The following is a 60948-nucleotide window of genomic DNA, read 5'->3' as shown; positions in this document are numbered from 1 at the left end:
TAGATCCTTGCACATCACTTGTGATCTAGAATCTGGGAATTTCATGCACCAAAAGTGTTTGATGAAATTCCTGAAAGAGCTGTATTAGAGGTTTATGCATTAACTGCATGATGATGTTTTGTTATTTGCATAAATGATCTCTTAGAACTGATTCTTAATGTTGTCTTGTTGTTTGATCTCCAATGATGATTGGGTATGTGAAATAACTTGATTTGTGTCTTGATGCTTGGGAAAGATTAAGGCTTGAATAGAGTTCTAAATCATTTGAATCATGTTTCATTATTGTCATTAACATTCCTAGTTTGGCACCAAAGCACCCTAACCATCTATCATATCTAGAATCTCATGCTTCCATCATTTCATATCCATATCATTTGTCATTTGCTACTTGTTTTGATCATTTGATGTATTATTAATTTTGTTTAAGTCTTTAGTATTCATTAGTTTAATCAAATCCTCACTTGTTTACTTGAATTAAGAAACAGATCACATAGCTTAGTGTCTAGCTTCCACATGCTTGGTTTGACACCCTTTATACTACATTGATTAAAGGGATTGATAGCCCTCAAGACCTCAAAAATCTTGTCTATCACTAGTTCATCTTTAGCTAATTCCCCACCTTAACAAATCCTCTTTCAAACCACATGCACTCTTGTTTTCTATTGTCTAATATGCAGATATGTGCAAAAACGTCGGAGAGAAAGAGAAACGACATAGTTTTCAGTCACTAAGACGAAGAACTGCAATTTTGCCTGGAAAATTTACCAGAAGGATTCAACAAAGGAGAAAACTCAGCTTACGTCAGAAAAACTTCCAAACATTGGTACATTTTCGTCCCTTAGACTTTTTCTCTCTCTCTAAAAGGCTATTTCCCCTTTCAAAAAAAAAAACAAAAAAATTTCCGGAAAAGAAAAGAAAAAAAAAATATTGAAAGAAAGGAAATAAAACCTTAAGAGAGTCTAAGAGGATCGATTTTATCCTTGGGGAAAGCTAGAGTTCTATTTTATGGAGTTTTGGAGATCATTTTTCTGATTCCCGGAAAAGATCTAAGTCTGGGGGAATAACTGTTTACAACAAAAGAGAAAGGATTATGCAACAACATTTGGCAAGAAGAAGTGACTGGAAATTGCGGTCATCAACAGGTCATTATCTATTTTGCGGTTTTGCATAATATCTTGCATCCTCCGGATTCATCAGGTAACCGAAAACACTTTAACTCCACCACTTAAAACTGCCTTTGTGTCTCTTCATGGAATCTGCTGTCTGGGCGACTAGAATAACTAGCTTTTTTGATATGGGTAGAAAGGGCTTCGAACTTCACATTTAGATCATTGTACATACAATCGACCTTCACGTTTATGTCTTTGGCTGTCTTCTCATTTTTCATGACAAGTTGCTAAATTGATTGCTCAAGTCTTCTGATTTGCGAGGCTAGCTGGTTTGTTGTGACTCCTTGGTCCTGTCCAAATTGACTATTGAATTCTGCAACTTGGTAATTGTATTGTGTTTGTAGCTGGAAGCCTCCATTTCCTCCAAAATTCCCATTTTGGAATTTGTTTTGGAATGGTCTCAGCTGCGGTGGGTAATGCTGATCTTGGGGATTCTCTACATTTGGATTTCGGTAAGAGAGATTTTTGAAGTTGGCATTGTGGAAGTTGCAGTTAAAACCATTGTTGAAGCGGTTCGGATATGGTCCTTGTGGTCCTACATAGTTCATGTCGTCTTCTTTAAAGTCTGGATTGTTGTGATCAGTTTCACAAAATCCTTCATCTTCTAAGCCATTGGTGGTCTCACAAGCATGGACTGGGAGAATATAGCTCTTGAGGAGTTGTCTTATCATGTTCTTTAACTCAGTTTTCTCCTTTTTATCTGTTCTGGTCGGCTTTGTCGAACGATTGTATTCCGGACAACCATTGCTATTAGCTTGAGCAACATTTTCGATGAGAGCTCTTCCTTGTGTGATTGCCTTTTGTCCAAAATCTCTATTGCTGGCTGTGTCAAGTGAGAGCTTGTACTTTGGTTGCAATCCTCTATAGAATGTGCTTAGCAGGCGTGATCCGGGAAATCTATGGTGTAGACAATCACATTCATACTCCTTAAAACGCTCCCAGGCTTCATAAAAAGATTCAACCGGACCTTGCTGGAAACTTTGGATCTTGTTTCTCAGCAGGTTCGACCTTGACTTAGTATAGAAGTGGTTTAGGAAAGCGGTTTTGCATTCTCCAGTTAGTAATCGATCCTGCAGGCAAATATTTCAACCAACGGTGAGCTTTATCACTTAATGAAAATGGGGAACTTGGTTTGTTCTCATCATGCTGCAGATTTCTTCGAAAAGCTCAATGTGATCCATTGGATGTTCAGAAGGGACTCCATGGAATTCATTTTGTTTCACCAAAAAGATTATTTGAGGCTTGACTTCGAACTCACTGAGGTTTTGGAATGGTACTTGAATCACATATCGATTCTGAAAGTTCTGAGTTAGTGTGTCTTCGGTGTTGATTTGCAGGCTGAATGGGGCGGTTATTGCATCCATTCGGCTGTGTCCTTTGGTTTTCATCTTCAGCAGCATTGATTGGTGCATTAAGATCTGCACGTTCTTCTCTCCTCTGGTCTACATCACCTCGTTTTTGGGGATTTATTGGAGGGATTGGATTTCCATTTCCATCGAGCTGAGGTTAACCATCTACTCTATGATCATCATCTCGGTTATCACCATGATCGGAATTGTCATGGGCTTCATTAAGGTTTTGGTTTACGGAATCTCTAGGTTGGTCATCATTGGCCATCCTTTGTGTTAGTCTAAATCTTCGAAGTTCTCTTTCCTGTGTGTCAATCTCATCTAGAATCGGAATATTTGCTGCAGGTTTGCGCCTGGTAATCATGCACTTTCCTAAAGACAGAGAGAAACAAAATAAAAGAAAGAGATTTCAGAAACTTATGAAGGAACTAGAGATCAGGTGTCTAGAACAGAAATTAGAACAAGAAAAATAAAAAGGCAGCAAAACAAGTCCCCAGCAATGGCGCCAAGGGAACAAGTTTTACCCTAAAAGAAACAAATGAAAGCCACAAGTGCACAACTAATCAATTTAGTACATAGGGATCGAATCCAGAGGGATTTGTGTGCCAAGTACTTTTCTACGGTTTCTAAGTTTATGTCTAGACTAAATCGGATTTTAAGAGGTTGGTGTGTGTCACGATTTAAACTAAAACAAAAGAAAGCAAATAAATCTATCCTAAAAAGAAAGTGGAGTATCAAATGAAAGCAAGCAAAAATGAAGATCTAAGTAAGCAAGTAAATAATCGATGGGTTATGAACAGTAACTAAAAACGTTGGTTTTTCAGGAACTCTAAGAGGATCATAATCGGTTTTAACAACTAGGGCTATAGATTGGGATTATTAAATATTTTAACAATATCTATGTCACTGTCGTGATCATAACCAACTGTCTCTCGCAACCTTGACCAGTAGATTTCCACTCTGGTCCTGGAAGGGAGAAAACGCAGGAACTTGTATAGGACTCGTCATACTCACGACTCACCCATAGGTAGGTTTCCCTTCCTATGGCAGAATCGCCCGTTTCATTCTAGGTCGGATACTTAATGAAAACTTTCGCAACAATAACTATCTAGATCAGACACGAGGTGATCAATCAAGCATAAATTTTAAGAACAAGCCATTTAGCCATGACCGTGGTAAATGGCTTGTTGGCCACGGTACTGTAGCTTGCTGACTGTCTTCAAATGTCTCCGGAGCAAATGGAATATCTTGAGATCCAACCGTTGGAAGTCTCCAAACTAAGTGCATTTGAAAGCTGGTTGAGTATTCTATTACGTGTCCAATTTTAGGGATGATCAGACGGTGAGAAGGTCTTCGTCTCTCTTTGAGAGTTCTAACGATTTGAATTTTTTCAAAATAATATTTTTGTTCCAATGTGCACATATTTCTACCAAATTACCTGAAAAGTCTTTTAAAAATTCGAAAACATAGAAATCCTTTAAAAACCTTTAAAAATGGAGTAAAAATACCTGCAAAAGATATTAAAGTGATCCATAAAAATGGTCAAAATTTGGTGTTATCAGGTGTTTACCCCGAGGAGGCCACGCAGTGGAGGGTTAGCCTACCCGTTGATGTCGTGTTCCCAGAAAGGCACTCCTTAACCGGACCTCTGATACGATCTTTCCAAGGAAATCACACTCTTGATCGATTTGGCTGATAGATCTTTGACTCCAAACGAATTCACGGAGAAGATGCTAAGGGGTGGGTTGAAACCCGAAGATCCTTAGGCCCAGCTCGTGGTGAGAGGCTTGAAACAAGGGGTGACTAAGCTGGCTGATCGGATCCGCGGGAAAAAGGTGTTAAGGCGGGAGAACAGAGTTCCCGAAAATCCTTAAGCCCCTTTAACTACTTGAACGTCCCAACGAGACAAATGGGTGAAGGCTGCGTCAAGTGTAATGGACGACACTTGATAAACCTAAATGATCAAATGGCTAACCACCAAGTAATCAGAAAAGTTCACGAATAACAAAGGAGAAGTTTCTCTAAAATTTTATTAAGGAAAAGTGAATGAATAAGATCTGGGATCCCTACATCGTTTATATAGGCATACGAAAAGCATACTCGGTAATGACAATTTTATTAAATGAAGCTAAGACCAAAATAAATAAAGCTTGGACTGACTCCTCGGCTGCCTTGACTGTGTTGACTAACTCTTGGACTGCCAGTCGGGAAAGGAGTGTAAGCCCATAGCCTCGTTAAATCCTCCACCCGGAAAACCCATTGGGACAAAACCGAGTACAGGAAAAAGAGTACCATGAACTTACACGCCGGCCAAACCTCAATCCGATTCCTGGTATGATACTGAGGTCAAGATGGCAAGTGTAAGTTGATCTTCATTGATCCGTCTGTGAACCTCCATGTTCCTGATTCCTTCAAGCAAACTCCGAACAGCTACAACAAGCTTCCGGGACTTGGACCGCATCAAGGGACCCTCTGGAATGACTAAGGTTGATTCCAAAACCTCCATTTGTGCCTCTGGTTCAATGATCACATCATTCCCCCCCCACCCCCTCTCTTGAAAAGGACTTGTCCTCAAGTATGGTCCATCTGGAACAAAAGGAATGATGGCAGGAACATTAAAACTAGAACTCACGGCATACTTGATAACACCTGATTTTGACCACTTTTATGGATAACTTTCAATATCTTATGCAGGTTTTTTTACTCAGTTTTAAAGGTTTTATAAGTGTTTTCCATGTTTTGGAGTTTTAAAAGGCTTTTCAGAAAACTTGGGACTTTGGAGTGCATTTAGGAGCAAAAGTACATTTTTAGATAAATTCAGACCGCCAGACGTTTGGCAACCAATGAAGACCTTCTCACGGTCCGATCATCCCCAAATTGGGAGACATTATAGAAGAGACAACCAGCTTTCGAACACATTTAGAATCAAAGCAATCCAACGGTTAGATCTCAAAATATCATCAATGCACTGAAGGCCGGCCAACACAAGTCTAGTCAAGCACAAGTGCTTTCACCCGTGGCCAGCCTTCTTCCCACCGCGGCTCAGGAGGTTTCACCCCCGGTGGATATATGTCCGAACCTCAGGAGCCTAACTAAGGCCCAAGACACTTCCTGCACCCATTTTACAAGCCCTAGACGCCCAAGACTTAGAGAAACACTATAAATACTCATTTTTAGGTCTTTTGTAAGAGAGCCTCTTTCTTCTCTTTGAGAGAGATGATAACTAAGAATTTTTTAGGTTCTTAGAAGGGTTATCAAACCCTTTTTCTGTTGCAGTATAAAGGTTATTAATCCAAATATGTGGTAGTTAGGCACTAGTTTATGTAACAAGTTCTTAAGTCAAGTGAGACAAGAAAGGTTTTTGGTGATAAGAAACAAGAAAGCATAAAACAAGAAACAAGCAAAGCAAGATGATTGACTACTAAACAAAGCAAGAACCCAAACAAGATGATGATAAAGCAAGAACCCAAACAAGATCATTGATTAGGGTGCTTTAGATATTGATTCATGATGATAAGAACATAATGCAAAACTTACTACTCTTTAGTCTAGGCTTCTTAATCAGATTAATCCACTCTCATGACAGAAATCCTTTTGCAGATCACTTAATCAAGTCAAACAACCATTAGAGATAATCAAGCAATTAACAAGCATAATGTTCCAAGCCTAATAAGTGACCAGACAATCTCTAACAAAGAAAGACTGAATATTTTACAGAAAGACATAACAAGCAATCACATGTTCTCAAAACATTTTAACTTAGAACTCTAATCTAGATTAATCCTCCTATGAAGGCATTAACCTCTACACTAATCCATTTTCCAACCAAATTCTCATTTGTGAAATATGAATCAATGAGCATTAAGAAACAGTTCTAATATGTCATTTATGCATTAAACTATCACTCTCATGATGAAAAAGGCATAAACCCTTAGCTTAGCTCTTTCAAGCATTTCATCAAACACCTTGTGGGTGGAGAAATGTCTAAGCCCTAGATCAGAATGATGTGCAAAGATCTAGCGTTAAGAGCAGCTAACTAAGGAAATAAAATGAGAATCTAGACCCTAAACATCACAAATCAAACATCTAAAGCACCCTAATCTACACACCTAGAAGCTTAAAAGAAAACTACTCACTAATCATGAATCACGAGTCCAAATCCAATGATTCCACCTGTTCTGGATCTGTGACCTGCTAATCTCCAACTTTGCTGAAGACCCTGTAAACTGAATCAAACGTTAAAACTCCCCGAACAGGTAATCTTTCAGACGTATCGGATTGCTCCAGAATGGACGCGAGATAGGTCTGTCTTTAGATGGCCGTATCTTTCAACTCCGTGCTCCACATGCCCTGATTCGGACTGTTCTCAGCTGTTGACTCAATTATCTCCAACTTTTATGAAGACCCCGACAGCTGAATCGGACGGCAAGACCTTCCGGTAACATGATTTCTGAGATGTATCTGCACCTGAGATTTTTGGCCGAGAAACTTAACCAGCCGGTACGTGTTTTGGCCGAGAAATCCACCCGCGGTACATGAAAATCGCCGAGAAAAAGCTTCATGCAGTACAGGCTAGGGCCGAGAACCTCCAAAAGGCTGTTTTCACTATTTTTAAAGCTCTTATCACCATTTCTTTTCCTGCTTCACCTTTTCAGCTCCAAATAGCTCCAAATACACCTGATAAACACTCAAAACCATGCAAAGACTCATGGGGACCTAATACAACCCCTAAGCCCTAAAACAACACCTAAAGGACTAAAATGCATGAAATAAAACATGATTTGGAATGAATTCTACAACCTAAAATGATGCAAATTATGAACATATCAACTCCCTCACACTTGTCCTTTGCTTGTCCTCAAGCAAAAAAAGAACAAATGCGAGAGAGAGGTTGAATGCATTGGGAGTTCATATTTCCTTTGAAAGAGAGAAGTGACCACTAAGAGAATTCAAGTTCATGCTCAATTTGCAATGCAAGACCATACTCTGATGTATCAACTTAACAGTAATCTCCACAAGTTCTCCTATTCCTTAACTCTTTGACATTCATTAAGCTTTCAACCAAGTGGATCAAATGATGCAATGTTTAAACAAGCAGGTTTGGCTATGGAGAGGATATGAGATTAAAATGATCTCATCAATGTCTGAGTGGGTTCAATGCAGCAAGGGGATCTCTCTATGAAATGATCAAACTTTGGCAGAATGCTAAAGGTAAAAAGCAACCTATGCATACAAGGGCAAGGACTCATCCCACCGCACACTCTACTCAAAGCTTTCTCACTTGCTCACTCTCTTAAGAACCTCACTTTTCACACTCATTTTCCTCTCACTAGGGGACTTATTTTTCATTTTCACACTCAAGTCTTGGAGTTCAAACTTTACACAGCTCTTTTTCTTTTGCAACCTATTTTTCTTTCTTTTCAAAACATTTGAGCTCTTTGGCTTCTTTTCTATTCCTTTTACTTAGAGACTAGACTCTTTCTTTTCAAAACACCAGAGCTCACTTTCTTTAACTCAAAACTCCAAGACTGATTTCTTTTCTTTTCTATCCCCTAGTTTTCACATCTCTCGTTTTTCCACTCATCTCTCCTTTTTCCACTCACCAACAAGCACTCCCCCACACTTAGTTCTCACCAAATCTCTCAGCTCCTTGATGATGGAACTTAACACTCAATGAATCTTGCCCTTGTCGCTCTAAACCTAACACTTTCTGCTAAGTTTGATCCAAGGTGGCCTTTCAATCACACACAAAAATTTGGCTTGAAGGAAGGATGGGTTCAGGGTTAGGAAAACTGAACCAGATGTGGACTCAGCTATTTGACTAAGGAAGAGGGTGGTAAAAACAGGATTCTAGCTCAAATATGTATATCGGTATCCACAAGCTTATTCAAACAATGCATCAAAGGACAATTTCAAGTCAAGTTCAAGGTTTTCACTTATAAGAGCTAAGTTGAATTCAAACTTGCTTCTCAGATTCAAATCATTTCAAGCCTTGCAAGCACAGAGGTCATTTCACAAGCATATTTAGTCCAAATTCTCAAAGTGATATACTCTCAAGGAAAGAACCTATCATTACTCCCATGCACAATGCAACCTATATGATGCAACTAGACTCAATCCTAAAAATGTGAAATGCAACTAGAATGAACATTTTTTTTTGTAAAAATTTTTCAAATTTTTTTATTTTTTTGGTTTTTATATGCACTTAGATGCAGACTCAAGATGCAAATCAAAATAAGAACAAGAGAAAACATGGTTAGTAAACACAAAACCTCTCCCCCAGACTTAAATAACACAGTCCCATGTGTTATAAAAGCATGAAGGAGAAGTGCAAAGCAAAATCACAAAATGCAAAGAGAAGATTAAGCTAAGCTAGATGCATATTTACAAGGATGGAGTGTTACCTGATCAAGGACTGAGAGATGGGGCTGGAGAATTGACTACACCGACCTCTTGCACCGACTGAAATCACCTTGGTGTGAGGCATCCTTGGCCATCTTTTGTTCCAGACCGACCTCCATTTGCTCGGTGTATAAGGTCGATATTTCTTCGGCTTTTTGAACCTTGATACACCGAGTTCTTGCACCAAGTGAAATCACCTCGGTGTGAATGCATTCCTCACACGTTTTCTAAGCTTTTCTTTGGTCCATTCTCCTTATGGCAGCTCCTAAACACCTCAGAAACCTGTCCACACTTAAGCAAGACATCAAAACATCCTAAAAACAGCAAAAGAAAGCATTAAAAAGAGTATTTACATAGGATAAGCTTGGGGTGTCTCCCAAGAGCACTTTGTTTAAAGTCACTAAGTTTGACTTTGAGAAACCTGTTCTTAGTTGGGGTGAGGTTGAGTACTGATTCTCTTCAGCACTTCAATGGTCCTGAGCATGAAGGATGAGCATTGCTGCCTTTGATAACCATTAGACCCTTGTCCTTGAGGTTCCATCTTGAGGCCTTTGTTCACAAGCTCCTGAATACCATCTGGGTCCTTATCAAGTATTGCCTTTGTGAGACCTGCCCTGACCTCAGCAAACAGTCCTGACTTCCCATTGCAATCCAGCTTATACTTCAGAGATCCATCATCATCAGCCCAAGGAGTCAGAGTAAAGTCTTGAGAAGAAGGGTCAGGTTCAATGCTCTTGTCTTTTGATGCTGAACCCTCACTCATGGTGTTCATCATATTTAAATCATCAAGTGTAGGAGAACATGAGAGCAAAATGTCTTCTTCTCTGATCAATGGCCCTTCATTTCCATCCTTGTAACCAGAGGTGATGTGGGGATCCTTTTCTATTTCCACGACTGAGAGAGATTGGGATCCACCTAATATTCCAGCACTTCCCACATACTTCATCTCAAGTACCTTAGGCGGTTCTATTTCTTGGACAACTGATCCACAAAATTCAGCTAAAGGAGGCTGAACAGGGTAAAAGACATCCTTATCCACCTTTGTAAGCATCACTCTTTGAGTATCAAAGTCAATCATTGTACCAGTGGTGTTGAGAAATGAAGTTCCAAAGCAAAAGTGGGAGCTCTTTGGTCTTCTTCATCTTCATGATCACAAAATCAGTGGGGATTACACATTCTCCAACTTGAAGTGGATAGTCTTTTAAAAACCCATATGGTTTCTGGGAGTAGGAATCTCCAAAGGTGATAGAAGAAGGGTAAGACGTTATAGACTTGACCATTAGCCTCTCCATCATGTCCTTAGACATTATGCTAACACTTGACCCTGAGTCACACAAGGCATTCTTCACTTGGAAATTACCAAGAGTGCAAGAGATGGTGAACTTCCCTGGGTAGCCTAGCTTTGGGAGGGAGGTGGGCTTCATCTGAGTTGATTCAGAGTTGGAGGCACTAACTGTTAGCTTGGCTTGATCAGTTGGCAGCTCTGTTGTTGCAATAGACCCTGAAGCATTCCCTTGCTGAACAGAAACAACTGAACCGGCTGCCCCCACACTTTTTCTCTAATGTCCTCATTGAGTTCATGTAAGAAGCCCATGAAATCATCTATAATGGTGTCTTCATCCTCATGAGTTTGTGCAGTCTCACTAGAAACTTGACCATAAAGGAGATCTTCAATCTCTTGCACAGCAGCTGAGTGGTCATCATTGGAGTATATGACATTACAATAATCCTTTGGGTTTTGAACAGCTTTACCAGGAAGAGAGACTTGTGGTTCAGAAGTGCAGATGCCCTTGTTCTTTTTAATAGCCTTTAGTTCAGCGCCTAGTGTCTCCAAGTCGGATACCATCTTTTGTTGTCCTAGTAAGAGCTGTTGGAGAACAACATTTAAATCAGGACTTTGTTGAACAGGTGGTGGGCCAAAACCAGGAGGAGGAGCCTTTGGCTGTAGGCTGACTTGATTTGTGAAGCTATTCCCTTGATTCTGAACCGCTGGTTGCTGAAAACCCTGTTGACCTTGGGAGTTACCTTGGTACTGATTCTGTTGAACAAAGCTTTGAGGAGGGTATATTTGGTCTTGGGGGTTGGCCACATTGTTGCTCCTATATGACAAGTTCTGGTGTTTGGTGAAGTTGTTGTAACCATTGAACTTTTTTTGATTCCCAATGAAGAGCAACTCCTCTTGAGTGAGACCCTCTTCATAGATATTTGTGAAGCATCTCTTCTCCTTACTCACATAGTTTATAGGCTTTTGAGTGGCAGATAGGGCTTTGTCGAGCTTGATATTCAGAGCTTTGATCTTCTCTTCCAGTCCTTGGTGTCTACCAGAATCTTCTCCTCTATAGCTTCTATCATAATCTTCCCCATAGGTGTCTTGGCTCATGGCTAAGTTCCCAATAAGTTCCATAGCTGCATTGATTTCTTTTGCCAAGAAATTCTCATTTGATGCTGTGTCCAACTGATTCCTGATCTTGGGGACAGCTCCTCTATATAAAGTTCTAAGGAGAGAGGCTTCTCAAAAGTCATGATGTGGACACTGATTTGTGTAGCTTCTAAACCTGTCCAAAGCTTCTCCAAAGGTCTCATTAGAATGTTGAGTGAAGCTGGAAATCTGGTTCCTTAGCTTTGCAGTCCTTGAGCTTGAGAAGAACTTGGATACAAAGGCAAGCTTGCACTGCTCCCATGTGTGGATGGATCCTCTTGGGAGGTTCTTTTCCCACTGATGTGCCTTATCTCCAAGGCTGAATGGGAACAATCTCAGTTTGAAGCTGTCTTCAGATACCCCATTGATCTTAGTGAGATCACAAACTCTGTCAAACTGATCTAGATGCTCCAAGGGATCCTCCATAGGTAAGCCATGGAACTTCTGATTCTGAACCATATTGATCAAAGAGGCCTTCACCTCAAAGTTGTTGTTTTGGACAGGAGGTGGCCTGATTCCTGCTCCATACTGGTGTGCATAAGCTCGGTCATTCTCACCAACAAAGACTGGTGGAGGCTGATGACGCATGGGTGGGTTGGGGAAGGGTTGTTAACTTGAGGTCGGTCTTGGTTCTGGTTACACTGAGCATGTCCCTGATGGACCTGAGCCTGTTGAACTTGAATTCTAATCCCATTACCAGCTCTTTGACCGTGATCAGCTTCTTGAGCCTGATGCTCATTCCCAACTTGCTGATCCATCATTCCTAACCTTTCCAAGTGAACTGCTCTTTATCTTTGTCTTCTTGCTTGGATTCTTGTGATCATAAACCTGAAAACAAAGACAGAAATTGAAAGGTGATCAGTAAAACAAAAGAAACTTGATCTCAAAAACTATATCAGAAACTAATGCTAACAATCCCCACACAATATGGCAACGGCGCCAATTGATAACTAAGAATTTTTTAGGTTCTTAGAAGGGTTATCAATCCCTTTGCTGTTGCAGCATAAAGGGTATCAATCCAAATGTGTGGTAGTTAGGCACTAGTTTATGTAACAAGTTCTTAAGTCAAGTGAGACAAGAAAGGTTTTTGGTGATAAGAAACAAGAAATCATAAAACAAGAAACAAGCAAAGCAAGATGATTGACTACTAAACAAAGCAAGCAACCAAACAAGATGATGATAAAGCAAATGATGAAAAATAAACCTCTAGATGTGATCATTGATTAGGGTGCTTAAGATATTAATTCATGATGCTAAGACCATAATGCAACACTTACTACTCTTTAGTCTAGGCTTCTTAATCAGATTAATCCACTCTCATGACAGAAATCCTTTTGCAGATCACTTAATCAAGTCTAACAACCATTAGAGATAATCAAGCAATTAACAAGCATAATGTTCTAAGCCTAATAAGTGACCAAACAATCTCTAACAAAGAAAGACTGAATCTTTTACAGAAAGAAATAACAAGCAATCACATGTTCTCAAAACATTTTAACTTAGAACTCTAATCTAGATTAATCCTCTCATGAAGGCATTAACCTCTACACTAATCCATTTTTAAACCAAATTCTCATTTGTGAAATATGAATTGATGATCATTAAGAAACAGTTCTAATATGTCATTTATGCATTAAACTATCACTCTCATGATGAAAAAGGCATAAACCCTTAGCTTAGCTCTTTCACGCATTTCATCAAACACCTTGTGGGTGGAGAAATGCCTAAGCCCTAGATCAGAGTGATGTGAAAAGATCTAGCATTAAGAGCAGCTAACTATGGAAATGAAATGAGAATCTAGACCCTAAACATCACAAATAAAACATCTAAGCACCCTAATCTACACACCTAGAAGCTTAAAAGAAAACTACTCACTAATCATGATGAACCCACCATTTCCTTTGCAAAAGGTGATATTAATCACGATTAGAAGTAAAGATGAGATGAAGAAATGATAAGAAACAGCTTTAAGATGATTAAATCTGCTAGACATCTCTTGATAAAACTCGTTTTTACACTAAAGAGGGAAAGAAACAAAGAGAATAAAGCTCTTTCTGCTGGATAATGCCTAAAACATATATATAGGTAGGGTTTCTTGATGTGCCAACGTAGAACAAACTAGGTTTTGGTCCCAAAAAGGCCCATAAAAACGTCTTGGTTCGAGAATGTATCGTCCAGATTTTTCTCGGTGCAGGACCTCGATATTTCTTCGGCTTTTTTAAGCTGGTTACACCGAGACACTACACCGGCTGAACTCACCTCGGTGCGGCACAAAGAGTAGCTTCAGGGGATCAATACCGAGCAGGATTCAGTCGGTGCAGCATCTCAACAATCCCTCGGCTTTTTAGCTTCCAAAAGCCAGCCAAAAATGTCAAGGTTCCAGGTAATATCGACCAGATTTTGGTCGGTGTTTCTTCTCGGTATGAATGTAAACCGCCTGCACCAATTCCTTCATAACTATTTTCTCACTGGCCCAAACCTTGATCTTCCAACCCCACAAACCAGATGACCTCCTCAGATCCAATTTTGGTGAAGGGCTCAACCCCGTGTGACGTCGGAAAAGCCCCTTTCTCGTCGGTTCTTTGAGGTGCATCGCGTGAGTCCTGATCGGGCCGCGAGACATGTGTTCCTTCCGATGGCAATATCTCCCAGTTCACGGCTCCAAATCGTCTGATTCTAAGTTTTTCAGAAACTAGATTCCTTCCTCTTGAATTTTGATAAAGGCCCCGGCAACTGAATCAGATTGGAAAGTCATCGTCCCACACAATCTTTGTGACTCATCGGATCGGTCTTGAAACTGTCGCGAGACAGGTATGTCTTCCGGCGAGTTTAACTCTCAGCTCACGAGTCCAAATCCAATGATTCCACCTGTTCTGGATCCGTGACCTGCTCGTCTCCAACTTTTCAGAAGACCCTGTAAACTGAATCGGATGTTAAAACTCTTCGGACAGGTAATCTTTCTGACGTATCGGATCGCTCCAGAATGGACGAGAGATAGGTCTGTCTTCCGATGGCCGTATCGTTCTGGGCTCTTGACTCAATTATCTCCAACTTTCATGAAGACCCCGACAGCTGAATCGGACGGCAAGACCTTCCAGAAACATGATTTCTGAGATGTATCTGCACCCGAGATTTTTGGCCGAGAAACTTAACCAGCCGGTACGCGTTTTGGCCGAGAAATCCACCCGCGATACATGAAAATTGCCGAGAAAAAGCTTCCTGCGGTACAGGCTAGCGCCGAGAACCTCCAAAAGGCTGTTTTCACCATTTTTAAAGCTCTGATCACCATTTCGTTTCCTGGTTTCACCTTTTCAGCTCCAAATAGCTCCAAATACACTTGATAAGCACTCCAAACCATGCAAAGACTCATTGGGACCTAATGCAACCCCTAAGCCCTAAAACAACACCTTAAGGCCTAAAATGCATGAAATAAAACATGATTTGGAATAAATTATACAACCTAAATGATGCAAGTTATGAACATATCAAGAGAACTCATCTGTAGTTTTAGGTTTTATTTTTATGCATTTGTAGAAGCTCTCCATCGCCATTTTGTCTTCAATAAGAGAAGTTTTTCTGCAACATTGTTTCTTTTACTTTTCTTCTTCTTAATTCTAAACCGATGATGATGTCTACCTCAGCCATGTATGAGTAGTCACCTAGTTGGGTGAAAGGGTAATCCAAATGGACCCCATGTTCGAATGACATCTAGGTTTTTAGGAAAAAAGATTTCGATTTTTAACATGATTCTCCCATTCATCCAAATCTCAAAGCGATATTCTGGATTGATCACCCAGAATCTGATCCTAGGTTTAATCCGAGCCACGAGAGTGTTGTATCTGGGTTGCCTGAACTGGATCTTATGGACGTCCCTGTCGTAGGAGACGAAAGCTACCTACGGAGGATACGTAAGCAGAGATGGATTCCGATCTACAAAGCATTATCTTGTTATGGCATGAGAGCGAGAGTTAATTACCATGGACAAGTGATTAGATGATTAGGGTGACGAGAGTTGGCTAATCTTACATGTGTCTATCCTAGTTTCAGAGTCATAGAAAATTCTTGCCTAAATTCCTTGTGTTTTAGAACATGAACACTAAAGATGAACCTTGAACCCAGCGCTTTTTTCTTACTGTTTTTCAACCGATTTTTACTTAAAGCTCTTTTTAATTCTCTGCATAATTAGATTAAGTGACAAACCAAAACCCCTTTTTATCCTAGCATCAGTTAGGAGTCCTCAACACACAGATCTCTGTGGATTCGATCCCTAAGTACTACTGCGTTTTCTGTGCACTTGTAGCTTGTCTAGGGTAAAACTTGTGTTGCCCACTGCACTCACACCAAGTTTTTGGCGCCGTTGTCGGGGATCTGTCACTGTTGACTTGACTTCCTAATCTAATTTTAATTTTAAACCTCAAGAATTTCGAGTTCTGCTGGAGATTTTCTAACTCTTCATTTTATCATTGCTTTCTTTGCTCACATGTGCATGAAAACTAGGAGAGATCCGGACGAAATCGTATTGCCCTTAGACGAGATTGACAAACACGAAAGAGCACTTAGGAAACTCAGACGAAGAACGCTCAAGATGGCCAATCCTAATGCCCATCGGGAAGATCTTTTAAACCGTGATCAGGAGGATCACATTGGAGATGATGACCGTGATTCAGTTCATGGTGATGACCTAGATGCTGCTCATGAAGAAGATGGACAGCCATAACTCGATGAAGAGGGAAACCGAGTCCCTCTAAATCCTGCTCAAGCCGCTGATAATCAAAGGAGACAACACCAGGCTGATGCTGAAGGAAGAAGGAATGATGAAAACATTGTTCCACCCGTTGTTAGAGAAGCCAATCGACCAATACAGCTTGCCAATCCTGCGAGAAGACAGCCTCGGAATAGACTCATTGCCGATTTTGATGCACCTCACCAATACTTTCAAAATCGATCAGCTATTCAAATCCCTGTTCCTAGAGAAAATCACGAGATAAAACCTCAGATAGTCTCTTTGGTGAAGCAGAACCAATCCCATGGAATCTCTACTGAGCACCCAATGGACCACATTGATCTTTTTGAAGAAATCTCTGGAATGGTGAGAACAACTCCAGAAACTGTGGACTATGTGAAGTGTAAGCTTTTTCCTTTCTCTTTAAGTGATAAAGCTTTTTTAGATGGTTGAAATCTATGCCATCTGGTTCTATTACTTCATGGGAAGAATGCAAGTCAGCTTTCTTGAACCATTTCTACACCAAATCAAGATCGAACCAGCTGAGAAACAAGATACAAAGTTTCCAAAAAGGCCCAGTAGAATCATTCTATGAAGCTTGGGAGCGATTCAAAGAGTATGAGAGAGACTGCCCTCATCATGGTTTCTCTGGAGCAAACCTGCTAAGCACCTTCTCAGAGGACTTCAGCAGAAGTATCAACTTTCTCTTGACACTGCCAGCAATGGAGATTTCAGTTCAAAAACCATACCACAAGGGAGAGCACTCATTATAAATCTGGCTGTAGCTAACAGCAACAACAATCTTGAGTATGACAGATCAAAGAAGACTATTACTACTCATGAATCATGGGAGATTGCTGAGCTGAAAAGCATGGTAAGTCAACTTCTTAAGTCTCAAAATAAGAATATACATGCTTGTGATACTGCTGTATAAAATGAGGAAGATGGAAGATATGAAGAGGACAGCATGTACCAAGAGGAAGAAATCAATTTTATGGGAGCTCAGGCGTATCATAATCGCTTTAGTCCAGCTTTCAACAACAACTTCAGGAACTCTGGTGCCAGCTTAACAATCTCTCATACAGAAATTAAGGAGCAAAAAATCAGCCCTATCCGCAGCAGCAAAGGAGTTTTCAAAACAAGTTTCAAGGTGGAAACTATGGAGGAGGAAACTTCCAACAAAGACCAGCATTCAATCATCAACAAGCACAGACCAGCTCATTAGAAGCAACCCTTTCCCAGCTAAGTAACCACGTAAAATCGCTTAAACAAACTATGATGCAGACTACTCAAGGCAATGAGAAGTCATTCAGGGAAATGGGGGTGAAGATCGATTGTATTTACAATGACTTGAATGGGAAGTTTGAATCTCTTGCGACCCATGTCAAGAAGTTGGAACATCAGATAGGTCAAACTTCAGATTCAATGAAGAGACAACCAGGAGTTTTACCAGGAAGAGTAGAAGATAACCCAAAGAAGTTCTGCAATACTATGACCGCAGTTTTGGAGGAAGAACCTATCGCAGACTCTAAGAAAAGATTGACACCTGAACCTCTCATAAAAGACTCTGAAACCAAGCATGAGAGAAGCCGAGTCATTCCGGTTAAGGTACCCAAACACTTGCCTGACCAAATACTCAAAAAGTCTAAGGATCCGGGCCGTTTCTTATTCACCTGTTCAATCTTTGGAATTGAATTTTCAGATTGTTTATGTGATTCTGGTGCTAATGTGAATGTCATGTCAAAATCTGTTGCTGAAAAACTTGGTATAGGTACATTTGTCCCATCTCCAGTAAGGATAATCTTTGGTGATTCATCTCAAAAGTGAACAGAAGGAATGATCCAGGACTTGCCACTGATCATTGGAAACAAAACAATCCCAGCCGATTTTCAAGTTTTGGAGATGGAAAAGGACAAAGACAGACCTTTGATATTTGGTCGCCCATTCTTAACCACTGTAGGTGCTGTTATTGACCATGTCAATCACTGTTAGTTTTCTTAAATGTGGACATGAAAAAGTTCTATAAGACCACACCAGATCCAGCTCCAAATCAAAAAGACAAGGATAAAGATAAGGTGTTGGAGGACAAAAAGAACTAAAAGCACTTGCATCTAGGCAATTTGAGATTGTCAAGACAGTGGTGCCACGAGATATCAGCAAGGAAAAGGAGAAAAATCTTGAAGGGATTGTTGAGAAGACAAAACATGTCCTCAAGGATGCAAAACTCTTTAATAAAGGGAAAGAGATTTTGATTCAAGATGAAGGAAATCCAAAGTTCAGGCTAAGAAGGATCCCAAGGACTCTTAATTCAAGGGATCCTGTCTCCTCTTCTCAATCCTAATCCTGCCAAGAGTCTAGCTAAAAGACTTTAAACAAAAGCACTTAATGGGAGGCAACCCATTTGGTATGATTTTTTTTTTTTTCTATTTGATTTCTTTTCTTTTTATGCATTTCAGGCTTTTATAAAACCCAGAAAAACCAAAAACATTCAAAAAATCAGAAAATATAAAAAGATTGGATGAGAAAGCAGGAAAACGGGAGAAACCGGGAGTTCTCGGAGCACGGTTCACCGCGGCCGTGATCAATCCAGCCGCGGCCAAGCCCTCCTCAGCCGCGGTCTAGGTTCCTCGCATGCGGCTAAAACCGTCGCTGCCGCGGCTGCGGGTGGATTGATCGCGGCCAAGCCCTCCTCAGCCGCGGTCCAGGTTCCTCGCCCACGGCCAAAACCGTCGTTGCTGCGGCCGCATGCATTCCACCCGCGGCCGACCACCGTTTTCTCCCAGGCGAGTTTTCCCTGTTTCCCGTAAACCGGAATTTCAATTCTCCGTTTTATTACGGGAAAGCGGGAAGTTCCCAAAGCATAATTTCCGTGTAAAACACGCCAGGTAAGTCTTCTAAACTTTGAAAAATAAATTTTTTCTTAGGAAAAACACCTTTTTAAAAGAAAAAAAGGATTTAAAATATCAAAAATGTCTTTTCTCTTCATCTTCCCCAACAAGCTTGGAGATCTGGAGAAAAAGACAGATTTCAAAATTGACAAATCCTTTCCAAATTTTCGAACATATCTCACTCTTTTTCCAAGGAGATTCAAATCTATCATCACATATCACTTTCAGTAAGGTATGAACTCAAATTTCTCACTTTTTCTTAAGAACTCAGATTTAGGGTTTTTTTAGAATGAGTAGAAAATTACCTTAGGAAGATTGGAAACTGTCTTTGGACTTAAGGCTAGACTACTAGGTAGTTTAATTGCATGATTAAACACTTAGACCATGGAGATTTGAAATTTTCGAAAATCTAAGATTTGAGACTTTGAGCAAATCGAAATTTGGAGATCTGTTTGGTTCAGCTTGCATATCTGGATTGTTTGGTTCTTGTTGACAGAAAATCAGATTAGATTACATGTGACTGAGCATAAAACATCATCCTGATTTAGAAATCTCATGTGTTGAACATCAGTATATCGAACTTGACTAGAAATTCTCAGATTTTGTAATGGTTGATGCATTTACAGCTTGTTTGTCATGATAATGCGTTTGTGATACTTCTATAAACACCTTGTTCATAAAAATTGATACCAAAGCAGCTTGATTTATCCCTTGTCTCGAGAATCTCGTTTTTGCAGGTCATGGATCTCTCTCAAGTTCGTCTGATTCGAACCAAAACGAGCCCTCATGCGAAAAAGCCCCATTCGCAGGAGACATATGATGCATTGAACGAGACACAACTATGTGAAGATGAACCTCTATCCACCTTCATTGCCGCGGAAAGAAGAATCTTTTCAGGAGAGATTGAGCGAACCTCCACTCAGCTATCTTTCCCTCGAAGAGTCAAGTCTTCCTCTAAGCCGAAAGTGAAGTTTGTTGGTAAAGCCATTGACCTAGACATCAACTATTTGGCACAGCTTGAGAAGCTGAAGATCAAGCCAACTCCAGAAATTGACTACTCAACTCTTGAGATGCTTGGAATCAGAGAAGATATGATATGGTATCTTGATAGACTTGGAATAAGATCATTCATGGAGCAGAACTTTCAGACCTATGAGAACCACACCAAGGAGTTCCTTGCATCAGCAACTTTGAGCTACAAGAAGAGAGCTACTCCTATAGCACTAGATGGCACACTCTCCTTCTTTATTGGAGGTCATCCTTACTCTCTTACCATCTTAGAGATATGTGATGCTTTGAAGTTGCCTTATTGTGATGAAATTGCATTGGAGAAGAATCCAGATGAGGATCTTTGGAAGCTGATGGGTTATGGAGTTTATGACAAAGGAAGGTCTAAGGCATCATTACTCTCTCATCCTGCTGTTCGCTATGTTCATAAGCTACTAGCACACACTGTGTTTTCGCGAGCCAATCAAGTGAATGTCCTTAAGCCAGAGTTGGTAACACTACAGCTACCATTCGCAGATCACCCCAGGTTTCCTTGCTTTGCCTGTATCATTGCAAGGAACCTAGTGAAGGTTAAGCATGAGATCTTTACATCTGATTGTCAGGACTACTCACCAGCTTTTGGGAGCATCATTACTTCGCTTATGATAGCAGCAGGAGTTGATTTTTCAGCTGAGACACCTCTTAGAGAGGATTGGTTTGATCTTTCTCAGTTCTCTAGAGACAGGACTATCACCAGGGCCAAGATGGACCCAATTGGATTTGCTTACAAGTTCTCCACCAGTTCCACCGAGTACAGGGTCCTTCTTCCATCAGATTCAATGCCCCGTCTCCGAGATGGTTCAGACCCAGGATGGAAACCAGAGACTAGCGACTTCCTACCATCTTTGCCACATTTACCTTTGGCCATGAAGCAATTTCTGGCTGCAAAAGCCAAGAGAGAGGTAGCTGCAAACAGCAAAAGACTTCAGCCTGCACCATCTTCATCCAGAGCCAGTTCTTCTCATATCAGAGCATCCACTAGGAATGATGCAGACTTTGCAGCTTTGAAGAATAAGCTTGACCAGCAAGAGAAGATCAACAGGCACATGAAGAGACTACTGAAGAACCGCCGGTTTGATGATGATTCCTCATCTATAGAGACAGATGACAGCCATGAGACATAGGCGCCTATCCATCACCACATCATACCCACGGTTCTATCATCATTTTTCTTTTTTTTTTTTTATTTTAGACTCTTTTGCTTTTATTTCACCATCTTCTCACCAACTTTTTCACACTGGGGACAGTGTGATTTAAGTCTGGGGGAGGATGTCTATTCGTATTAATCCATTTTTCTTTGTTTCTTATCTTTTTCTGCAACTTTAAAATTTTCTATGCTTATTAAAAGACCTTGAGTATTTTTCAGGAATGTTTGACACAAAACTATGATGAGTAAGACCCATGTGCTTCTAGACTTTACATGCTAGTTTCTTTTGTGGTTAGTACTAGATTAGGCAGTAGCTAGAGTACTTTCACTACGAACTCCCACCAGAGGATTTCTATTCATGGAGGCTTTTCCTGACAGGATAGACTAGCTCATTTCACTTGAACATAATCTTGACATTTAATTTTCTCATCATTGGTTTTGGCAGGCATCATGATACACACCTAGGACATCTTTACATCATTATTACCACTCTTTGTTGTTCTAGATGGCCAGTTCATCTTTAGCTGGTACCACACCCTTTACCCAAACCTTTATGTTTAAACCTCATGCATTCTTTCTTTAGTTTATATCGACAGATATGTGCAAAAACGCCGGAGAGAGAGGAGCAACATGGTTTTCAGTTACTCAAGAAGAAGACTGAAAGAATTTGGGAAAGTAAAGCATCAAGAATCTATCAGAGCTCAATGTGCCTCAAAAAGCTTGAATTTAAAGGTAAATTTCGTGCTTCCTAAGACTCTCAATCCATAGGCGGTTTCCCCTTTCAAAAAAATATATATATCAAAAAAAGAGAAAAAAATGAAAGGAAAGGAAACTTAAAGCGTAAAGAGTTTAGGGTAGCCGAAATTATTTGAAGCAAAGGCTGCAAGTATTCATTTGTGAGCATTGGTTTTAAAACCTGGACAAAAATCTAAGTCTAGAGGAGTTATGAGGAGAACCTGAAGAAGGGAGATCAAGAATCTCAAAGCAAGAAGAATATGACTGGAAACTGTGGATATCAACAACTCCACCCTCTCCTGTTATTTTGCATAATGTATTGTCTCTCCAGAAAAGGTAACCCTAAACACTAAAAGCCTCACCTTCTAAACAGCCATTTTGAATACCTAGCCTTGAATACCTTGCTAAACTCCTTTTGATGAGAACCACTGGAACTTATAAATGAATGTTAAGAGGTAGTGACTGGAGGATATGTTTAAGTGTGTAGACTTTCGCATGACGGATCAACGGACTAGTTATGCTTGTGCTTTGGTGAGAGTTTCTAGACTATCCTTGATTTGAGCATAATGACTAACTCTAGTTTAGAAGCATGGTCTCTGTGATTTTGTTAATTCCTGCGATTTTCAAACCTCTTTTCCAGGTTCAGATCTTTGGTTTTGTTTGAGGACAAACAAACGTTTAAGTCTGAGGGAGTTGATAACATCTGATTTTGACCACTTTTATGGATCACTTTCAATATCTTAGGTAGGTGTTTTTACTCAGTTTTAAAGTTTTTATAAGTTTTTTTCCATGTTTTGGAGTTTTAAAAGGCTTTTCAGGAAACTTGAGACTTTTCGAGTGCATTTTTGGAGCAAAAGTACATTTTTGGATAAATTCAAGCCGTCAGAATTTTGGCAACCAATGAAGACCTTCTCACCGTCTGATCATCCCCAAATTTGGAGACATTATATGGGAGACAACCAGCTTTCCAACACACTTGGAATCAAAGCAATCCAACGGTTAGATCTCAAGATATCATCAATACACTGAAGGCCGACCAACACAAGTCCAGTCAAGCACAAATGCTTTCACCCGCGGCCAGCCTTCTTCCCACCGCGGCTCAGGAGGTTTCACCCCCGATGGACCTATTTCCAAACCTCAGGAGCCCAACTAAGGCTCAAGACACTTCCTGCACACATTTTACAAGCCCTAGACGCCCAAGACTTGGAGAAACACTATAAATACTCATTTTTAGGTCTTTTGTAAGAGAGCCTCTTTCTTCTCTTTGAGAGAGAACTCATTTGTAGTTTTAGGTTTTATTTTTATGCATTTGTAGAAGCTCTCCATCGCCATTATGTCTTCAATAAGAGAAGTTTTTCTGCAACTTTGTTTCTTTTACTTTTCTTCTTCTTAGTTCTAAACCGATGATGATGTCTACCTCAGCCATGTTTGAGTAGTCACCTAGTTGGGTGAAAGGGTAATCCAAAGGGACCCCATGTTCGAATGACATCTAGGTTTTTAGGAAAAAGGATTTCGATTTTTAACATGATTCTCCTATTCATCCAAATCTCAAAGCGGTAATTCTGGATTGATCACCCAGAATCCGATCCTAGGTCTAATCCGAGCCACGAGAGTGTTGTATCTGGGTTGCTTGAACTGGATCTTATGGACGTCCCCATCGTAGGAGACGAAAGCTACGTACGGATGATACGTAAGCAGAGATGGATTCCGATCTATAAAGCATGATCTTGTTCTGGCATGAGAGCGAGAGTTAATTGTCATGAACAAGTGATAAGATGATTAGGGTGACGAAAGTTGGCTAAACTTACAGGTGTCTATCCTAGTTTCAGAGTCATAGAAAATCCTTACCTAAATTCCTTGTGTTTTAGAACATGAACCCTAAAGATGAACCTTGCATGCAATGAAACCATATAATAACACAAATAAAATGATGTATAATTGAATGATACTAATCAGTCTTTAGGGCAATGAAACCATATAATAAAATAATTTATATAGATATATAATGAATGAATTTATATATTTGATATTCTTTGATAATATTATAAGATATGTTAGATTTATATGTAAAAAATTTCCTAAGTTTCAAACTATAACATATCCGTGCGTACTTACGATTTAGGAAGATATATAATAAACAAGTTTATAGGCATATGCTATAACTGATTCTACATAGATATGTGAGATACTAGATACTTTGTTTTTCTCCATGGTAATCATTACACTAAAGATTAATGCATTTTATATTTCTATTAAAGATAACCAATATACTTAAATGAATCGTCACCATTTATTGTTTCTCTCAACTGCATTATATAGAAAGAACTACTACCGTCGTTTATATATCATATCACTAAACATCTTCTCTCTTTTTTTCCTCAAAAATCGCTAACAAATTTTCATACAAACAAAAATCACTTAGTCCATTTTTTGTTCTGAGGTAATGTCTTACTACAATTTGGTATCGCATATCAATCCGTTTAAATATAGCTACGTTATTCCTGTGATGATAGACAAGCGATGGATCGTCAAGGATATGTATGGACAAGATCAACTTGAATTCATATTAGTCGACGAAGAAGTTTGTGTTAAAAAGAACAACTAGATTTTATACATATTATTCATTTTCAACCTTTTTTGTTGTTAATAACATAATTTTGATTTACGTGTTTTAATGTTTGGTTTGTATAGAGCAACAAAATACATGCAACCTCTTACAATTTGGTGCATGATTACTACCTTCGTACATGTCACGAAGGTGACTGGTTCGAATTTAGCGGATTTCTAGTGAGAAACATCGACTGGAACAACTGGGTTGAGAGACTTACAAATCATCACTGCAATCTCGTCCTGACCAGACATACCAAGGTTGATCGACTTCGACCTCTCTCCAACTCACTTTTTCTGGATGTGAAGGAATTTGAACAAATATTGGAAGGCAAACTTGAAAAATCTGTTCCGGTTGGTAATTTATATTCTATTTTTTTATTTACCATATTACCAGTTATATATCAATATGATTTAATTCATTATCATTTTCCATAATAGTTTGATTTTAGACTATGTCGGTAAAGTTGAACCTGTTCTGAATGTTCAATCGATTTCTACCAATACGAGACGATTATCTGTTGAATTCCATCTCCGAAATGCAAGGTTAGTACATTTGGCATAGGCATTACTTGTATTTTGCAAGATGATATTGATATGTTCCATATTTACAATTTTGTGCAGAAATGTTGTCATTAAGTGTGTTGCATTTAACGGCATGGCAACTACCTTTGTGAAAAAATGGAATGCTAGAACAACTGATCTGGTATTTTGTCTACTTAGTGAATGGAGAATCGATAATTATAAAGGTAAGTATAGTTGCAATTAAGTCAAATAATTATATAGAGTTACAGTTTTTTATATATAAAATATATAAATATTGTACAGATTTTATACACATATTTTCACATTTGATAGGAGAGAACATTGTTAGGGCATCTCCAACCCACCTCTATTTTTAACTCTAAATGCTATTTTAGAGGTAAAACCTCTCCAACTCATCTATATTTTCACTTTTAAAATAGCATTTCTCTATTTTTTCCTCTATATTTGGTGGACCTCTATTTTTTACTCTAAAATATAGTTGAACTTTTTTATTTATAAAGTAGTCTTTTAGATTTCAAATCTTTTTATTTATGACTAAAACAAACAGTATAAATGATATAAATTCAAATTTAACAACAAAACTTATAAAAGTTAATTTCAAATGTATTATTATACCTAAAAGAAGTCAGTATTTGATAGAACATTATAGTCTTATTCATTTTGACATAAAAAAGACTAGTGGTTTAATACATTAGTGATAAAACAAAAATATAGTGATAAAACAAAAATATAGTGATAATGATTTTAAACCAAAATCTACTATGTTTTTTTCATTTTAATTGATATAATGAATTTTAATTACTGAATAAATGTTTGTTTTAAAAGTTTTGTAAAAAATAAAAAAAAAACAAGTGGGGTTAAATTGTTTTAAAAAATAAAATATATTTAAAATATTTGTTTTAGAAAAATAGAATAATACATTTGAGTAAAACTCATCTCTATTATAGGGTTCCTCTATTTTAGAGTCAAAAATAGAGGAATACATTGGAGATGGTCTTAAGGACTGTTGTGGTATGTCGTGATTACAGTTCAACCCAGAAATAACCGAGGCTCAGAATTTTATGTTCATGTAAGTTTCCAATCGTTTTATATTTTTGATCGCAATATAATGTACCAGTTATATTAACATGATTTGCATTTATATATATATATATATATATATATATATTCAGGTTTGGACTTACCGATATGTACTCGAAGATCAAAGCTGCAAAGGATAACAATGCTTAAAAGTTAGACATTTTTATTCATGGACAATCTATTATCGGTATGGAAGTAATGTCCTTCCTTTATGTTTGTAATAACGACTTTATGTTTAAGTATACTAAACATCTTTATATTATTTATGTCATATTATATTAAATATATTTGATATTTCGTGTTTCTACTTATTGTGTGTTTATTGCTTTCTAAATATGTTTGAGTTTATTAACTGTAATAAATTTGAATATTGCATTTGTTTGGCCAGTTTAGTTTTTATATGTAATAAATCTTTCATTGGGCCTTTAAAAAATAGACAATCCAATACTAACAGGCCTTTAACAAATTTGCTTTTGTTGTCGTGTTTGCTTTAGTATACATGGATTATTTAGTATTAGGACTGATGTGTTAATTGAATTTGGTTTGAATTAATTTAACAATAGGTGAATTTAAAGTAAATATTGGATTGTATTATATATGACGATGAAATCACGTTCATAACGATGCGGTCAAACGTAACTTAATTTTATTTTTTATACATATGATGTTGGGAATGAAATTAGTCAAATATAACTTGATATTGAACAGTCTCGAATTATCCTATAAATTAAATCATCTAAGAGAAGATTTTTCAACTCAATAGAAAACACACACATCCTCTAAACTGTTTTTTTTTCTGTTCTTCTGATAGACGCACAAAAATCATATGTACATCACAATATACTTTTCGATTTGATAAATTATGATTTCGTATTTATCATTTGTTATTTTTGTGCATCTATTTAGGATCAGATCAGAAGAAATAGTTTATTTGCCTGTTTTTAGTGTTTTATGTGTGGGTGTGATAACACCGGATTTTGACCATTTTTATGGATCGTTTTAATATCTTATACAGGTGTTTTTACTCTGTTTTCAATGGTTTTTAAGTGATTTCTATGTTTTAGAGTTTTAAAGACTTTTCAGGAAACTTTGACTAAAAGTGTGCAATTTGGAACAAATGAGCAATTTTGGATAAATGCAGACCGTCAGAAGTATGACACTCGATGGAGACCTTCTCACCGTCTGATCATCCCCAAAATTTGAGACAACATAGAGGGGACAACCAGCTTTCTGATGCACTTAGTTTGGAGACAATCGAAAGGTTAGATCTTCAGATATTCCCGATGTACTAAAGACAGAAAATGCAGTCTCGAAGGAGAGCATAGGCCGCGACCGCGGCCAGACCATGATTCCCCGCGGTCAGGAACACCGCGACCGCGGCCAGACAACGTTGACGTCCGAAAGTGACCTAATTGAAGCCCAAGTTCAGCCCACTACTTATTCTTCAAACCCTAGACGTTTCCAACGAATTAGAAGGCTATATATACTCGTTTTTGGTCATTCTAATGACCAAGTCGTGGAGAGAGAGCAGAGAAGAGCCGCATACCTCTGAGTTGCCGTCTTCGGGAGAAGAAGGAGTCGTCGAAAGAGCCACCATTGATATCTGCCTTCATCCTCGTTCTTCGTTCTTTACCTTTCTCTTATTTAATTTCCAGCAAACTACAATACTTATGTGATGTTTTTATACACTATGATTGAGTAATTCCCTTGTTGCGTTTTAAGGGATTTTTCAAAGGGATTCATGGATTGATTTCTGGTTTATTAGATTAGGGTTTATCTTTAGATTTCTTCGTCTAAATCTGCTTTTCGATTATGTGGCTTGGATCGATAATCTAGCTACTGCGATTAGCTTGATTTACTCACCGAAAGTGTTGTTGAATCGATTAACCCTATTTAGATGAACAAATTCTCTTAGACGGCGTGAGTCGATCTAAAGTGTTTTGTGAAATTATCAAACTAATTTGTCTAGACACTTAGAGAACTGAATGGGAGTTTAGTAAATCTGAGTGAATTGATTTGTGATTAATACTACATGAGTAGGTTAGTCTGGGTTTGATTTCAGGAACAATCTATTGAAAACTCTATGTTTAATTCTCTTGTTAGCTAGTCTATGATTCCCGGCAAATTCCCTAACGCAACACCTTCTCATATTGATTTGATCTTATTGTTTACTAGTTTTTAAGTTTATTATTTTCTATTTTCGTCACTGTTCACAACCTCCAAACAAACACCCATATTTTCATCTTAGCTCAGTTCTCATCTCAAGTAAACTCGTATTGCAGTTACTTGGTCTTCAGTGGATCGATCCCTAAGTACTACAACGTACATCTGTGCGTTTGCAGAAAACTATGGTTAAAACCTAAGCACATCAAGTTTTTGGCGCCGTTGGTGGGGACCTTTAACGTTGCCTACGAGTTTCAGGTCAGAATCGAGTCTAAGGTACGTTCTCTTGTTCATTTTTGAAAAAAGAAAAAAGAAATAAAAATAAAATATTTATTATTTTATATATACATATCTATACATATATATATAAATTAATCTAAAAAAGAAAACAAAAAAAAATTAAATAAATAAATAAAAAATATAAATCTCTATATATATATATAACTAAAAACAAAAATATCTATTATTTTCTATAAATATATATATATATATATATATATATATTAACATAAAATTATATATATAAACTAAAAAAACGAAAAATATATATATTAATATATAAATATATAATTAATTAATTAATTAATTTAAAAAAAACACACACACACACACAAAAAAAATTAGAGATGGGCGATAACAATAGACACTTGCAAGGTTTAGATAGGCTTAGAGATAACCACCACGTCCAGCAAAACGTTGAAGAGCACGTTAGGTTCCATAACGCTCCTCGCTTAACTCTAAGAGATTATAACACTCTGTATGCTTTCTATGAGAACCGTTCTCCCATTAGTCTACAACTCATTAATGTAGACTATGAGATAAGCTCGAAGCTCATAAAATTGGTCAAGCAGAACCGGTTCCATGGCAATGCATCGGAGAACCCCATGGACCATCTCAAATATTTTGAAGAAATCTGCAGTACCAAGCAATCCATCGGAGTTCCTGCAGATTACATAAAGAGCAAGTTGTTTCCATTTTCTCTTTGTGATAAGGCGCGTGCTTGGTTCAAGTCTTTGTCTCCTGGTTCACTCGAATCATGGGACAAATGCAAGGCTGCCTTCCTTAACCATTTCTACACCACCTCTAGATCAAACTTCTTTAGAGACAAGATTTATAGGTTCCAACAAAAAGGAGACGAACCTTTCCATGAAGCTTGGGATCATTATAAAGGCTACATTATGGAATGTCCTCACCACGGTTTTACAGAGACATGCATCTTGAACACCTTCTACGAAGGTCTTGAATTGACATCTAAGGCACCTCTAAATGTAGCAAGCAATGGAAACTTCATGACAAGGACTGTGGAAGAAGCTTACATCTTGATTGATAATCTTGCTACAAGCAGCAGGAACAATTTTCCTGATCAAGGAAGAACGTCATGTTCTACTTCCCATGATCATAAGGAAATTGAAGAACTTAAAGCCATGGTGAAATTGTTTTTCAAAAATCAGCAGCGTTCTGTTAATGTCTGTGAAGCAGTTAGTGCAGCTGAGATTAATCATCAACTTGGAGCACAAGATCACGCCCATATGAATCTCCAATCTGCTCCAAAATCATCCTCAACCTCTCAAGACAACAAGCTCGAGCTTATGGTGCAACCACTTCTTATGAAGCTGCAAAGATTAGCAGACGATGTGGATATAAGAGTGGACTGCTTATACATTGACCTTAATGGTAAATTTGAAGCTCTTTCCACTCATGTTGATAGCATGGACGTGCAGCTATCGCAAATCATAGATAGTTCAAAAATCACTGAAGCTATGGAGAGACGAATCGCTGAGGTACATGAAGAAATCGCCTGAGACATCCGCAACCTTGAGCTTAAGTTAGACAACATGAATGATCTTGGGTACAAGTTATACATCATGAATGATCACCTCAACAAGAACAATGAGTCATTTCAGAAGTTCACTAACCTCTCAACTCATGTCAAGATGATCGAGAAACAAATCAGACAAATTGGAGAAAGTGTGAAGAGACAAGATGGTCACCTTCCGGGAAAAACCGTAGACAATCCAATGTGGCGTTGCAATGTCATAAACACTGATGCTGAGAGAGAAGTCACGCCTATTCATAGCAATCAGGACACTGAAGTTGAATCTCCAGCATGTCCTGAAGAGTATGATGCAATAGGCAAAGTTCCACACCAAAGGAAGCTTCATAAGATAAATGATTCGGTGAAGTTTGTCTTCCCCTGCATAATTGAAGGTATGGAATTTTCTGACTCTCTATGTAACACAAGAGAAAATGTGAATGTCATGTCCAAAGCAGTTGCAAACGATCTGGGGATGTGTGATATCAAACCTCTTCACGGTTCTGTTAAGTTTGGAGACAATTCAAGTACGATTCTATACGGTTTCGTAACGGATTTGATGGTGCAAGTAGGAGGGTGTCTTGTTCCTGTTGATTTTCACATTCTTGAGATGGAAAATGACTCTCCTAGGACATTGATATTTGGAAGTTCGTTCCTTGCAACAGTGGGGGCAGTTGTTGATTATCCCAACCGAAGAGTTTGTTTTACTAAAGTCAAAAAGAGAATCTTCTATCCTGCAGTCTGTAGTGGTGGAAGCTCTTACTGTATAACCATCTACAAGGAAGACAAGTTGATTTTAGACCCTGGAGATAACAAGGAAAGGTGCCAACACGTTTCTATACAAGCCCTTTCATTCCAGCCTAAGGGAGTTGTCGAATCAAGAAAATCGAAGCACAAGGCGAGAAAATCTAAGCGCAAATCAAAGAAATCTAAGGGCAAAACTATCTCACCCGATGCAAGCTCAACATTGACTTCTCAAAACCTTATTGAAGACGTGGAGAAAGATGGTAATGCTAAAGTAGTCACCCCAGAGACACGTCCAACCCCACCTCCAAAGGCAAAACCTTCCAAGCTTCCTTGGTTTATGCATATCGCGAATTACCTAGCAGCAGAGGTCGAACCGCCACGATTCTTTGGCTACAATAAAAAGAAGTTCTTGCGTGACGTTAGAAGGTACTTTTGGGATGAACCATATCTTTATAAGCAGTGTGCAGATAACTTGTTTCGCAGGTGCATCTCCGAAGAAGAAGTTCCAGAAATCCTTTTTCATTGTCACGGATCTAACTATGTTGAACACTTTGTTACTGAGAAGACTGTAGCGCAGGTTTTACAAGCTGATTATTGGTGGTCTACCATGTTCAAGGACGCCCATAAATTCATATCTAAGTGTGATGCTTGCCAAAGACAAGGGAACATCAGCAAGCGACAATGAGATGCCACAAAACTTCATTCAAGAAGTTGAAGTTTTTGATTTTTGGGGAATCGACTTTATGGGTCCTTTTCCTTCGTCTTTTGGAAACAAGTACATCCTTGTTGCTGTTGACTACGTGTCTAAGTGGGTAGAAGACATAGTCAGCCCAACAAATGAGGCAAAAGTAGTAATGAAGATGTTCAAGTCAATCATATTTCCAAGATTTGGTGTTCCATGACTCGTCATCAGTGATGGTGGTTCTCTTGAAGAAAAATGAAGTGAAACATAAGGTAGCTACACCTTATCACCCACAGACGAGTGGCCAAGTGGAGGTATCAAACAGAGAACTCAAAAGAATTTTGGAAAAGACAATAAGACCAACAAGAAAAGATTGGTCAGCAAAGCTTGATGATGCTCTTTGGGCATATAGAACTGCGTTCAAAACCCCATTGGGTACTACAACTTTTCAACTTGTTTATGTTAAGGCTTGTCATCTTCCATAGGAGTTAGAGCTCAGGGCAGAATGGACCATAAGAAAGCTGAATTACGACATCTAGACATGGCTGAGCTTGACAACATCATCATTGGTTTTGAAATAGAAAAGCAGTAAAGTAAAAGAGATTGCATAAACTGAATAGATAGATGAAAAGAAAGAACAAAGGTTCAAGAGAAAAATCTATATCTCCCTAATCGAAACCTAAGAAACAAAATTTGGGTACCTCCCTATCAAGGGGAAAGGAGCACACACAAAATTAGGTCTTCTAAAATACATATTTATAGGTCTCTAAGTGTTTCTGGTCGTCCTAAGGGCTTCTTTTGTAGAGATAATGAGTTGGGCTTGAAAACAGGCCATTGGGCCGAAAATGGGCTTGTCGCAGAATTGGGCTCTCCCAGGCTGGTAAATGTAGGTCCACCATGGCTGGGGCTCTGAGACGTGGCGAGGATGTTGTTCACCTCGGTCACGAGCTCCTGGACCGCGATGGTTGGTCTATGATGCCCAAACTTCATTCTTTCTCTTGCTTCTTTTGCGAGACTGCAGAACATGTCTTCAGTAAATTGAAGATTACTTATGATCCAACCATTAGATTGCTTTTATTTCACTTGCATTGGAAATATGGTTGTGTCCGCTATAATTTGTCCAAATTTGAGCTTGATCAGACGGTGAGAAGGTCTTCATCGGATGTGAGACTTCTGACAATCCGAAATTGGCCAAAAGTGAATTTTTCTCCAATTTGCATTGTTTTTGCCAAAGTAATCTGAAAGTCTTTTAAAACTCCAAAACATGGAAAACACTTATAAAACCTTCAAAAGTGATTGAAAACACCTGCATAAGATACTGAAAGTGATCTATAAAAATGGTCAAAATCATGTGTTATCAGTCTCCGCTCTAGAATTACATTATCTTTGAGTTTTTGTTGCTCCAGAGTCTTCATTTGATCAGAGAGACATTCGAACTTCCTGCTAAAATCAGAGGACATCAATTCCAGTTTCAAACAAAGGTTAGATTCAGCAATAGCTTGTAGATCAAGAAACTCATTCAGTGTGGTGTCTAATCAATCTAGTTGGAGCCTAAATCGATCAGCTTCAGTGTTCTGGTGCAGAATCTGATGAGGTAAGGGGTAAGATGGTCGACGGGTAACCAGGTGTGGCGAATAGGGCTCATCTCGGTGGTGTGAAGTTTGCGAGTCTCCATGGTGATGGTTCGGATGATCTGGCCGAACATGATGATCGGAATCAGGCCTGGATGGTGATTCACATGCGCAGGGAGCTTCACACAGGTTGCAAAACCTTTGCTCGGGAATAGGGTTTCTTCTCGGATGATCCATGATTCAAGGATTCTGAAACTAGGGCGAACAGAATAAATAATAAGCAGAAAAAGAATAAGTTAGGGTGTTTATGAGTTTGGTTTACTTCCTATGTTGTTTTGGCAGAAACTCGACATATATATAGTTGTCTGCGGCTTCAACCTCCTGGGTTTAGACCTCCAGAGACTAAAATCCTCCCAGGCAACGGCGCCAAAAACTTGATGGGCTTGCGGGCCTAGGGTTTGTTTTTAACAAGCCCGTTGGTCCTCAAAAAGTTTTAAATTTAAAAAACCCAAGTGTCTGCAAGTGCACAAATATACGTTATAAAACTTAGGGTGTCGATCCACAGGGAGGATGTCTAATCTGCAAGAAACACCAAACTGGAAAGTAAACAAAGTCATAAACTCATGGGGTTTTTTGGGGTTTTTGGTAAAGAATCCTAAACTAAACCTAATCTAATATTCACAAGAAATAAGATGCAATGCAAAATGAATTTTTAAAAGAATATCTCAAACATATCGACTCAAACTATAGACTCTAAACTCATAGGTGGCGGTTTAGACTTCTCCAGTTTACTCTAATCGATGTTTTGTAGCATTTCCAATTAGCTTCCAGGCGATTCATCTTCATCTGTTTCTGGGATCTGCATGGAACTAGAAAAGACATGTGTATGATTAACCAACTATCGCCATCTTAATCAACTAATCACTCAGATCTGACAATTAACTCTCGCTTTCATGCCAGAAATAAGATCATGCATTAGACATTGAATTCTTCTGCTCACATATTCTCCACAGGTAGTTCTCGACTCCTATAGCGACTATGTTCTTCTGAAGCTAGGTATGGATGATCTGTTACAGCACTCTCGTGGCTCTGATCTATCCTAGGCTCAGAGAATAGGTTATCAGTCTACTCTCATGCAATATGAACAACTTAAAAGAGATGAGATCCAGAATATGGTCTAGAAACTTAGAAATCCTAATCGATATGTGTACCTATCGAAAACTCTTTAAACAACTTGACTCTCTGGGACAAATCTACATGATGCAAGGAATGATAAAAGACATGAAAGAATTCAAAAGATGAAACAGAAAATTTAATTAGATAGAAAAGAGATAGAACAATGGATCTGGGGAAGAATCACCATCTCCATCGCCTAACTCTAGAAAAAAAAATTTTGGTGACTCAAAATCTCATTATAGGAGTACACACCCGTTTAAGACTGCTAAGAAATATATTTATAGGTCCTAAGGTCTTCCATGTCTCATTTAGGGCTTCTATGAAGAGGAATGGCGAAGTGGGCTTTGATGTTGGACCTTGTGGCTTGTCCTTAGGTCCACCGGGGGTGAGAGTCTTCCAAAGCAGGTAAAATACATGTTTGCTGTGGGTGAGAGTCTTCCGGAGCTGGTGAATTTGGTCAACTTGTTCTCCATGTATCTTTTGATTGCACCGTTGGATCTTCGTGATGTAAAGTGCTTTGGAATTCTGGTTCCTCTTGATTCAGCCTTCTCAGTTTCTGGTGTAGGTCTGGGCGATAATGGATGGACACAAAACGTTTTCTCACAGCCTTCATCTCAGCCCATGTCTCAATGGGATACTCACCATTTCGTCTCCTGCTAGTCACCAACTGATCCCACAATTAATAGGATAATCACAAAATTCAGTGGCTGCGGCTCATATCTTTTTATGCTCAGAGTAATTTTTGAAATCAAAAACAACCTCAATCTTTTTCTCCCACTCTAGATATGCATCTGGATCGTTATTCCCTTGAAATGATATAATCGTCATCTTAATTCCACCAAATTTATCATCAGCTTGATCCATGCCTTCTCTAGCATGTAGTGGTCCCTTTCGGCTTCCCCTAGATGATCGGGAACTTTGACTATAATAGTCAATCTCTTGTTCATTGTATTCAGTCCTGGATCGTCTTGGTTATATTTTTTCTCTCCTATCAACCAAATTTCGTAGCTGCCTTACGTGTGCCTCTCTTTGCACTCTATCCAACCTCTCATGAATGACATCCATCTCAACTCTCAACAACCGTCGCATTTCTCCCATCAATCCTTGTACTTGGAGATTTGAAATCTCTTGATTGCACCGTTGGATCTTCGTGATGTAAAGTGCTATAGAAAGCTTGTTGTCTCCTCTTGATTTTCTCCAAATTTGAGCTGGATCAGATGGTGAAAAAGTCTTCATTTGAGGGTGAACTTCTGACGGTCTGACTCTGAGCTGAAAATGTGTATTTTTTCCATTTTGCCATCATTTTCCTAAGTTTTCTGAAAGAGCCTTGAAACTACAAATATATGGAATTCATAATAAAAGTTCATAAAACTGATTAAAACTTTTGAAAAAGCATTTGAAATCAATGGTGAAAATGGATACAAATACGGTGTTATCAGAATCGCTCTCACAAAAGAAAAGATTGATAAAGAAAGTAGGATTGTTTTGATCAAATGATCTTACAAGAATATATCAAGGAAAAGAAAACTTGAAAACAAAGCTAAGTATTAATTGTCCTGAAAATCAAAGAGAAAGAAATATAGTTGATTGAGAATTCAACCTTTAGACTTAAAAGTGACTATTGATCTTCAAATACAGTATGTTTTTTGAACTTCATTTTCGTCACTTTATTTAAGCAGAAAATAAAGTGCTTTATTATGGGCCTTCTTAGGCTTGTATTAGGTTTAAAGTGGGTTGGACGTGATAGTGAACATCTCCAGCAAAATTCTGATTGCTCTCCTTGTTCAAAATGTCTTGAAATCAGTCTATTAAGTGCCTCCTTAAGCTGTTTAGCCTTTGCTCTTGTGACTTTTGCAGCCTCTTTCATGATCTTTGCTGCTTATGATGTCCTCATCAAAACCAAAAAAGAAAGGAGAAAGTGGCATCACTTAGAGCTTTTTTGTTATTCAATTTAGAGCAATTTGGGAGAATAGATAATTTGGAAGGAAAGACCAGAGTTTCCCTTATCCAAAAAGAACAGTCCAGTGAGAATAGGAGAGGAGGCAAACCGCAAACACCCCAAGTACAAAAGTGGCAGTTGGAGACGAGAAGATTATGATTGGCACAGAAGGCTCCTCACTCCCAATAGTGGAGGATAGCAAGGGTGCCTTCATTGCTACTTGAAGCTGATGGCATCCTTAAACAAATCTGCGTTAAATATAATCTTTAATTTTATTAGATTAATCAAAATGGATTGATGTTTAGGTTTTCGGATTGAATTGAGTAGGCAGACTTGAAAACTTAAATTGCAAAGAGAATTAAATTTCTAGTTTATAGCATTATATATTTTATAGTTTGAATACTAACTCATGTTTGCAATATTTTTCTTTTTATTTGACTTTCAAAAAGAATATTGAATTTCAAGTCTACAACATCAAACATAAAACAAGTTCTATGTCTGTAATAAACAGAAGTAATACATAGTAGGAATTAACCTGCACACAGTGCGGGTTATTTTTTAAAAATTGTTATACAATTTAGTTTTAAAATTTTGGCTAAGTTAAAATTTGTTGGCATGAAAATTCCTACTTATATATAAATATCGCACGATCAATATTTTTACATACATATATTCATCAGATATGTATTTGAGTTAGTTTCGTTATACAGTTTAATATATACATAATGTTTAAATATAAAAGTGTTGTAATGTTAATATATTTATACTTATATACATATCAACATAGATTATAATATAAATATATATATATTGATACTTATATATAAGAATTTAATTTTGAATATTTTATTTGAGATCAGATTATCACTTTTAGTTAATAATTTATAATATGTATTATTAACGATTATATATGGGATTTTCAAAGAAGACTAACCCGCCTAGTTAGTCTATTTCGTAATGGAGTAAAAATATTTTGGATCAACCTGCAAAGAACTATTGTTTGAAATTTTCAAAACACATTTTAATTTAATTATTTAAATATAATTAAATTGAATGTCAAATATAATACAAATTAATAATGAAGACACAAATGAAAAATATTTTAAAAAATTTAATAGATTTTATTCTTAAATATATATGGATTGATTATAATTAAGATAATATAATGTATTTTAATATCTTAAAGACCTAAATACAATTTTCATTTACATATTTATATATTCTTTTTTTGAAATAATTTTCTAATTTATAATGGTATTTTATATAATTTCTTACAAAATAAAGCTTATTTATTAAAATAACTCCGTAAATAATGGTATAGATATCGATGGAATATGCCTCTTAAATTATTCAAATTTTACTAATGCTGGATAATTTCTGCTAATTAAGATAGAACCTTTCCTACAATGAAACATCAAACATCAATAGACGAGATCACGTAATCCCCCACATAGCAAATCTTAAAGCATTTGAAATAAAAATGCACAAGTGGGAGCAAACGAGGCTCACATATATGCGATATGTTAACCATATCTAATATTATATGGAATAAAATATTGAAACGTTAGTATTGTCAGTTGTCACCAATGAAGGAGCCTTTAATTTAAAATAAATGTGTGGCTAAATAAATAATTTTGTCACTTACATTTAAAATAATCTTAAATACATAATAAATTTTGCCAAATTGAATTATAATTTTAAATATAGAATCAGTAATAACGCCAAATTATAAATATACGCCTAATTACAGACCCTACATGTTATAGAAAGATTATGTGTTTAGAGTAGAGTAGTATAAATATTTTTTTATGAGAGCTCTCACTGTAACTTTGAGGTTAGCTATCAAAAACTTCTCCTTTTTTTATAAGATTAATCTAAGAATCCATTTTGAGACTGGTTTCTATATAAGTTTTTTCTTTGTCTAGTTTTTTTTTTAGTCTAATAAAGCCCTCATGAGCTATTTAATTCTCTCTTTGAACAAAAAAAACTATTTAATTCTTTATCTATTTTCTATGTAAAAAAAACTCCTTTAAGCATAAATGCTCTTGCTTTTGTTTTTTTTTTTGTCAAACTTTAAACTTCATTAACTCAAAAAATATTGTCTAAGAGAGCTCGATGAGCTGCTTTGGCTACAGAATCCGCCACGGTATTAAGAGTCTGGGGGATATAAGTAATAGAGAAAGAAGAAAATGATATCGTCAACAGACGAATATCGGAAACAATAGCATGGATCTCATTAAGGGAGTCCTGAGATTGGAGAGAATTCATGATGGACAGACAGTCCGAAAGCAATTGAATCTCTTCACATCCTCGTTCAGTCACCAGGAGAAGAGCCTCGCGGATAGCCCAGGCTTCAGCTGCGAGAGCCGAGGAGACATGGCGCCGAGAGCTCGAGAAAGTGAGTGTTTGGTTCTCTTCTCTGTAGTTGAAGACGATGCCCAATCCACACGATCAAGACATAGCATCCCAAGCTGCATCAACGTTGCAGCTGATATTAGCGAGCTTAATGGCGGGTGGCGCTTTAGGGGGTGTACGCGTCAAGTGGTGAATTGTTTCCTGAGCTGCTTGCCAAATGCGCGCATCCGAAATCACTTTCGTGAGAACTTCTTGCTCAGAGAAAACCGTATCTGAAAAGATCTGTCGGTTGCGGGCTGTCCAAAGATTCCAACAGATCTAAGCTGGGAGTGAGGCCGCAAATAATCTTGATGGTGGGAGGCTAGTTAGGGTAGGTATTCTAGCCAAGAACTCAAGGACATGGATAGTGGTGAGGTGGTGTTGTTCATGCAGCGGCGCTAATTCCCAAACACCTCGAGCAAACTGACAGTCTCGGATAACATGCGTAACCGTTTCTGGTGCACCACAGATCTTACAGGCAAAATCAACTTGAATTCCTCGACTAATGAGTTGGACACCAACCGGGAGAGCTTCAGCGGCAGCTTTCCACAAGAAGTGTTTAATCTTAGGTGCGGTGCGAAGTCGGCATATGTTCTTTTGCCAGTTAAATGCTTTTTGGAGGTCGGGGATATGGTCTGTAGAGGTGATGCCATAGCCTGAACGGACAACATATTTGCCATTCTTCGAGGGTAACCAAACCAATCTGTCTGGCGGGCGAGAGGAGCTGAGGGAGAGGAGTCGGATCAGGTGCTCGCAGTCAGGAATGACTTCCTGGATTCGACTCCAGTTCCAGGTATTCCCAACTTGATCTATAAGATCTGATACGAGCAGGTCTTTTGTTTCCAGTGTGGGTGGTCCAAATGGGCGAAGGGGCAGTGTTACGCTTAGCCATGGATCCTCCCAAACTCGTATGGATTCACCATTGCTTACTAGCCATCCCATGCCATGACGAAGAACTTCCCTGCCAGCAATGATGCTCCTCCAACCATGAGACGGGTTAGAAGGGAGATCACAATCCATGAAGGATGCAGAGTGGCAATATATTTAACTATTCCTTTTATTTAACTCACACAAATAACCATATTTTTTTACATATATTCAAAACCAGAGAATGACATTCTTATAAATAAGGATGGACTTTCTGTGTGTTTTTAAATCTCATATTACAGCATTTTATTTATGAAATAATATTTCTTACATAATACGCGGTAAAGTTCACAACATATTTTCTAAAATACAGGACATTGTTTTGACAACATTGGTTCTGCATTAGCTTGGTATAAAGATAGACATCAGATTTATATGCGTGTGTGTGGGCTATCAAGGCTATTATGCCATTTTGGATCATCAGAAGATGAGTTAATGTCTTTCGAGTGCCATGATAACACTGTATTTTGACCACTTTTATGAATCGTTTTGAAATACTTTTTCTATGTTTTTAATTGCTTTTAAGTACTTTTATCACGTTTTTCTTGTATTTGTAGTTTCAAGACTCTTTTCAGGTAACTTAGGGAAAAGCTTAACAAAATGGATAGAAAACCAGATTTCAGCTCAGAGTCAAACCGTCAGAAGTTCACCCCTGATTGAAGGCCTTCTCACCGTCTGATCCAGCTCAAATTTGGAGACCTTAAAGACGGAAGTATCAACTTTCCAGTGCACTTTACAGCTTGGCAATCCAACGGTTCAATCAAAAGATACGCGAAGAGCAAGATGTCCCGTAAACCAGCTGGTCAGCACTTCCACCCGCGGCCAACAAGCATTTTCCCGCGGTCAGGAGTATCCCGACCGCGGCAAATCACTCATCCACCGCGGTCACACTTGTCCCGACCGCGGCCTTCAACCTCCGAGCCCAAAAAGCCCATTTCTGAAGCCCACATTTGGAAACCCTAAGTGACGTCCAGAGAGGTCTTGAGCACTATAAATACATGTCTTAGGAGCCCTAGAAATGGTGTAACCTATCACCACCGAAATATTTACTTCATATTCTTATTGTTTTTGCTTTAGCTTTTAGGGAGAGAGAGATTTGTTCTCTTGAACCCTTGTTCTTTCTTTATCAATTTCGGTTTCTATTCTACTTCTTAATATTATGTCTTTAATTTCGTTCATTATGTCTGAGTAGTTTTATTGTTGGGATTAAGGGATTTTCGATGGGGATTTATATGTTCGGTGAGGATTCCATTGGCTATTGAGCTGAATCTTAGAACTTTTTCTTCTGAATTCGTTTGTACTGCATGAGGGTAGCGTCATGAACTACAATCTGATCCAGATGCTTGGTGACACGAAAATGTTCATCAGGTATCAGATCTATTTTAGGAGAGCAAAACAAACATAGGAGTGGAAACCTACCTATGGGCAATTTGTGAATTAGGACGAGTCTTAAACATAATGCATCTCTTCTCTTCCAGGACCAGAGTGGAAACCTACTGGTCAGGGTTGAGAGAGATAGTTGTCTATGATCACGACAGTGGCGTATTCATACGTCCGTGACTCCAGTTTGAAAAGTTTAAGCTAAGATCTTATCAATTTACTCTCTAGCAATGTTTTGAATCGTTCGTACCCCTGAGAAAACTTCCCTGAACCCCGACGCTTTCTTCTCTATTGATTTACACCGATTTTTTTTAAGCTTTAGTTCAATATTGTCTTTCCTTTTTAGTTCATTTTCATTTACGCATTAGAATATCCGTTTTAATCATTTTTAGTTTCGTTAAGTTTAGTAATTACGCCATTTAATTTCCGCACTCTCTTTTGATATTTCGTTTTTACATTTTAAACACACCACCAAACCCCCACAAAACCGTTTTTGTTCTAGACTTCCTTACTTTAACTTATTTCAAAGGCTTTTTGCAGCAAAAGATCCTCCTTCCCTGTGGATTCGATCCCTAAGTACTACAATTGATCAGCTGTGCACTTGCGGCTATCGATTTCAATTAGGGTAAAACTTGACACCCCACACTCACCAAACCACCATCAAGTTTTTGGCGCCGTTGCCGGAGAAGGCACGTGTTTTCTTTTTTGCAAAACCCCGAGAAAGGTTAGTAAATCGACTCTAGAACCCCTTTTCTGTAACTTTCCATTTTTCGGTTATTTTGTTTCCATTTCAGAAGATATGGATCCTATAAATCGAAATATACACTATGAGGAAGGTTTCTATAACACTCCTCAAGCCACAAGACGCAGAGAAGAATACCAAGGCCGAAATCTTAGCTACATGGATCGATACAGCCAGCCAAACCACCCTTACCACCGGCGCAGAGAGACTGTTCGGCGCCGGGAAGATCTTTATGGCCCTCCTCCGACCTACTTCGAGCCACACGCCTATAATCCTCCACTTCAGAACCCTAGTCAGCAAGAGGAAAACTTGAGGATAAGCAGACGTTTGGGACGCCTCGAAGGGATGATAAACCAGTTCCTTGATTAGCAGATTCTCATCGAGAACACCCTGCTCAAGAAAATTGATTCAATCTCTGAAGAGTTCAACAGAAAATTCGATGATATGGCCAACCATATTCGAGTTTTGGAAGAGCAAACCCACAAGGACTCACAAGCACTAGCTGGGATGATCCACCAAGTCGCAACAGAGCAGACAAGACAAGGGTATGACATCATACAAAACTCAAGTGATATTGCTGAATCAAAACAGGAGATTAAAGAAGTCAGAGAATCCGCCTCCTGGTATAGAGAGAAGACAGACGAAGAGTTGCAAGAGATCGAGCACAGGCTGAACAAACTCGAGCTCAAAGCACGGGAGATTGATGCGAGAATGGAGCAGATGCCCAACATTGAGCAAATTGAGAGGTTTTCTAAGAAATCTCCCAAAGATCCTGATGAAGATGCACATCAACGCCCTGGTATGAGTTCATATGATGCTAGTCTACCTAATAAAGATGCAGGAGAATTTCGTATCAAGTACAAGAAGGAAGAGACGGACTACGAGCAATTTTCATCCGGAGCCGCGGGTCCAAGCGTCCTGACCGCGGCCAAGAGCACTTTTCCCGCGGTCGCGACTCCTCTGACCGCGGGAGTTGGTCGTTCAGATGTTCCTCCGGGTTTTGAGAGGAAAATAATACACCTTCTGTCCCAACTTCAGCCTCCAGCACCTAAAAAAGCAACTCAGGAAGAAGAGAACCAAGTTTCAGATGAAGAACCAGATCGGCATGAATCATTACCTTGTATGATGGCAAAGGAATGTGTTGAAGATTCAGCTGACTCTTCAATCCAAGAGGACCAGACGTGCAGCGAAATAAAGATGCCGTACATTGATTCAATCATTGAATATGATGCTGCAGCCTTCTTTTGTGAATCCTATTCTGCGTTTGAGACACCAGCCAACACCTACAGAGAAAGGAAAGTTTGAATTCTCCATAAGGTCAAGACTACAGGTCAGTTTCTTATCTCTTGTTCTATTAGAGGAGAAATGTTTAAAAACGTGCTATGTGATTCTGGAGCTTGTCTTAACATGATGTCCAAGGCAATTGCTTTGAGACTTGGTATTAGACACCTGCGCAGGACTAGAGCAAAGATTAGCCTAGCTGATGATTCTAATGCAACACCTCAAGGAATAGCTCATGAAATTCCTTTGAGAATAGGAGATTGCATAGTTCCTGTCGACTTCTACATTGTCGAGACGAGAGATGCAACTTATCCAGTGATTCTCGGATGGTCTTTTCTAGCAACTTCCGGAGCTATAATGGACTGGCCAAACCGGAGGATTTCATTTGCTAATATCGACAAAGATGTCTTCACAGAAGCTGTCCCATACAAAAGCAAAGCAGGAAAACGTTCTGCAACTGAAGAGTTTGAAGAAGAACTTTGGAGTGACGAAGAACCTGCTAAGCAAAGCAAGGAGATGTCGAAAAAGACTTGTCTCAGGACAAGGTCTTCTTCATTGGAATAAGTCACGTCCAATACCAAAAGTCGAGCTAAATGACTTAAAACAAAAGCGCTTAATGGGAGGCAACCCATTTAGGTATTGTTTTCTTTAGAATTTTTCTTTCTTTTTCTTTTTCTTTTGATCTTTTTCTTTTTCTTAGTTTCAGGTGTTTCTTATGAAAAAAAAAAGCCAAAAAAATCAAAAAACCAGAAAAAACCAAAAAGAAGGATGGTACCTGACTGCTCGGCCCAGCAGGAACCAAGGAGAAGCAGGAAGAGGTCGCGATATAAGCCCCCACGGTCGCAAGTGTTCTGACCGCGGGAAACCTACTGTCAGCCGCGGTCGCGTAGTCCTGACCGCGGCCAAGTGCTTGATTGCCGCGGTCGTGCAGCCCCTGACCGCGGCACTTGGTCGTTGACATCCAAGCCCGACCCAAACCACCCCTTTCACCTCATTTCACCTCACCAATCACCCTCCACCTCATTCATCACCCTCCACCACCTTCATCACCACCTAATCACCTTCCCAAACCCCTTCGAATGAATCCGGTTCATCTCCACCAGCATCCCGGATCCAGGTAAGTTCTCTTTGTCCTTACCAATTCGATTATCTATGCATTTTTCTCATCCAATGTCGACTTGTTTCACACTGAGGACAGTGTGATTTAAGTCTGGGGGAGGATTTCATCCCTTTCTAACCACTTTTCTTTCATGAGTCTTGCATTATCTACACTTTTTGCATTTTCCTTAAAGTTTTTCAAAATCGATTTTCAAAACAAAATACGTTTTAAAAGGGAATGGTGAACATGAATCAATGATAGTTGACTGTGTGCTTTAGACTGTTCCTAGTGACATGCTCATTCATGATTTAGGACTAGACTAGGCGGTAGCTAAGCATATTTGAAACGAAGTACCCCAGAGGAATTTGAATGATTTCGATATAGATGAAGGGATACACTAGCTCTGTTTTATTTGGACATAATTTGAACTTAATTTTCTCATTGAAGCATTAGACCAGGGAAACGAATCATACATTCAGGACTCCTTTATCCTTTTACCACTCTCTGTTGATCCTGAATGGCTAGTTCATCTTTAGCTAGTTCCCCACCTTAACCAACCCTCTTTCAAACCACATGCACTCTTGTTTTCTATTGTCTTATATGCAGATAAGTGCAAAAACGTTGGAGAGAAAGAGTAACGACGCAGTTTTCAGTCACCTGCGATTTGCCGGAAAAGTTCCCGGAATGATTCAACGCAAGAGGAAGCTCAGTTTGCCTTAGAAAAATCTCAAATTTTGGTACAATCTCGTCCTCTAGTCTCTCTCTCTTTAAAAGACATTTCCTTTCCAAACAAAAACAAATTCCGAAAATAAGAAAAGAAAGGAAATAAAAGCCTTAGAGAGTCTAGAGAGGTCGAATTTTAAGTCCCAAGGCAACTGGAGTTTGATTTTATGGAGTTATGGAGATTGTTTTCTGATTCCCGGAAAGAATCTAAGTCTGGGGGAATAGCTGTTTACAACAAAAGAGGAAGGATTATGCAACAACATTTGGCAAGAAGAAGTGATTGAAAACTGTGGTCATCAATAGGTCCTTATCTCTCTTGCGGTTTTGCATATTATCTTGCATCCTCCAGATCTTCAGGTAACCCGAAACACTTTAACTCCACCACTTAAATACCCCTTTAATACCAAACGCCGTCTACCCTGGATGATGTCTTTAATGAGAACTCACTATTGAACTTAATGAATGTAGAGAGCTAGTTGACTGAAATCAAGATTTAAATTGTTTAAGTTTTGTATGACGGAAAAAGTGGACTAGTACCTCTTGTGCTTTGGTGAAAATTTTCTAGACTAAGTTGTGGATTGATGCACTATCTTTGGTCCTAGTTTAGAATTCATGTCTATGAGATTTGTGCATTCCCTATTTTTGTTTTCACTTAACCAGTTTAGGCTTTTGCTTTGTTTGAGGACAAACAAAGGTTTAAGTCTGGGGGAGTTGATAACACCGTATTTTGACCACTTTTATGGATCGTTTTGAAATACTTTTTCTATGTTTTTAATTGCTTTTAAGTAATTTTATCACGTTTTTCTAGTATTTGTAGTTTCAAGACTCTTTTCAGGTAACTTAGGGAAAAGCTTAACAAAATGAATAGAAAACCAGATTTCAGCTCAGAGTCAAACCGTCAGAAGTTCACCCCTGATTGAAGGCCTTCTCACCGTCTGATCCAGCTCAAATTTGGAGACCTTAAAGATGGAAGTATCAGCTTTCCAGTGCACTTTACAGCTTGGCAATCCAACGGTTCAATCAAAAGATACGCGAAGAGCAAGATGTCCCGTAAACCATCTGGCCAGCACTTCCACCCGCGGCCAACAAGCATTTTCCCGCGGTCAGGAGTATCCCGACCGCGGCAAATCACTCATCCACCGCGGTCACACTTGTCCCGACCGCGGCCTTCAACCTCCGAGCCCAAAAAGCCCATTTCTGAAGCCTACATTTGGAGAAACCCTAAGTGACGTCCAGAGAGGTCTTGAGCACTATAAATACATGTCTTAGGAGCCCTAGAAATGGTGTAACCTATCACCACCGAAATATTTACTTCATATTCTTATTGTTTTTGCTTTAGCTTTTAGGGAGAGAGAGATTTGTTCTCTTGAACCCTTGTTCTTTCTTTATCAATTTCGGTTTCTATTCTACTTCTTAATATTATGTCTTTAATTTCGTTCATTATGTCTGAGTAGTTTTATTGTTGGGATTAAGGGATTTTCGATGGGGATTTATATGTTCGGTGAGGATTCCATTGGCTATTGAGCTGAATCTTAGAACTTTTTCTTCTGAATTCGTTTTTACTGCATGAGAGTAGCGTCATGAACTACAATCTGATCCAGATGCTTGGTGACACGAAAGTGTTCATCAGGTATCAGATCTAGTTTAGGAGAGCAAAACAAACATAGGAGTGGAAACCTACCTATGGGCAATTTGTGAATTAGGACGAGTCTTAAACATAATGCATCTTTTCTCTTCCAGGGTCAGAGTGGAAACCTACTGGTCAGGGTTGAGAGAGATAGTTGTCTATGATCACGACAGTGGCATATTCATACGTCCGTGACTCCAGTTCGAAAAGTTTAAGCTAAGATCTTATCAATTTACTCTCTAGCAATGTTTTGAATCGTTCGTACCCCTGAGAAAACTTCCCTGAACCCCGACGGTTTCTTCTCCATTGATTTACACCGATTTTCTTTAAGCTTTAGTTCAATATTGTCTTTCCTTTTTAGTTCATTTCATTTAAGCATTAGAATATCCGTTTTTATCATTTTTAGTTATTTTTGTTAAGTTTAGTTATTACGCCATTTAATTTCTGCACTCTCTTTTAATATTTCGTTTTTACATTTTAAACACACCACCAAACCCCCACAAAACCGTCTAGACTTCCTTACTTTAACTTATTTCAAAGGCTTTTTGCAGCAAAAGATCCTCCTTCCCTGTGGATTCGATCCCTAAGTACTACAATTGATCAGCTGTGCACTTGCGGCTATCGATTTCAATTAGGGTAAAACTTGACACCCCACACTCACCAAACCACCATCATGCCATCATTCTCAGATTCTTTAAACGAGTTTATAAACAATTTTTGAGAATTTTTTCTATGTTTATTCTTTTTGTTAGCTCCATGTAGTTTAAATGTTTGGACATTCTGTTTAGTCAGTTCTTCTAGACTTATCTTATATTATTATTTGCGAATGACACTTTAAAAATAATATTTATCTCATGTGTTATTAACAAGTTTGTCATGCTGAGGTGTCACTTCCATAAAACTTTTCAAATGTTTTTTTTTTAAATATTACTAGAATAATTACAATCAATGTCATTCATACTAATTTGGTTAGAGAATCAATTATCCTATATATTATTGTAAAAACAAGAAGAGAGAAGACACTTGCCACATCAATGATGACATTTAATCAACATCAAACGTGACATGACAAGTTCAACACTTCTGATTGGTTGCTGTTTAATGAGAAAAAAATTAATCAGATTAATTATATTAATATTTATTAATTAAAGAAAACGGATAAACACACAGATTTTTTTATCTGACCCACTAAAAAAACACGGATCTTTTATCCGACCCATTAAAATTTGGATTCTTTTATTTTTGATTTGGAAAGTATTTCTTTAATTGTAAATATATTAAAAAAAAAATCAAAATCCTATATATTAAATGAGAATGTAGTTTAATGAAAAAATCCGATTTGTTTTAATTTGATTGGCTTAGAAAACCTCTCTTGCCAACGTCAATGGTGACGTTTATTCTACGTCAAATGTGACATGGCAAGGTCGCTAGCTCTACGCAATTTCATTGGATGATGATGCTAATGTGTAAATTCTGTCCAAGTTTTTTATGATATAAAATAATTAAGAAAAGAGAAAATCACAAACGGATAAACACGCGGATCTTTATACCCAACCCGGCCCAATTATCTGTTTTAAAGAAAATTATTTGGCCCTATACGTCTGAGAAGCCCATTTATAAATTTATTGAAATTATTGATTTTTAAAAACTTTTTCGCGTAAGAAATTAGAAATGATTCCCAAAATGGAAGGTTACATTAACTATTAACAGGATTTACCGGAGTTAATGTAACAAAATATACAGAAATCTTAATTTTTCAAAAAGAAACAAGAATTTATGTTACAGTTTAATACTAGACATCAATTTTGGCAATTAAATCAATTTGAATATATTGATTCTCAAATATTCCCGCAACAATACCTACTTCTACGCACATTCCGAATATCCATATTCTTCATTTCATTCTCTTTCTCAAAATAATTGAAATCTCGCCTAACATCATTTTAAAAATGTTTTCATTCATTTCCTCTCCCTATATATACCACCTATCGTAAACCCTAAAACTCTACCATTCTCATTCACTAAAATGGCTTTAGTCCGCAGACGTTCAGCTGCTATAGTTCCATTTGCCAAATTAGATCAATCAAGTGAAATTCAGAAAGTTAGAGCTACTATATTTTCACTTTGGAAAGTCAAGAATAGGCAGTCTGGCTTTGTTATAAAAATGGTATTGGTTGACGAAGAGGTTTGTATGCGATCTTATGTATTTTTCTTATTGTTATTTTAAGTCATCTATAAATTATATAGTAATACTATTTACGTGTGATTCAGAGGGCACTAGGATTCACGCTACTGTTGATGAAGAATTGATCGCTAAACATAAAGGAATCCTTATAGAAGGAAAATCACTTTCTATTAATTGCTTCATAATTAAAGAATACTATGGTGATTTTAGGACGACTCCATTACCATACAAGATTGCTTTGTGCAGGACAACCCGTGCTAAGGAGATTAATGATTTTCCATCAGATTTACCAGAGAAATATTTGTCTGATTTTAAGTCAATCAAGGAAGACAAACTCGACAAAAACGTCCTCATCGGTATGTCATCATCTTGATTATGAAATTTATATTATAATAATGTACATATTTATCATTGAATACAAATATTTTTTCTTGAAGATGTCATTGGACAAATTGTCACTGTTGGGAGTATGAAAGTTATAAAAACTAAAGGAAAAAGTGGGATCAGCGAGAAATTGATGATAACACTTCGGGATACCAAGTAAGTGGTTATGATATCATACCAATATAAACATAACAATATTTTTAAAAAATTTAACGCTAATATGTTTACTGATGAAGCGATGTCCAACTGAAATGTACACTATGAGGACAATCTGCTAAAGCAACTGTTGAGTACACTGATAAACAAATGGCTGCTATTGTTGTGTGTGTAATGCGATTTGTCTGTATAAAAGAGTACAAAGGTTAGATCACTATATCCCCTATTCATATATATACAGTTTTTAGAGATTTAGGGTTTGGATTAGTTTGTTAATTATTTTTTTTTATGTTTTCCGAGTATAGGTGACATTTCAATATCAAATACTTTTAACTCCACCAAAATTCTGTTTGATCCTGACTTCAAGATCGTGAAAGACTTCAGAGAAAAGTATGTTATGTGACAATTTAATATCATTTTAAAATTGTAGAATTTATATAATTGTAGGATTACGTTTTTGTAGGTTGCCAAAAAACAATCAAATGATTGTGCATGCTGAACGGAGTTATTCGACTTCTTGGGGTGGTGCTATTCACTACCGTGAAGAATTCTTAGGTGTGAAAAATAGGAGGCGGACGATATCTGGAATGTGATACAAAAGTGGTATGAGCTATATATTTTGAAAATGGTATAAATATATTTACACTTAACTATATACATATTAATGGTTTTGTTATAGCCTGGCAAGATTGTAACATGCGTTACGGTCAAAGACATTGACACTTCAAATCTGTGGTATTATTGGGCATGCAAACCTTGCAACATCAAAGTTTTAGAGCATGTAATTATGTCTGATGATGAAGATTACGATAAGAGGATTCCTCTTTTCAGTTGCAAGAATTGTGGTGATATTTATTCATATGATACCATCGTCGCAAGGTAATACAATGATTTGTCCCATAAAATCAAGAAAACATTACTTATTTCTTTAAGTATTTCTTAGGTAATATATTTAGCACATATAGCAGAATCATAAATATTGACTTTCTCTGATTGACTGGATTAATGTTCGCCTTATTTTATTACATTGATTCGTCTCATCATACATTTATTCTGGCACTACATTACATGTTTATGATTGTAACGTTTAAATAACTCATTCTTTTATTATATTTGTAACTGATGATTCAGACGTCGATGTCCGCTTTTTGATGTTTGATGATACTGCTCAAAGGTTTTTAGGTCATTCACCTGAGTCTATAATGGAACAAAATGATGAGGTTAGTTGTGTAATAATTTTGTACATTATGCAATATTTACATTTTCTTAAATAATATTAATCCATTATATATAATGATGCGCAGGATTTACCAAGAGGGCTCCCTGATGGCTTGACAAAGCTCCTAACTATGAGGATGCTTTTCGAAATAACAGTTTCAGAAAAACATACAAAAGGAAGCCAGTCTCCGTATGTAGTAGAACTATGGTCTCAAGATGTCGACATTATGACTGAGTGGGATTCTCGATCAGAGGTAGTGTATGATAAATTTTTACAAACTTCTAAAGCTCGCTTTTTTCACCGTTTAGTTAAATTAAGACATCAACAATGTACCTATGTCTCCAGAAACCGTTGATGCTCACGAGTTCAGACGAACTTGAGAATCCATCGTCTGGATCTTCACTCACTCCTTCTTCTAAGAAGGTAATTAAGAGTCCCGACTATTTGGATGAAGGTGAAAGATCTGTTAACCAAAGGCGACTGAAGCAAGAGATCCCAATGAAGTATTGAAGAAGCAAACTTATTGCAGAAATTCATTGCTGGTGATTGATTATTGCTTTTGATATTTGTAACCAATTTTTTCCATGGGTGGATAACGTTTGAACTCTATTCCTTATTTTGTTTGGGGTATTTGTGGAACCTTTTGGCGTACTTTATTTAACCGTGGAACTTTAATTTATTGATTTAGAATGTTTTTCCCTAATTATATTTTTTTGAAACTTTAATTTGTGATTTTTTATTTCCAACCAACTGTCATAAATTTACACGAGAGTTTCAATTTAGACGACATTAAAACAGTAACCGTTTTACTCCATCACATAGAAAACTATTCATTTCCTTATACTCTTTCATCTTCCATCTTCACAAAATTATTAAAACAAAGAATGTCTCCTTGTGAAAGACTTTCCGATCTTCAGATTTCAAACGGTGGATATCGTATTTGTGTTCAGATACTAAGAGATTATTATGATTATACTCTCTTCGATCGACCTAATCGGATGTTAGTTCTTGCGGATGAATTTGTAAGTTTTTCAAGTTTGAAAAGATTTACCATTTATATGTTTTAGGAATGTTTTCCTAAATTATTTATTTTTATAAACCGTGTAGGGCAATCGCATCCTGTCTACTATTCAATATGATATTATGGACAAATTCGAGTATGGATTGCTTGAAGGAGATTGGGTTTTTCTTGGTAATTTTGAAGTTACTGACAGAGTGATTCGTCCAAGTATATCATCAAACAACTATCATATACATTTCCTCGAGGATACCATTGTTGAGAAAACCGATCCGAAGTCTTCAAGAGGAATATACTCTTTTTGTAATTTCATGAACATTTTATATAGATTTATTCATACAGATAGATATCTTGGTATGTTTCTTACAATTTTTTTTTAAAATCGTTTATCTAAGGAACTCCAACATGTATTTAAAGGCACACCTTTATTGTTGCAGTTGTTCTTCTCGGCGTTGTCACATTTGTTCAGAAACTTCAGTTAGGAGTTCCTATGTCCGATGCATCGAACACACCTACGGAAAGTCCACTTATTCGTTTTAAAATTCAAGATTTCAGGTCTGTGCAACTTATTCTGAGAACATCTGTTATTTGTATATTTTTTATTTTGAAACCAATTTTAAAGTATAATAATAATGTTCTAAATGATTTAAATATACAGTGGAGAAACTTTGAAATGTATTGTTTGGGATAACTTGGCAAGGAAATTTGAAGATATTTGGACGAATCGTGAAAGGTCTTCTAGGCATATTATTGTATTGCGATTTTTCTCTTTCACTAGATGGAGAGGTAACTATCTACCTCATTATTTGATATTTTTAATTAATTACAAGTTTTACATATATATTTTTTCCAAATAGTGAGTATGTCTATGTATTTAGATGAATGGATAGTTGAATCGGAAAGATTCACATCTGATATTGTCGAGGATCCTCCTACCCCAGAAGTGGAAAGTGCAAGGTTGAGGTATGTTTATTCTATCTTTGATATTGTATCCTATATTATAATCTTTCTAAATATATGATAGTTATATTTCTTATATTGACATAACGCTTATAATGATTAAAAAATCCTAATATTATTTCAGGCTTGCATCTTCAAATGATTTTCCTCCTGTCAACGATGAATATGAAGATCAGTCTCAGTAAAAGAAGTTGTTGTTCCTTTTTTCTTATTTTTATAGTGTTAAACCATACTTTAAAATTATTCTGATTGAGATAACTTATCCAATGAAAATATTTATATTTTCTAAATAACAATTAAATTTTTTTGGGTATATTGTCGAGAATCGTACTCTATTTCTTTGATTACAAAAAATAACAATGATATTCAAAATTTCCGTGATTTGTGTCTGTATTAAAAAAAAAATAGTACATAAATTCTGGTTTTGAACTCTCATTAATGATTTGTAATTAATGAAATGAAGTAATTGACTTAATAAAAAAGAAGTAGTCAGTACAAGATATGACATTTTCCTACCATATTTACATATTTCACTATATATATTTAATCAATATAAAGTTCAAATATACCAATGAATTAACATTTTGGTTTGTTCGTAAGTCACTTAATGCAATAAATATTTATTCGGAGTTTACAAAACGACACAACCTTTTAAACCCTATACTCTCTATTGTTTTCCTATACATATAAAAGGACCAAGTAGAAAAAATTCTCGTCATCTTAACAAAAAACAAACAAGTCCCAGAAAACATTTATTTTCCTCAAACATGCCTCGCTATTGTACCATTGAGTATCTTTCTCCCACAAAATCTGACTCCAGAATCCTTATAAAAGTTATATGAGTTTGGGAACAAATCAACTATCGTAATCATCGCCATGAATTGCATCTTATCCTCGGTGACGAAAATGTAAGTTCATATTTTAAATTTTTTTTATTTTGTTGCAAACATTTAAACACATGAATATCTGAAATGATTATTTGGTTAACGAATTTAGGATTATTTGAATATTTATTTTGTTGCATGTTATGACTTTGTTTATATATTAATTTGGCTTCTAACATTTCTGCCCTTTATATTTCTAAATCATACAGGGAGATATCGTATAAGGAATGCTGGAGACCATTCTGAAATACTTTTCAATCCTCACATAAAAGAGGTTTCTGATTTTCTTAACTGGTAATTTTCTAATTGGTATTAATGTATATGATAAGTTTTTTGAAATTTATTTTCTGTGAAGCTTCCTTTTACCGATATCCATGGAGATCCGAGCTGGCCATAACTTTTATCCCTCTACTTATATTTTAATACCAACTGTTAAACGTTCAAACATTATGTAATATTTACCCATAAAACTGGGATGTATTTGAACCTATTTTCGTATATTTGTAATGAAATTTTTAGTATTTATTTATGGTAATGTTTAATTGCCATTTTACTTATGTCCTTTAATATCATTGTATTTATTGTTTATATATTTTACATGTATATATGTATAGTTTTGGATATAACATATACCATCTATATATAGAATTCATTTGAATTTAGAGATGTTAGTTCATTTATAGACATTTTCTTCCATCCAATATTTCACATTTCTATACTAATAAGATATTACCAAATTATACAACTACAATATTTTAACGGCCATTTTTCATGTTATGCCAAATTTAGTACCATACTAATTTGTTACGGTAGACTTGGAAATTACATTTATTAGGAGCCTTTATGAGTTTAACCGAGAGATGTTTATGCCACGAGATGCAACTATAACGTTTCTTACGCAATTGAGAACGTTTGCTCAGTATATGTATTTTTTTTTGGTATTAAAATTTTAACAATTGATCTATTATCAACTTTTCGTGTAAGAGTAATTTTAAATTAATTCCGATTGACGTTTGCATTTCAGTGCTGACAACTACTGTTAAGCTTTTCTCATTACCTTTGGACATGAGTGTAAAATATTATATTATGTTGCCTATGTTTTAATGTTTGTGGATTATAATCAATGTAGCAGTTGAGCTTATAATCTTACGGATCAATACACATATATGAGAAAGTGAATTGAGAGAATAATTATTTTTATTTTATTGAAGATAATTAAGGTACAAAAAAACCAAAAAAAAAAACACAGGTAATATTAGCTAAACTTTGAAGTTTCTCCTTCCACGTTTATTCTTATGTGCCTACAATATTCAAAAACATATTATGTAGTTAACTTCAAATATATTAGTTAAACAAATTAATGTATTAATGGAATATTAATAACTTACCCACGGAGATGTATCTAGATAGCGGATTTCTGTTTTAATGAAGCCGCATTCTATAAATTTCAAACCTCTCCAGATCTAGATGGAAATCGTGTTTTTCGTTCTTGCAACGTTCCTTTGGATCATCAGTCGATTTTTTTTCATTAAGCTACAGATATTACATATTGATATGAACATCCAATAATACAGAAATAATCAATAAAACGGAATAATTTAAAGTTTAAATTACCTCAGAAGGAACCTTGATGGTTTTTGCAGTTGATTTGCTCAGGAAGTCATTCATCTCTTCCCACATATTATTTTGCTCCATCTCTGATTCAGAAACTGGAGGAGGTGATGGTGTTTCTTCCACACCAAATCTCATGTTCAATGGTGGTGGATTAATTTTTAGTAATCCATTTTCATCAAAACGTTTTTCTTGGTGATTCTCCATTTTTGTCTAATCTCTTATCAGACGTTTAGTGTTGCAGAGTAAATTATATATATATTTTTATAATAGAAGCTACCTCATATTTTATATAGGATAGGGTAGTTATAAAATATTCAATGTCACCACATTTCTATGTTTTCTTGGGAATACTGTTTCAACCAACCTGTTTGACTTTTTTACTTTTGCTTTTGATAAATAGACATAATATTTACACAGGTCTTCTTCGTCTAATTCACATAACTTGTCTCATACAAAAATGTTTAAAAATTCGGATTATCCTCTTTACAGTTTGATTTAAACTGCAATATATGGTAACATAATATTGTGCTCCGATAATTTCGAACTAATATTCTTCTGAAGCAATTATTTATAAATTGAATTATCTAACCATATATTCTGGATTTTTTAAAATATAATATAAAGGATATTGATATATTGTTGTTACTTTCTATAACGAGATGCATATTGCAATCTTTAACTTATTCGTATATTCGTGTATGCCCTATTTAATCCATCTATATATTCACATCATACTTTTGTGAACTGCAACTTCATTTGTTACACTGAAAAAAAATTCTCAATATTCTCCATTTCTACAGCTATGAACAGGATAGGTAATCCTTCTGCATCCAACTTTATTCTATTAAGAATCCTTGGTATAGAACTATAGAGACTTAACCTTTATAACTTCTTATCATACATTATTTGTTTCCTTTTAACTGTTTTAACAAGTTCTTATGATTGTTTTCAGAAATTATTCAATTTCATCTACCAAGAACAAATTCTCCCAAGCGAAACAAGGTGGACAAACTAATGAAAAATACAAAAATTTATTGCTTGGATGGAGTGTAACAAGGTATACCCAACTGCCAGATTCCTGCTCTACACTGAATTATCTCATCAATTTGTCTGGAATGCCACATTGCATGAGTGGACGCCACGGGTGAAGGGTTCAGGAAATCCAACTATTCTTCAACAGTATTCAATTTATGATGGGGAAATTTTTTATTTGGGTTGTCTGTTGAATATCATTAGAGGTCCTCGCAGTTATGAAGATATCCGAACAGTTAATGGTGTTGTATACGACACCTTCATAGAAGCTTGCTATGCAATGGGCTTATTTCCGGTCAATTAGATTTATATGTCGTTCTTAATATTAGTTTTAAAATTGCATGCTGAATCTTTATTTCAATAAGTTACTTTCATTTTGTTGTTTTTCATCGTCTTAATTTTTTAAATTACCTTTTGTTTTGAATATCAGAAATAGTAAGGTAAATCATCTACTAAATACTACATTTTCCATCGTTACATATTACATAATTAATACAACAGTCAACCAATTAACATTTCATTAAATATACCGTAACTTATAATTTATAATTTAGTTAATAAACTATTATAATTGTAAGTTTAATGTATTGTTGATGCGGATTAATCATAACTTAGTTGTTAATAAGATAAAATCTATCTCAAATTTTGGAAATCTCTAATAAAATTGATCAACTTTTTAAATTTCAAATTTAAATGAAATACATAATATACAAAAATGCGATTTGTTGTTATTTTAGATAATTGCTGCGATGAGATATAAAAATCTAACATTCCTGATAATTTGGAAAATTGTAATATTTTCAAATTAAAAAATACCAATTAAAAGGTTTTTATGTCTTACACAATATTGGATCTCATTCGATGTAAATAACAATTTCCTACATAAGCAAGGATAGTTTTTCCTAAAAATTCCAGTGAATAATAAAAAATCAATAATTTCAAAAACTTATGGAAAACGGTATACATTTCTCATTACCTACTGATCAAAATTACTTGTATTTCTACTCTATTCAGATTTTGGTATAAAGTACTAACAGTATACTTCTTGTCGAAAGTGAGCATTCACAAGTAATATAATTATAATAACTCTGTGGCGACACAATGAATATAACAACTTTTCCTGATGTGATTCTCGACAGATGCACAAGAAATATTATGTAGAAAAAAGTGTATTTTTCTTTCATGTAAACATATTTTTTTGTACGTCTGTCTGAGGATCACATCAGAAAAATAATTGTAGTATGGGTTGTGTTTGAGTAAGTAATTGTTTGCTTGGTTAGTTGATCAAAATTTTCTTATGGGGTGTATATATAGAATTCTTAGAGAGTGACTCCTCCTTTTTCTTCGCTCTGTTTCATATTCCCCAAAAGTCGTTTATAATTACAACATATTAAATAACATTTGACTGATTTATCACCATTTTCAAATGAATTTACATTTCCAAATAAATGAATACATCTTCGCATATAATTTATAAAATATGTTCATATATGTCACATTTCGATGAATAACTTACAATTTACGAACATCAAAATAAATATATGTATTCATAATTACATGTATTCTTCATCTACACTTTGTTCATTATACATACCTAATAATAATTACTTAATCAGTTATACATCACTTATTGTTTATATTTACATCAAAAAAAGTATAGCCAATTGTAAGACACAATCCAATTTTTAAAATATTCTTAAAATTATTTTGTTTCCTAATTTGTTGCAATTAATTACGCTGATAATGATTTTAAAACCTTAAAAATATTTTAACAATAAATTTGTAATAATTATTTGGATTTAAAATCTGCATCTAATCAATGAAAAATTTGTATTTATTTTTTAAAATTGATAAACCTAAATTTTTTTATGTACGCATCCCTTCTTATAAATTTAAGATTCTACCAATGTCAGTTTCACCATTCTTTTCTCCCTGTATATTTCTTTACTTTTGTATGGCTACTAATATTTTTTATTTAATTCTGTGTAGGTATAATTGATGAGTCAGTGTTAATATACTCAAACTATGAGACAATAAAGTTTTGGTAAATCCCTAAACTCTATATTACTTCATGAAATTTATTTTTCGAGATAAATGAATACATCTTCGCATATAATTTATAAAATATGTTCATATATGTCACATTTTGATGAATAATTTACAATTTACGAACATAAAATTAATGTATGTATTCATAATTACATGTATTCTTCATCTACACTTTGTTCATTATACATACCTAATAATTATTACTTAATCAGTTATACATCACTTATTGTTTATATTTACATCAAAAAAGTATAGCCAATTGTAAGACACAATCCAATTCTTGAATTAATAACATACCATTCGGCCCAAATGTGGTAACACTGTACCCACACACACTGTCAATTATCAATTTTATAAAATTCGACCCAATAAATTTAACAATATACCTGTAACATCCCTATCCCAGGCTCCTAAGAGAGCGGGGAACCGGGTATGTTAGGTCGGCCATCGAACCGCGTCCGGTAGGATGTCCGATCTAGTGAGCACACAGTATCGCCAGGAATACGCCCAGGTAACAATCAACAACACAGACTTAGGCTGATCTCTCTACTAAACCTGAAAGACAAGGGGAGAGGAGGGGTGAGTAATTGGGATTACTCAGTGAGGGTGGACCTTAAGGAGGCCCACAACATCATCAAACTAGCATAAATTGGTTTTAAGAGATCTAATCCTAAAGCAAGCTCAAGCAACACATATATAGATATATTTACTTATATATATAGACAATTCATTCCTAGCAATCAATCACACAGCATTCAAGGGTAACCCTACAAACAACTACACAAGCAACGGGTCCCTGGACGCGGCAGTAGTGGGCTGCCACATGGGCCCCCATGCCTCACCCGGAAAGGCAACCAGAATAATCTCATCCAATGGCTGGCCTATTACCATACCCATTAGTCAGGTTCACTCTGCCAGTCACACAGACTGATCCACAGCAATCACCGAGACAGGCTATGACACTAACGGTCACTCAGACGGCTGCTCATAGCGGTCTCACCAGAAAGCTGTACCCAGCGGTCCCTTTGGACAGTTCAATAAACAGTGGATCGCTAATCCACTCCAGCGATGGCTCTAGCCGTGCCTCACACGACAGCGATAGCCAACAAACAACACTGACTCCTGCCTCCAGGAGCCAGGGGTCCTATCAGAGATCTATATGCACAATCATCCATTTCAAAGAATCATCCATTTCTTAAAGGTCCTTCCATTATTAAGATGCACTTTCGGTGATACCAATTGTAACAAAAAGGAACATTAATCAGGTCAACATTACACAATCAATATTTTAAAGTCCAATAAGTTTAGATCCAAGTTCAGGTTAATTATCTCATTCCACCAGCAACCAGCAATCATCAACAAACAGGCAACACAGATCCAGGTCCTAACAATTCTAACAACCCTAACAAGCAGATCTAAGCCTGATCTAAGAAAAGACCACTTAAAAGACAACCATGCATATGTAAGAGAGGATGAAGCCACAGAGCCCTCACCTTGGCTTAGAAGGCTGAGAAACTGGAGGAGGAGGCAGAGGAGAAGGAGATCTAAGAGGAGATCCATCAGAATCAGCTCCCATCTCACCCAAAGGAGAAGGACGCGGCGCAGACATCACAGCTGGGCAAGGAAGCTTCGGCGGCGAGGGAGGCTTGGAGGATGGCGGCGGCCGCGGCAAGGAGAGAGAGAGACACAGCCAAGAGAGAGAAAGAAGAAGAAGAAAACGCAGAGAGAGAGGAAGGGAGCAGCTCAGCGCAGAGAGGAGAGAAAGAGAGAGGAAAAAGGTGGCTATGGTTGATTAGGAGCTTAATGAGGGTTTTAGGGATTTAATTAGGTATTTATATGGAGGTTAAATAGATGGACTGGGATTAATGGGCTCTTAGAAAGAAATTAGGAAAGGCCCAAATAAAAAGGAAATAAATAGAAAAGGAATTAGAGATGGTTTAATTTAATAAAACCGAAATTAGGAACTGGTAACATCCGATTTTGGTTAACCAAAAGTCGGGATGTTACAATACCAATACAAATAATATTTATAAAAACATTCAAGCTCGCACATGCGTGCGGGCCAGTATCCTAGTCTCCATTAAATTTAGAATACTGAAATTAATGCAAATCCAAGAAAAATTCTAAAAAATAATGAGATATTAAGAGTGAATAAATTTCCAAATTAAATAAATATATTAAAATTTCTTTTACCACTATCTCTATTTAATTTTAAAATTTATACAATTATTAGCTAAATTTAGTTTTATAATTAAATACATTTAAAATTATAATTAAATATTTGCGAGTTTGGATCTGAAATTTTAAAATTAATATCAATAACAATAATACAATAAATATCTTTAAGATTTGGTTTCAAAAATTAATAAATTTCTATTTAAAAAAAAAGAAATTTAATTTCAAATATTTTAAAAATATAAACAGTATAGAAAATTATTTAATAAGAAAAAATATATTTAAATATATAAATTTACATATCTCGATCTTTTAAATCATTTGACAAATTTTCTCTGTAAATAATCAAATCAAAAAATATTAATCTTATAAAATATTTTTGTTTCCTAAAATGGAGGGATTAGTTATTACGGTATCATTTATTTAATGCTTTTTTCTAAGATTAAATCTGTAAAATTTAATTATCGTTGTATATACTTTTTGAATCTTTTCCAGCAAGTCTTTTTAATTGCTATATTTCCTAAATCTCTTAAAATATTCTTAAAATTATTTTTGTTTCCTAATTTGTTGCAATTAAGTACGCTGATAATGATTTTAAAACCTTAAAAATATTTTAACAATAAATTTGTAATAATTATTTGGATTTAAAATCTGCATCTAATCAACGAAAAATTTTGATTTTATTTTTTAAAATTGATAAACCTAAATTTTTTATGTACGCTTCCCTTAAGATTCTACCAATGTCAGTTTCAGCATTCTTTTCTCCCTGTATATTTCTTTACTTTTGTATGGCTATTAATATTTTTTATTTAATTCTGTGTAGGTATAATTGATGAGTCAGTGTTAATATACTCAAACTATGAGACAATGAAGTTTTGGTAAATCCCTAAACTCTA

General features: G+C 36.7%; 4 non-coding genes across 4 annotated transcripts; 2 read left to right on the top strand and 2 right to left on the bottom strand.

Annotated features, from left to right (window-relative positions):
* The first annotated feature begins 2063 nt into the window (after positions 1-2063).
* Positions 2064-2170, top strand: LOC112087636. The gene has a single exon (XR_002900183.1). It is a non-coding gene; the product is annotated as a small nucleolar RNA R71 (small nucleolar RNA).
* A 9266-nt stretch (positions 2171-11436) lies between these two features.
* On the top strand, positions 11437-11543 carry LOC112087694. Its single transcript, XR_002900239.1, has one exon. It is a non-coding gene; the product is annotated as a small nucleolar RNA R71 (small nucleolar RNA).
* Positions 11544-16602: 5059 nt separating this feature from the next.
* On the bottom strand, positions 16603-16708 carry LOC112087685. The gene has a single exon (XR_002900230.1). It is a non-coding gene; the product is annotated as a small nucleolar RNA R71 (small nucleolar RNA).
* Positions 16709-29365: 12657 nt separating this feature from the next.
* LOC112087695 lies at positions 29366-29476 on the bottom strand. Its single transcript, XR_002900240.1, has one exon. It is a non-coding gene; the product is annotated as a small nucleolar RNA R71 (small nucleolar RNA).
* Positions 29477-60948: the final 31472 nt, after the last annotated feature.

The sequence above is a fragment of the Eutrema salsugineum genome, unplaced genomic scaffold (assembly GCF_000478725.1).
Source record: "Eutrema salsugineum unplaced genomic scaffold, Eutsalg1_0 scaffold_17, whole genome shotgun sequence".
NCBI lineage: Eukaryota > Viridiplantae > Streptophyta > Magnoliopsida > Brassicales > Brassicaceae > Eutrema > Eutrema salsugineum.
This window is presented reverse-complemented; position numbering and strand designations above follow the sequence as displayed.